Here is a 54,779-nt window from a genome sequence, read left to right as displayed (position 1 = left end):
ACGCAGCCGCTCGGCTTTCTGGGACTTGTAGTTAAAGGATTGTTTTTGATTGTGACGTCAAAGGTGGGCGGGGCGGCGGCCGTCATTGTTCGCAAAGCCCGTGGGCGGGCGGAGTAGGAGGAGTGGCGGTTACGCCCCCGCGCGGGGCGGGGACCAGCAGAGGGGGCCAACGGTCGCTGAGACGCGGCGGCTGGGGCCTCTCGCCACAGTACGCCCGCTCACCTGCCGTCCGGGAAGGGGTAGGGCGGCGGGAAGGGAAGGGGACTCACTAGTGTAGGTCCCACGATCGCCTGGAAACGGGGAAATTAGCAGAACACCATTTGGATACGAAGAAACCAAGGGGTAGGGAAAGTGGAGGAAAACAGCTTATCAGAGACTAACCTGGACGGTCATCCCCGACCCGACACAATGTTTGCCCCCTAGAGAGCATTAAAAAAAATTTTTTTTAAATAAACGAATAGAAGTCCAAGAATTTTTTCCAGTTACTCTGCAAGTCAGTCGTTACCCAGCAACCTCTCTCCTATTGAGCGGGGAGTTTTGTTGGGGACTCTGTTTCCCGCCCTATATCCCTGACAGTTATACAAGGTCAGTCATTTAACCCCACAGGCAACAGGTTGGGCCACGTCTATACGCTTCTGATGCGCTTGGACTTTGGAATCTTGTATTCTTTGCTATGTATGCCACTTGCTTGCTGTGTGACTTTGGGCAAATCACAGACTTAAACTCTCTGAGACCCAGTTTTTTGACTGTGAACTAGCGATAACAGTACCCAACCTCTTCAAGTTGTTTTGAAGATTGCATAGGATGATGTATGTAAAGTACTAAGCCCGATGCCTGTAACATAGAAAGCATCTGATGTTAGCTCTTAAGTTATTGTAAGTTGAGGAGGGGAAGCTATAACGATGCCATCTATTTGTAGTTTACATTTTTCAAAGCCCTTTCAGGTATCCTCTTTCACAGCCACCTGTAAAGTCAGCTTTATCATCTTCAGTTTCAGGTGAGGTAGGAGACTAAGGTAGGTGAAGCGACTTGCCCAAGCTAGTACTCAAACCCAAGATTTTGGAGTTTGAGTGTCGTTATAATAATAGCAAATGCATAGTGCCAGATGCCACACAGTGTTCTATGGGCATTACAGGTATAAATCCATTTAATCCTCACAAGAATCCTGTGAAGTACACACTGTAATTGTCATCCCTGCTTTAGAGATGAGTACCTTTTTCAGTCCAGCTCACAGGGTTAATCTGGGTAGAAAAGCCTGGGAAGATTTTCTGGGTTGCCTTTTTCCGGCTGGCCCCATTTTACCATTCACTTCCTAAGAGTGCCTTCCTCACTTCTCACTTCTACTTATTTAATTATTTTGGCTGCACCGGGTCTCAGTTGCAGCACGCGGGATCTTCGTTGCGACATGCGGGCTCTTAGCTGGGGCATGCGTGCAGGATCTAGTTCCCCGACCACGGACCAAACCAGGGCCCCCTGCACTTGGGAGCACAGAGCCCTACCCACTGGACCACCAGGGAAGTCTCTCACTTCTCACTTCTCACAGTACTTTCTTTGGTGATTTGCTTTAATTATTTAATTCATTCACCACGCCTCTATTAGTTCTCCAGGGAACTACCAGCTATCCCCTAATCTTTCACCATTCTTCAAAAATTCAGTTCTAGTCTTCCATTTGCAAAATTCTCTCCCTTAGTGAGCTCATCCTCTCCTGTTTCCATGCAGTCTGTCTCCCAGATTTGTTTCTTTGCCTCTCCCCTAAGGCAATTTCTCCCAGTTATCTGAAGGTCATCTTAATTTGGGTATTGTATAGCCATCTCAAGCTGACTTTAGGGAGAAGAAACCCCTCCCCCTCCTTTGGACTGCTCTCCATTTTGCTTCTTAAACACAGAAAGAGTCAGGGCAGAACATTGAAAGCATCTGTGCTTCCCTACACTCTCTTTCCTCACTTTCAGTCTTTCACCAAGCATTCCTGTCATCTCCACCCCACCCCCAAATAATACTGTCCTCACGTGTCTTGTTCATTCTCCTCTCCAGCGAAATCCTTGATAATTTTCTTCCTGAGTTCATTTAAATTAACTGGCATCCTTTTTTGCTTCCACACTTTCAAACCTTGCCCTAAAAAACTGCTCACCTTCCTTTTCCCACTTCCCACTGTTTTCCTCAACAAATGCCTCCTCCACTTACATTTCCCTTCTCATCTGTTGCCCAGGCAAGAATATTTCCCTCTTTCTTTACTCAGTTCTACCTCTCAATTCCAAACCTCTGGTAACATCACTCAAGATACCCACACTGTGTTTTCAGAATTTACCTTAAACCCCAGAATCTTCCCTGATTAAATATTCAGAATTCCTTTCACTTTTTCATACCCAGCTAGCACTGCCTCCCATTAAGCTTATTTCCCTACCTTAACTTTTCCCCCTCCTTGCTTGTGAAAAGTACTTCGTTTTCTGGATGTTAGCCTTGGTTAGAAATCGGAGTTTTTATCTTAGAGGGTTATGTTCTGTGATCACCTACTTTAGCAGCTTGCACAGGGCAACACTCCATGAGAAATATTCTGGGTCAACTGAAGTATAACTGGAAACCGATACAAAAATAGCAAGAAAGATGTTAAATTCTTCATCAGACATAAATTTGGCATGTGTCTCTCGAGCTAGCAGAATTTAATAGTAAATCTGCTCTGGGTTTAGGGGTGTTAAGTTGAGAATACTGTTTTGAAATGACAGTAACTACGGTTTACTAAGTGCCTATCACGTGCCAGGCATTTTTTAGGTGTTTACATGTTGTCTCACCTTACTTCACATCTCCATGGGGTAAACATTATTAGCTTCATTTAGCAGAAGAGCAAAACAGGGGCACGACGTTTATTGGTAACTCACCCAGTGGTGTCTGGTAAATGTATTGGCAGAGCCGGGATTCCAACTCAGGTCTCTCTGAGACCAAAGCCAGACACTTGGACAACATCTGAAGATGCAACTCAATGGCTGTTTTGTGAGCATCTTCTGTATGCAAAGTCCTGCGCTAGGCATCGCAGTCCTGGGATGCAGAGAGGAGTTTCCCAGAGGACCTGCCTCAGAAAGTTTATAGCCCAGTAGAGAATCTTATGTAACGTGGGTGTCTCCGTTCACGAAGCACAAGTAATTTGGAGGTAGGTGATAAGAGGTTCCTGCATGTGAGATGTCATATTTGGTCTATGACTCCTTCGGGGGTATTCAGCTGGAGGCTTTGAAGCTTGGAAGTGCCTGGTACAAGCTTGGGGGCACTCTATGCCATATGTGACAATTACTATGTCTTTCTTTTCCCTGCGTCAAGGCTGGTACCAGAGCTGAAATGGGAAATGTATCATCTTGAATGTGTGCGCACGCTCCTGACTCTGCATCCATCTCTCACTGTCACCCGCCTAGCCACCTCCTTTCCTCCAGTCCTGCCACCCGTGCTGTACTCCATCCTTGCCCAGCCCTGTCCTTCCCCCAGGTTCTTGCCGTCTCCTTGGCCACACTGCCTTCCTCCTCAGCAACCAGCCTCTCCTCTTGCACCCGCCCCTCCTGTCCCGCCCCTCTGCTCCCATCCCTCTGCATCACTCCCCCAGCCCCATCCCTCAATGCCTGCCCGCTCCCTTCCTCCCAACCCTCCTCCTGTGTCTCCCAGCCCTGCTCTGACGTGGGAGGTGAGGGGGGTGGGGGGATGGATGACTCACAGTGTTATGATGCAGTTCCACAACATACAGCTACATTCACCCACAGCCCGAGGTACAGACGAGAGACAACCTCTGGCCCCCTAGCAGCTGGCCAGCTTTGCAGCCCCAGTCTTGAGCCCCTAACTACCCTCCCCCCGCCCCCACCCCCTTCCCAATTGAAGGAGCGGAAGGAGAAGAGAGAAGAGTGAGCAGAGAGATTGAGAGAGAGAGAGAGAGAGAGAGAGATAGACGGAGATCTCTGGAGCCGACCTCAAGGTGAGGGGGCAGCCCTTCTCCAAATGAATCTTTTTCCCTTTGCAAATTTCCTCCTCCTGCTGCGTGTTGCTTTCTCCCCTTTGCAAAAGCATTATTCATCCACCCTTTGTCCTCCCTTCCCCCTCCCCGCTGCCTCCGCTCCTCTCTCAGCTCCTTCATCCCTCTCCAAGCTCTGACGGTTCCCGCACTTATTTCCCGGCAACTCTGGCTGCAGCATCAGGCATCGCTGTTTATTGTTTTGCGGCTGGTGCAGACCCCCAAAGCCCGCCCTGGGAGCCGGCTGCGCTGCTAATTATTTGGACCTTACCCTACTAAGGAATGCCAGCCCGGAGGGGGCCGAAGCCTCAGAGCAGATGAGAAAATCCTTTGTGAGCAGGTGTCCCCCCTCCCTTTTTTTTCCCCCCCTAAGAGGCACGGGATTCGCACCTGTTTCCTGGAGCCTCCGCCTCGGCGCCTCTGCCGTCAGCGCTGGTTGCTCAGCACCCCCCTCCCCCCAGCCCTCCCCCACCTCCCACGGTCCAGCCCCATTTCACTTGGGGGAGCGTCCTCTCCCCAGCACTCAGCTTGCCTTTGTTTTTTCCCCAGTCATTTGCTCAACTTGCTTCTCCCGGTAATCTGAGATGGGGAAAGAAGTGACCCCTCCTCCCCTCCTCCCCCTCCCGTGAGTGACTCTCCGGCCTTCCTTGCAGCCTCTCCTGGGCTGGATGGGGAAGCAGCGGGAGAGAGAGGGAGGGAGGCGTGCTGGAGGCTGGGGAAGGAGTCTGAGAGCTAGGACCCGGCCCCCTCCCCAGGCCCCTAGAAGGTGTGTTAGATGGAGCGCGTCAGAGGGGAACCTGCAGGCAAAGTTGAAGGCTGACCTGTGAAGTGGAGGCTGAAGAGTGCTCTGCTGGTGAGGAGGGCCTGTTTCCTGCAGCCAGAGCCCAACGTCACCCTCAACACAGCCCAAGGTGTCTTCCTGCGCCCCAGCGGGGGGAGAAGACCTGAATCTGAAGATGGTCTCTGCCAGGGGGGTTTGTAGAGAGAGTGCCTGGTGGCCCCAGGAAACACTGGAACAGCTGGGGTGCTGGGGGCCACCGCAGAGGAGAGGATGAGAGCCCGTCGCCCTGGCAGCCCAGAGTCACAACACCTCTGCTCTGACTAGTGGCCCAGCATTGCCAGAGCACCCAACGGGCATCTCGGAGCCAGACTTGGGCTAAACCGTCCACAACGGGCCTGAAGGCCCCGTGAAGGAGGGAGAAGACAGCAGCTCGCTTATCAGAGCCAACAGGGTACACCTCCCTCCTTATCCAGCACCCTCAGCCACTCTGGGGCTGGAGTCTGGGCCTCTTCCTCAAAATTCTTAATCAGGACCCAGCAATTATTTTATCTCATGTCACCCACAGAGTCACTGCTGTTTGTCCTGCCCTTGGGAGAAGGTGAAGAGAAACATCCTCTGCCTTGGGCCCCAAAGCACAGGTTTTGAAAATAAGAGCCTCCACTTTTGCTGCCCATCTTAGACACTGCTCCCACCCTACAGACACAGCCCAGGAGCGCTGGCCTCCCCGACACAGTCCCCATTTCCCACTGGTTCCAGCTGTCAGATGCGCCCGAAGGAAAGAGAGTTTCTCTCCTAGGCTGGGTGCCCAAGTCCTTAACCGAGGGCTAAGGCAGCAATTCCAGAGGGCAGGAAAGAGAGACCGAGGGCCTCAGAGGCTGAGGAGACAAGCCCAGAGTTGCTTCCGGGCCAGAACGCGTGGACCAAGGGGCAAGACTGCAGCAGCCACGTCGGAGGTCCTTGGTACTGGCTGAGACATCCATCAAGTTCTAGTTCCCAGAATGCAGGACTCCAGCCCCAGAAGAGGGCTGGAGCAGAGTGTGTGCACCTGCCTGCCGGCCCGCCTTCCCTTTCTCATCACGCCCCTCCCTCCCCCACGAAACGTGTGATGGACCAATTATCTTGCAAACGGAGGCCATGAGAAAGAAGAACTGCCAGACTCCCCCAACTTTTTAAAGGCTTTGAGCTCCAGAGACGCAGAGCCTACCAGAGCACGTGGGACGCAGATCCTCACAAAAGAACTGAAAATCAAGGAAAGAGCACTTGCAAATGACGTTGCTCCCATGGCAGCGCTGGTGCCAGCGGGCTGCTCTCAGTGGAAAATAGTGGAGGCAGCTCCCACCCCAGGAGGGAGAGACACCACCTCCTGGGCTAGAGGCCTGGATCCGCTGCCAGGCTTGCCAGAGCAGACTGTCATCCAGGGGACAGGGAGACACAGCGCGACTGGACGTTGAGGAGGGTTGCTGGTGATGGGGGGGGGAAGTAGGGGTGGAGGTGAGCGGAGCCCCATCTTCTCCATGCCCGCAGGAGGGGCTCCTCAAGCGGTCTCGGCTCTCCTGATGCACCTTCCCCTCTTCCCAGGTGACTTCCATTTCTATCTGGTCCACGTCTGGGGGGGCCCTGGCCGGGCAGCCCCCCCACATCTCTCCTGCCCTGAAACACGGCTCTAGCCAACCTGCTCCGCTGCTTCACCTGCGACCGTCTGTGTGGGAGCTGCACAGCACCAGCCCCTCCCGCCCGCCAGGGCATTGTCCTCCAGCCCGTCATGCCCAGCTGCGACCCTGGCCCGGCCCCTGCCTGCCTCCCCACCAAGACTTTCCGCAGCTACCTGCCCCGCTGCCACCGCACCTACAGCTGCGTCCACTGCCGTGCACACCTGGCCAAACACGATGAGCTTATTTCCAAGGTACGCCAAGTGGGGGCCTGCCACTCCCCTCCACTCTCCTCCCAGGGTAGTCCAAACATCACCTAGGGGTGAGGCAACGAAGCCCAGCCTCCCTCCTCCGCGTCCCGGGGGGGACTCAGGGCAAGGGTAACCCTGGGGTCAAGGGCTACCCAGTAGTCACTGTCGCTCCTATGTCTCCACAGTCCTTCCAAGGGAGCCACGGCCGAGCCTACCTGTTTAACTCCGTGTGAGTCTACCTCTCTCCTTGTGCATGTGTTGTGAATAATTTCCCCCTGGGAGAAACAGGGTGAGCCATCTGAACGTGGTTTTGCAGCTGCTGCCTTTGCCTCTCCTTTTGCAAAGCGGTTCAGAAATTCAGTCTACAGTTCTTCTGTGGGGAGTCTGGGCAGAACTGCAATCCCAGCACCGGAAGAAAAAGGGCCAGGCACTGGACAGAAAAGGGTGGGTTGCTGAAGGCAGGGGCTTCCATTTGGAGGATTAAGCTCTCTCCAGATGGAAGGTCCTTTGGGCTGTTTGTTTGGGGTCTAGACCGACAGAGCGACGCCACTGGGTCCTGGGTCCCTCCTGTTTCCTGAAACAGGGTCAACGTGGGCTGTGGGCCCGCTGAACAGCGTCTCCTGCTCACGGGGCTCCACTCGGTAGCTGATATTTTCTGCGAGAGCTGCAAAACCACCCTCGGCTGGAAATATGTGAGTACCGGGGGGAGAGGGCCACCCTCTCTAGTGGAGTCTCCATGGCCCTCCAAGCCCCAGTGCCCACATGTTAGGTCTTTGCATGATCCAGAGGGGAGAGGGAGCTAGTAGTGGGTTGGACTGGGTCGGGGGTAGAGGGGTTGGGGTCAGGGATAACACAGGTGGCGGCAGGAGTGCCTGGAAGGGAACTGCTCTGTCCTGCGTTCACTGCTTCCCCTCCATCAGGAACAAGCTTTTGAGACGAGCCAGAAGTACAAGGAAGGGAAGTACATCATTGAAATGTCACACATGGTGAAGGACAACGGCTGGGACTGAGGGGCTCCGGCAGGCTGTGCCCTTCCTCCGCATGCCCCACCCTCCCTACCCCTGTCCCCGGGCCCTGCCAAGCGTCCATACCAGCATGAGTACTGCCCCACCCCTGGGGGGAATCCCGGCTCCCACCAACCCCTCCCCCGCCTCCACCTCATCACTCCCAGGCCCCTTTGGAACGGGGGTCTGGGGTACCCCAGGGGTGCTGAAGGCTCAGGAGTGGGCAGCAGCCAGGGAGACAGACTGGGGGAAAGGGCTGGCTGTGGGGCCTTCTAGCCCCAAGGTCCTGAAAATTGAGGGGATGGCGGGGCGTAGACTCAGGCAGAGAGGACCACGGGAAGAATCAGTGTTTGCTCCACCTCTGTGAATGAACAGAGGACCAACTCTGTGTCATGGGACTGGTAGATCCTAGGCCACAGAATAGCGGATGGGAAAAGGCTCGAGATGGAGTGAAATTTTGGCCTCAGACACCGGGAGATACCAGAGTCTCTAAGGGTGAAGTTTCCCACCCCCGTTTGTAGAAGCAAGGATTCGTTGGGGGTGGAAATCCCAAATCCCAGGCCCTGGGTACTAATAAAAGAATCACAGGGGTTTCCATTTCACTCCACTTGTTTATCTTGGCACTAAAGAGGCACTTTCGAGCATCTGACCTTTGGGCGCGGTAGAGAGAGTTGCCCTGGAACAGCCTCACCCCCAGCTGGCACATTCCAGAGCAAGCAGTCTTTGTGGGCGCTCTCCGAGGCCCAGCCACTGCTCCCTGGGACCCAGTCCCTTGGGGGGAAGGCAGGAAATCAGTGCTACGGGGCCAGGCTTCCTCGTGGCTGCCACCAGCGGACGAAACTTTTGTATGATACATAAAGTGTTTGGGTCTATTTTTAATAAAAAGGGGAAAGCAACTGTGAGGCACTCGGTCCTCTGACTTTTCTTCCTCATGCAAGTACCATACCAGTCACATACACCCCCCATCCCAGGCCTGTCCCTTCACACCACTAGGGGGCAGCAGTTGCTTCATCAATGGCAAGATACCAGGGGATGGAGATTCAGGTGAGGTTTTGCTTGTTAAGAGATGGCTTTTGTGAGTGGTCTTCCAGCTGGAGCATCCAAAACAGCTCCTGTCTTTTGGAGCCCTTGACAGTGAATCTGCTTTTGCCTGGTTTGGGCACCTGGAAGAGGTTTATTCCAGAACAAGGGTTTTCTTGGGTCCCATTGCCTTTCAGCCCGGTTCTGGAATGTTTTGGTCAGCTCATGGCCACACTTAAAGCTAAAAGGAAAATCGATCAGCCAAGGTGCTGCCTTGGCAGCTGATACAAAGTGGAACAAAATAGCTCAGAACTGCAGCATCAATGCAACCATGTGACACAAGTGCAATTTTTGGCAGTGATGTGAAATCTTATTTTTGTGAGGTCACTGACATCTGCAGGGAGGATTGGACGCATCATAAAAATCATTGTTTTTGTAAGCTAGCTTGTTACAGATTCATTTATTGATACTGCAGCTATTTGTAAGAGCACCTCCTACTTGCCAGGCCTTGTTCAGCACTGGGGATGCAGTGGAGAACAAGGCAGACACGGCCTGACTTCATGGACCTTTCGGTCTAGCGCGAGGACAAACAAGAACGAGGCAATTCCAGTAGGTGACAGCGGCTCTGAGCGGGGCTGGGGGAGTAAGCTCGGGAGCTTGTAGGAGAGGCTTAGCCTAGACTTAAGGAGTCAAGGAAGGGTTTGCAGAAGTGATGACTATGATGGCACTTGAAGGATGAGAAGTTGGGTGGGCAGGGCTTCCCTGGTGGCGCAGTGGTTAAGAATCCACCTGCCAATGCAGGGGACACGGGTTCAAGCCCTGGTGCAGGAAGATCCCACGCGCCACGGAGCAGCTAAGCCCGTGCGCCACAGCTACTGAGCCCACATGCCACAACCACTGAAGCCCGTGCACCTAGAGCCCGTGCTCCACAACGAGAAGCCCGCGCACTGCAGCGAAGAGTAGCCCCTGCTCGCCACAACTGGAGACAGCCTGAGCGCAGCCAGGAAGACCCAACGCAGCCATAAATAAATAAATAAATTTATAGTAAAAAAAAAAAAAAGAAGTTAGGTGGGCAGAGAGGAAGATTCGGGGGAGGGGGATATTTCAGGCCGAGAGAACTGTGTGTTAAGTGGCTCAAGTTTAGATGAAATAAAAGTTTCCAAAGCTGGAGCACAGATGCAAGTGGGTGAGATGAGATAGCACAGGAAAGATAGGCAGAGGCCATAATACACTTAGGAATTTCATCTCAAGGGCGTTGAGGAAACACTGAAATTTTCTTGTTTCTTAATAAGTGCAGTCGCATCAACAAATGGCTGTTTTGTGCCCAGAGAAGAGGCTCAAATCGAAATAGTAAGAATGCAAAAAAAGGAACATGAAGCTAACTGTACCGTCTCAAATACTGTTGTCAACGTCAGGATGGAGAGGCTGTCTGGGCAGAAGGGCGGAAGAGACCTGGAAGACACAGGTGCTAGAAGAAGGCAAATCAAGCCATGAAGGAATGATGCCCAGCACCCCCATCTGAGAGGCCTGATGGGGGTCGGTCCCATCATTCAGTTCCCACATGCCTGGTGATGCCTAAAGCCTTCTCTCAGGTTCCAGCAAGCGACCCAGAAACCCTGTCCCTCTCAGTCCCACTTCCTGCACCAAAGTTCAGGAAGGCTTGTCCTTGAAAATCTCTGACTTTGAATATCAGGCACAAACTAGCCACCTTCTTAAAGCTCCCCAAATCTGCCTCTCTCTCAATTTACTTATTAAGCCAACTAGACACTGTGGGAAACAGGGAAGTAACTGGCAGTCATTGCCCTCAAGTTCTTTGTAGTCTCTCCTGGAAGAATCATTCTGCGAGTTGGGTTCAAGGGATCCTATTTAATCTTCAAGATCAGGCCATGGGCAGTGCTGTCCGAATCTTGGATGCCCAGACAGGTGTGCCCTGGAGAAGCACCACTGTCAAATACCCTGTGACTAAGAGGGGTCATGCTGGGAACTGCAGGTGGAGATGAGGTCTCCTTTTTCTGCCCAAGAGCCGGGGAAGGAGCTGCAGGTGTGGAACGCCAGGGGCACACCAGTCCCTGTCCCCAGGGAGCAGTCCTTTCAGGTTAGCCCTTTTTCCTTTCCTGGGCATCACCTTTTTCTCATGGAGGTCTATTCTGGTCCTAACAGTGACTCTCCCAATCTTATGCACCCACCCTCCAACCCCAAACTGAGTCTGGGAACTCCTCCTAAGCCAACAAGCCACTACTTGTATCCTTAAAGGCTTGAACCTTTGGAATATACTCTCATACAACCAGCAGGTGGCATCAAAACCCTCTACCCCTCAGCTCCGGCAATCTCTCAGTTGAGAATCTACTCAACCCTCTCCAAAGAGACTGGTGAGCTGTCAGACTTAGGACAGGATTAGATCTAGGCTCTGCAACTTAAGAGCTGTTAAAACTTTGGCAGCTCTGCTTAAACCTTTCTGACTCTCAGTTTTTTCATCTGTAAAATGGGGGTGTTACTTGCCAAAGTCATTAGAGGTCCACCATAATGTATTTAGTGTCTAGCTCGTGGACTGCACGTGGAAGCGCTTCCATAAATGTGAGCTCTTCGTAGGACTGCTCATAGGGAGGATTCTGGGTGAGGAAGTCTCAACGCTGAGGAGGCAGCTGGCGCTGGGTAGCACTACGCGGCCAATGCCCTTTTAACATTGCACTGCTAGTGACAGGCGCAGACAGTAGCACAATGTGAAAAGAGCTCCGGCCCGCAGCAGAGGTATGCCGGCCCTGCCTCCTCGCCCCTTCTCCCAGTTCCCGGGCCACTCAGCTCTCCTGGCCTCCCTCTGCCCCCTTCTCATCTTCAGTACAGCTTTCCTCCCTTCTCTTCCGTCCTCAGCGTAGATCCTCTATTTTCCCTCCACTCGTCCTTTGGCCTTCTTCCTCACACCCTTCCTAGCATCGAGACCACCCTTTCCCTGAGGTTTTGGGGCTGGGGGAACAGGGTCCAAGGAGGCAGCTTGGCACTCAATCTTCACAGGACATGACCGGTAGAAACCCCCCAAATTTGGGGGTGACATGAAGCTGTGTTTATCTGGAATTGTATCTCCGGCAGCTTCCCTCCAGAGAGGAGCTGGCTGACCAGGACCAGAGAACCCTCTCTTCCTCCCTACGCCAAAGCTCGCTCTCCTTTTTAGTTTAGATAAAGGGAAGTTCTAGGCCTTAAGGGGACAGCCTCAGATGAACCTTCAGGACCAGAGGGATGGTGGAGAAAAGGCACAGGGTCCCCAGGCTGCACAGGAGGGGAGGTGCTTCTGGAAGTGGAAGCTGAGGGCAAAGTCCCACCTCTGCATCTCCTCTTGGAGGTCATTAAATCCACTTTATGGGTTCAGCATTAAACGAAACGGTGCGGTTGACTCCCTCACCATTAGAGATAGGCTTTCATTGGCAGTGGGATCCGAATCCGAGTTGTTTCTCATTTATCCAGGGACTCCAGTTAGGGAGCCCTGAGCTCACCCAGAACTTCCCCATCCTGCCTGGTCTAACGGGCTTAAACCCTGGATAAACAATCCTGACACCAGCCAAAGGTTCAGAGCCAGGCAGAGCTCTAGGGTGGCACATTCCTGGCTAGAGCTGTGGCCCCGGAAGCTCAGCTCCAGTTCGGACCCGGTGAACTGTGTGCAGCCCAGAGGGTCAGGGGCTGCGGGGTAACTCCCCGGTGCAGCGATCAGGGAAGGCCTCCAGGAGATAACCTCCGCCTTCCACAGCCGGCCAGAGGAATGGCGGACAGACTCCCAGTTGGGAGCTCTTCCTCTGGGCTTCCCCTCCGGCCCCCTCCCACCCCCTCAGGAAGCAGGAGAGCCTCTCTCCCGCCTTCCTAGGCAGAGTTTGTTCCTGTGATCTGCAAAACGTTCTAACGGACGGGGACCCAGGCCCCACTAGGGCCAGTCGCCAGGCCTCTGCTCTTGGGTTGAGCGAAGCAGTCCCAGCAGCGAACTGGATCATGCCAACAGGGGGCAGAGGGGCAAAGGCAGGACTGCCCAGCAAGTTCCTGGAGGTGAGGGAAAGATTCCTCACCAAGGAGTTCCCAGATCTCTTCCGGGGGGGAGAGAAGGGAGAGGGGGCTGGGACCAAGGTCCCTTCGGCTCTCACACCCAACTCACTGCAGAGCGGGCCCTGCGATTCACCAGCCAGCAGGGCCCGTCCCCCAGCGTGGGCCCAGGAGCCATCCCCCAGCTCCTTCCAGAGGCGGGTGTGGAGACCGAGGAGGAAATGGGGGAGGGGAGGCCCCGGCTCAAGTTCTCTCCACTCCCCCTCCTCATTGGCCACCATCTTCCGGCCCCTGCTCCCCAGAGCCGCAGGGGATGGGGCCCAGCCTGCGGAAGGGAGAGAAAGGGCAGGTGGAGGGTTAGCTGGAGCAGCGGGGGCAGGGGCTGGCCCCAACTGTCTCCTCCCACCCCCGCCCCGCAGCCATGGCGACTGGAGGAGGAGGGGACCAGGAGGGTCCTGAAAGCCCCGTTCCGTGAATGGGCTGAAAGGGGCAGGGGGAGGTGGGGGGATGGGGTGCGCTCGCCCTCAACGCCCAACGGTGCCCCCCCCCCACCTCCGTCCCCCAGGACACACACACCTAGAGGCTGGACCACACACGCGCGCACACGCAAACTCCCAGCCACACTCGCTGCACAACTCAGCCCTTACTACACACTTACCCAAACAGCAAGCCCCGGAGTGTGAGCCCACGGCTGCTCCACAGAACACACCCCTTAAAACCCCACAACTCTCAGCCCAAGAACGGGCCTCACACGCACACACAGCCCCTTGGCTCGTGCACAACTTCTCAAGATGCACAACTCCCCGCCCGGCTCCAGCCCTTCAGCCACGGCGCTCCCCTCTGAGCACAGCCGCCAAGTCCCCGGCACGCCCGGCCCCAGACGGCCCGGCCCCAGCCCGGCAGCAGCCGCCCTCCCCTGCGCACCACCTCCCGCTGGAGAAGGACCGGGAAGCCGCCCCAGCACGGCGTGCCCGCTGCTCGCCAGCTACAGGCGCTGCGAAAGGAAAAAACGGAAGAGATGCCCACGAGGGGAGGAGGATGGAGAGGGGGAAAGAAGACGAGGGGACGAGCCCAGACCACCCCCCGCCCCTCGCCGAGAGAATAAAACCGAAAACCGGGGGCGTTACCCCTCAGGGCGCTCAGATACCTACACATCGCGCTTCCTTACGTTCCTCTGCCTGCCACCTCCTTCTTCCCGGGCTCTTTCTCTGCCCTTCCCTCCCTCTTGGCTTCCCTCCCTGGCCTCGCTCCCCCTCTCTCACGCCCTCTCGCACCCCGCCGGCTCCTCTCCCGGGCCGGGCTCGGATCCCCGGCGGCCGCCCCTCCGCCCGCCGGCCGGGACCAAGGTAGGTCCGGGGACCAACCGGCCGCCGCGCCCTGTCCTCTGCCGATCTCGCTCTTCCCCCCTCGCCCCCTTTCTCCTTCCACACTCCCTGCCGTCCATCTTGAATACTTGGGATTCTTGAATGGAGTGAGGAGGATCCGCTCCCCCAGGCTCCCATTGGCTGTGGGTTAACCCTTTTGAAACGAGATCCTCCCTCTCATTGGCTGCCAGGCTCCCCTCTTCTCCCCCAACCCCCATCCCCTCCGCCTCCCAGCAGCCGGCGAGGTCAGGGCGCTCCCGGGCGCCCCCTCCCCTGGCCTCTCGGCCCCCCACACCTCCACCCCCGGACGCCGGTCTCCCTGCTCTTAACGTCACACCCGCCACAGGGCTGCAGGTGAGGGCAGATCCGGTTCCCGCCAAATGCGGCCCCAAGGTTGGACCGGCAGAAACCCTGTTCCCAGATGCCCCTTGTGCTGGACCTGGAGACCTTAGAAGATGCAAGAGGTGCAATTTCCTGCCTGTCTCCGAACCCTCCTTGAGCAGAAGTACCTCTCCAACGGGGAATCCACGCAGCCTTTCAGCTTCACCCAAGGCGATCCGAGAGCGCTCCCGCACCAACCGGCCCCCTGGGCCGGGCAGGAAGAGGGCAGTTCCGGAAAGAATATCTGAGGCTCTTCTGAGAGGCTAATTCCCTGATTGCCGCAGGGCAGGTCTGACCCTACCAGGAATGTGCAGCATCGGGAGCTCTGCTCAGTCACAAACATCCCCTGGGACCAACCAACCCAGCCGCCTGGTCCTGTGCTGGACCCACGAGGGGCTCTGAGCTGGGAGCCCAGAGGGGCATAGAGGAGGGAGGCAGCAGGGAGTAGGGCAATGAGTCCGGCCTGGGAATGGGGTACTTTTGTTCTAGGCCCAGATCTGCCATAACATGCTTCGCCAGGTCATGTCTCCTCTCTGGGCCCCAGTTTCCTGATTTACAGAAGTTTGATCCAGAACTTCCTATAGAAGTTTCTGTGTGAAGATGGAAATGCTCTATACTGCATCATCCAATAGGGTAGCCACTAGCCACATGTGGCTACTGAGCATTTGAAATGTGGCTACTATGACTGAGGAAATGGCTTTCTAATTTTATTTAATTTTAATCACTTTTAAATAGCCACATGTAGCCAGTGGCTACCATATAGGACAGTGCAGGTCCAGAACGCCAGTGGTCCTGCTGGTGAACAACATTCTAGGACACTTGCTGGGAAAAAAAAAAAAAAAAAAATCCTTTCTCTTTGTCTTCAGGTGCAAAATCTCCCAGGTCCAAATTGCAAATCACCAAGGGCATCAATGCCTAGGAAATGAGGTTCGAATCCCTGTCACCTTTGTCAGGAACCCTTTTCTTATGATTGTCGATCTGCTCTGCGGGAGCTGAGATACACACACCCACGACACAAGGAAGATTAGGGCTAGCAGGATTTGCAAGTTTGCCCAACCTTCTTGTTTTTTCAAAGATAGAAGGCAAGATATTGACAGGAGTTAGGGTGGGGGATGTCACTTGCCCAAGGGCACACAGCAATTTAACACAATAAACTTAGTGCATCTCTTTGGGGCTCTTATACGCCCACCACGCATACACCATTAAGTTAATTCACTAAATGCACTTCTCTGGCCCAGGCCAAAAGTGAACTGGGGTTGAAATCAGCTAATATGGCTGATGCCAAGGGATAGCCAGCGCCACGGGACAGGCAGACAGGCTGTCCAACCAGCACGTGAATACCCAGAGCTCCTGGGTTGTAAGAACATAGGTAGCTCAGAGCCTGTTTCCTGAATCAATGTGTGTAAGAGACCCCACTGTGGCATCCCCCACCATGAGGAGAGAAAGCCAGCTGAGAGACAGAAGAGTGAACCTGGGTTTATCCTTAGGTTAAGCAGGAAGCAGAATTAGCAAGCAGCTGGGGCTTCTGTAGGAGGAGGGGTGCAGGGCGTCCAGGATTCTGGTAGTTACAGGCTTGGTGCGTACAGGGCCCTAACCCAGCAGACAGAACAGCCACAGGAGCTGGTAAAAGGGACTGTAGCACCTGCCTGAGCTTGTACAGATCCTTGTCCAGTCCCCACTTGTGGAGGGCGTCTGCCTGGGTAATGTGCTGTGGGTTAAGGGGAAGACACAGAGCTGCCTGGAGAATGGCTTCTGTCCTCAGCACTTCTTTATTACAGGTGAAAATTGCTAAATGACTTCTCTGGTGACAGACAGATAACGAGTTCGGAGGAGGGAAGGATTGCTCCCAGTTGGGAATGGAATCTAAGAAGGCTTCCTGGAGGAAGTAGCATCTAAGATTTGAAGACCAGAAAGGATTTAAAGACAAGAAGATGGGAGGAAGGAAGACCAGGAAATGACAAGGAGAGGAAACAACACAAAGGCTGGAAGGTGGGGAGATGGTGGGATGTGCTTAGAATGGGTTATAAATTCAATAGGAACCTAGGATATAGGAAGGAGAATAGCAAGGATGGAAAGTCAGGCTGAGAAAGGTTGTGGAGGTCTTGAACACTTCCCTCTAGCCTCGGCTCAGCTCCAATGACATCATTTTTCTTGAAGATGCCCTTACCCTTTTCCCCTGCCAAGAGATGCCTCCTACCTATTCATCAAGCTACCCCAGTGCCTCCACCCTCAGCTTTCTGCAGCTTCTACCTTAGTCTGAAGGCCCCCATTTGTGTTCCACAAACACTCTTTCCAAGGCAGAGTGGACTCTGGTTCCCCACGAGGGGATGGACTCTCTTTGGTCCCTCTCAGCTCAGTCTCCAGTCTCTGGATTCCCTGTGCCCAGGTGTGAGCTGTATAAAGAAGGCTTCCTTTTTCACTTATCACCTTTTAAACCTCTGTACAGCCCCATCCCATCTCAGGAGTTTAAAATGGAGACCAGGGGACTTCCCTGGTGGTCCAGTGGTTAAGACTCTGCGCTTCCAGAGCAGGGTGCGCAGGTTTGATCCCTGGTCAGGGAACTAAGATGATGCGCAGTGTGGCCAAAAAAAAAAAAAAAAGTACCCAGGAGCTATTTGGCTCCAGCCCCTCTTACACTCTTCTCTCCCCCTTCCCCCCTCGGGACTTCCAGAATGCTCCTGGGCTTTGCAGTACCCTTTCTTCCTCGCCATCCCACAGTATGTCCAGGATCATTCTGGAGGTGGCCCTTTGCCTTCCTCCCTAATCTCCAGAGTCCTCCCCAGATTCCAGTATACCACTTGTGAGACAGCAAGACCTTCTACCCCAGTCCTCTGCCTCTTGGAAGGACTCAATCTGAAACATTAGAGACATGTTACCTCTCTGCTTAAACATCAGTGGAGGGAACTCGGCTTCATGGCTGCTAACTCACTAAGGAGACACAAGCCTGTCCATATGTGTCTCTCTCCTTTCCCCTTCTTCCACAATAAGGCGCCTTTGTGTCTCCTCTCAACTGCTTATGTGTCTGAGGGCTTCCTGTGTGGAAGCCTCTGGAATCATTGCTGGGAAACATTCCTAGCCCCAAGGTGCTCATAGTTGAGGGTTACAAGGCAGACACATAAAGAGGAAGTCAGAGAGCAACAGGTGTCCAAATAGATGCAAGAACCTTCTTTCTGAGGCAAACCCATTTCCCTGAGGTCTTGACGCTATCCTTGCTTCAGCAGTTGCCCCATTTATTGCATCTCCAATCCCCTTCCATGAGCCTAGAGCAAGGGTCAGCAAACTATAGCCCACAGACGAAATCCTGCCTTTTGCCTGTTGGGGTTTTTTTGTTTGTTTTTGGTGTGTGTGGCTTTTCTTTTTTTTTTTTGGTAAATAAGGTCCATTGGAACACAGCCCTGCTCGCTTGGTTACACATTGCCTATGGCTGCTTTCACACTACAGTGGCAGAGTTGAGTGGTCACCACAGAGACCCTACGGCTGGCAAAGCTTCGTATATTTACTAGCTGGCTCTTTACAGCAAAGGTTTGTGGACAGTTTTGGACCCTGTCATCTCAGAAAGCTGTAACAGAACTCAAGGAAGTCAACTGAAATTACCCTGAGATGGGAGTGGAAAGGCACAGCCCAGACTTTCCCCCTCAGCCTACACATGCTCAAATCTTCCCATAAGCCACCGTGAAACTTCTCACAACGCTGGTCAGTTTGCCACGTCTACCCTTCATGTCCCACCCACTCTTAAACCTATGCGGTCTGGCTTTGGCCCCTACTTTCCCCTGGAATGTTTCCCACTAGGACCACCACGAACCTCCGCATCCCTGGCCCATCACTCTTTTCTCAGTTCTCATCACACACAACCTCTCTTTAGCTTCTGCCTCTCTTGACTGTATCAGTCTTGAAATGCTCATGGTTTCTGGGAGGCTAGACCAGTCTTGAATTGCCTCTTATGTCTCCAACTGTTCCTTCTCAGGTCCCTTCCCATGGGTCTTCTTCCCTCCCCTGCTGCTTAAATACACATTCTGCAAGGATTTGTCCATGACCTCTTCTCCCCTCAAGCCTTCTCACTGGACAAAATCATCCACATACCTGATTTTAACACTCTCATTTATGTGGATGACTTCCCAATGTACAATTTCTGAACTGAAAGCCCAGATTTCTAACAGAATACTGCAGCTCCTCAGATGCTTGTCTTACTGACCAGACAAGCTGAATTTGTTCAATATCAAGCACATCATCCTATACCTCTGCCCCTCACCTACTCACCTTTGCCTCTTCTTCCATCCACCCCTTAATTGTTGCTCTTCCTAAGAGATCTGCCCTTGGCCCTTCTCTCTTTGAGGGCAATTTCATCCATTTTTACAGTTTCAACAATCACCTGTGCATGAATCACTGCCAAGTCTATTGGGGTTGGCTAGAAAGTTTGTTCGGGTTTTCCCATAACATGAAAAAACCCAAACAAACTTTTTGGCCAACCCAATATATCTCCAGGTATGCTTGCAGCTGCTTCCTTACATTCCCAAGTAGGTATATGAGGTAGGTATCAGGTGCTTTTGCCTGCCTGAATTCCATCCTGCTTCTAGTAACTACACCTTAGCTTTCCTTTGGGGAGACAGCTGTTCTCTACTTTCACTCCGCATGGTTCACATGAGGCTGGCCTCACCTGCCCCTTCAGGGGCAGTCCCACAACCCACGTGTATTAGGTCTATGGCTGTATAACAAATTAGTCCAAAATTTAGTGGCTTAAGACAACACACATTTATTTTCTCACAGTTTCTGTGGGTCAGGTATCTGGGCAGAGTTTGGTTGGGTCTTCTGACCATGGTCTCTCATGAGGCTGCAGTCAAAGTATCACCCAGGGCTGGGGTCTCATCTGAAGGCTCAAAGGGGAAGGAGTTGCTTCCACGTTAACTTTCAGAGTTGTTGGCAGGATTCAGTTCCTCAAGGGCTGTTGGACTGAGGGTCTCTGTTCCTTGGTGGCTGTTGGCTACCCTCAGTTCCTTGTAATGTGGGTGTCTCCAACATGGCAGCTTGCATCAACAAAGCCAGAAAGAGTCAGCTAGCAAGATGGAAGTCAAAGTCTTTTGTAACCTAATCACAGAAGTGACAACCCCTCAACATTGCCATATTCTGTTGGTTAGAAGTAAGTTACTCAAGAGGAGAAGATAAAACAAGGGTATGAATCTAGGAAGCAGGATCACTGGGGGACATAATTGAGGCTGTCAACCACAGAAGATTTAGCCAATTAAACAACAATAATTGATTCAAGGATGGGTATCTAATCAAAGTCAATCAGAATTAGACCTGAGGGGCTTCCCTGGTGGCTCAGTGGTTAAGAATCTGCCTGCCAATGCAGGGGACACAGGTTCGAGCCCTGGTCCGGGAAGATCCCACATGCCGCGGAGCAACTAAGCTCGTGCACCACAACTACTGAGCCTGCTCTCTAGAGCCTGTGAGCCACAACTACTGAGCCCACATGTGACAACTACTGAAGCCCACACGCCTAGAGCCCGTGCTCCGCAACAAGAGAAGCCACCGCAATGAGAAGCCCACGCACCACAATGAAGAGTAGCCCCCGCTTGCTGCAACTAGAGAAAACCTGTGTGCAGCAACACGAAGACCCAACATAGCCAAATTAATTAATTAATTAAAAAAAAACCCAACATGCATGCCTTAAAAAAAAAAAAAAAGAATTAGACCTGAGATGTTTGCCAGAACTTTGGAGAGAGTGGAATTGCTGGCATTGTTTTGCTGGCAGAAGAGGGTAAGCTTGAAACTGCTGTTGGTCATAACCACTGCCTTGTGGAGGAGAATCTGCCTAAACTGGAAACATAATAAGGAACAAGAAGGCAAGAGACAGGGAGAGACAGATGCCTGATAACATCATTTGAGAACCTGATACAGCCATGCCTACAGCAGAACCTCTCGAGTTTTCAGTTATGTAAGCCCAGACATTCCTTCTACTTACATTGGTTTCAGATGGATTCTGCCACCCACAACCAAAAGGTTCCTAATGGATAAAATGTCTCAGAAATACCTCGGATTCAGTTTGCCCAAACCCAATTTAATTATCTTACCTTCATCTTCCCCACAAAACTGCTTCTCTTCCTTGATTCTATTTTGCAGTTAAAAGCATAACACAATTGCTTAGGGTGAAAACCTTGAAGTCATTTTTGCCCTTCCTTACTTGCTGTGGAGGTTGGAATAACCCATGCAACATGGGCTCTATAGAACCGTAGGAGATGCCTTTTTCCTTCGCAAAGATGGGGGAGGCTCTAAGGTGACCCAGTGAAATACAGTCTTAACTATACAGCTAAACAAGTAACTAGGTTTTCCTCCAAGTCATTAGAATCTTACAGAATTTCTGGATGTGAATCACATGATTTAGAGGATGAGAATACTGTATCTGACTCTCATATCAAAACATACCATAGACAAAGTGAAATTCTGGCAAACTGCCTGGTGACCTTGTCCTTTGGAAGGTACCCCGGACTGGTTTTGTGAAAATATTCCTTCTGTCTCTAAGGCAGACTAAAAGAAATTGTGTCATTTGGAAGTCAGTCATAATTTCTTTGACATCTTTCTCCTTAGAATTCCAATCAGAATTCTAATCTTTACCTTCCTTTCCCTATGCCACCTTCATCCAGAATTGCCCTAAATCCTGTGCATTCTACCTCTCAGACATGTCCTGTTTTCTCCATTACCCTGTCAACTTAATATCCACCTTGGGGTTTTGGATCATCTTCTGAAAAACTTTCTTTCCAATCTCCACTCCATCAGAGTGTGAGTCTACAACACAGACTTCAGATCACCTGCCCCAAACTGTGATGTCTCCCTAGTGCCTAGACAATGCTTTCTAACCTTTATTGGGTTATGGACCCTTTTTTTATTTTTTTTTTATTAAAAATATGTTCCTATAAAAGGGTTTCATCTTCAAGAAATTCATGGAAAAGACTCTGACAAGTACAGGTTTCTGGTAACTGACTGTACTGCTGAACTGAATGAATAAGCATTTTCAGAACTCTAATGAAAAACTGATGAACTCATAAAAGTGCTAACAAAAGATCAAGATGAAAAAAAAAATTAATTACATGGGACTGAGTGAACTGATGAGGATGAGTATAATTTTTGTGACTTTCTGTCTGAATTAAAAAAAAAAAAAAATCCCACAAGGACTCAGAGGCAAAGAATATACAAATCAATTTTCACTGCAAAGTAAAGGAGCTGTTACAGTGGAGGATTACTGGACTGAATGTCAATATTATGACATAGTATGAGTGTGTTTCATGTTTGGTAATTGCAATCATTGTTGCTTTTGTTGTGGTCATCCATGTACAATGCTTGGTGTCAGTCTATTTATCTCTTGTAAAAATAAAATACAGTGTGTGTGTGTGAAAAAAAAACAAAACAAAAAAAACCAGTAAACTGAGAAATAAGCAAATGAAAAGAACAGGCAGGAGGAGGGGCAAAGGAATTGAAAAATCTGCAGCCTGGATCATCAACTCCTGAGTAGTCCAGATTTGTCTGTACTCTACCGTTAGAAACGCATCTTAGTGCTTATTAACGTCAAACAAGAACTCTTACTTTTTGATTAATTTGAAGATACAAGCACCAATTTCTTGATACCACTACTAATATGTATAGCATATAAATTTTTAAATCATAAAACTAATATGTAATATAATATTGCAGGGAGAATCAGTGCCACAGTACTAATAAATGAAAAACGTTTACATAGACAAAAAAACAAAAAACAAAAAAACAAACAAAAAAACTGAGCATATTTTTTTAATTGCATAAAATGTATAATCTTAAAGAAATATCAGAAATTGTTCTAAAAACTTTCAAGAATAGCTTTCAGTCACTGTTGTATAATTTGTATAACTGTAACTCAAATTATGTAAACTTCACATTGATTCCTTATTATCATTTGAGAATCTTAGTTTCAATGGGATTTTTTTCTAGCCAGTACATGAAATATTGTTCTCATTACACAGAAAAGTTTATAAACTCCCTTGTATTTTTACTCTTCTCTAAGGAATACACAAACTTTTCCAGAGAGGCATATAATTCCATTTGAAGTAAAGTTTCAACCTCATCTGTTCTGTACGCATCTTAATGCTGGAATTATCTTCATTTATATTTATTAAATTATAGCTCGGCATTTATCAATTTTGAATTATATTATGCTTTTTTATTTATTTAAATCTGTATTGAAATCAATTCCTTTTAAAATAATTGCATTAAATTATTTTTAACACTAAAAAAAAAAAAAAAATTTTTTTTGGCCTCATTGTGCAGAATTGCAGGATCCTAGTTCCCCGACCAGGGATCAAACCTGTGCCCCTTGCAGGGGAAACACAGAGTCTTAACTACTGAACCGCCAGGGAAGTCTCTGGACCCTTTTTAAAAAAGCTGATGAAATCTATGGGCAAGGTAACTCTTTCTGGAAAAATCTGTATTTTGTGTTTTGGTGTACATTTCAAGAGGATCGTGTGAACCCTCTGGAGTCTGTTTCCTAAATATGGTGACGACATAGCCTCTCATCAACTCTGGTGAGACCTTCATACAAAGACTACATTCCAAACTTCTTCGCACGGCATTCAATGCCTTCCAAACTTAACCCTACCTGCCTTTCTAGCTGCACCTTCTGTCTCGTGCAGTTATGGTTAGTTTATGTCTGATTCCCCACCAGGTCAAGAGCCTCCCTTAGAGCAGAGATTGTGCTTTTTTATTTTTCCTTGTTATATCTCCCCAGATGGAACGAACGTTTCTCAGGAGCAACAATCAGAATGCCTAGATTAGTGCAGGATCAATTGTTAGTTCACTGTTAGTTTGGTTTTTTTTTTTTTTAATTTATCTTATTTTGGTGAGAATACTTAACAAACACTTAACATGAGAGCTACCCTCTTAACAGATTTTTAAGGGTACAATACAGTATTATTGACAATAGGTACAATGGTGTACAGCAGATCTTTAGGATTTATTCATCTTGCTAATTGAAACTTTATGCTGGTTGATTAGGAATTTTCCATTTCTCTCTCCCTCCAGCCCTTGGCAATCACCGTTCCATTCTTTGATTCTAAGAGTTTGACTATTTTGGAAACCTCATGTAAGTGGAATCATGCAGTACTTGTCTTTCTGTGATGGGCTTATTTCATTTAGCATAATATCTTCAAGGTTCACCCATGTTTTCACATATTGCAGAATATTCTTCTCTTTTAAGGCTGAATAATATTCCATGTACGCCTTTACCACATTTTCTTTATCCATTCATTGTCGATGGACAGTTAAGTTGTTTCCACATCTTGACTATTGTGAATAGTGTTGCAAACTATTAATTTAAGAATTATTAATTTCTAGCAGCAAAAGGATTTTAGGGTGATGGGCCTAGCTAGTATGATACAATGCCATAGGCTCCAAATCTATATTTGGGGAGAGTTCTGATTTCAAAAGTTTTCAGTTTTAGTGGACCCCACAGGGATGGGAACTTCTCAGATCTTGTGCCATGATTTTGGTTTAGAAAACCACCCCACTTGTGAACTTCTTACCACATTTGCCAGTACTAATGCCAGGAATCATTTTTGGTAGCTGGAGCCCTTTGGGACCCTGGAGAGACTTTTTTTTTTTTTTTTTTAATTTTTATTTAATTTTTATTTTTTGGCTGCATCGGGTCTTTGTTGCTGTGCGCGGGCTTTCTCTAGTTGCGGCGAGCGGGGAACCACCCTTTGTTGTGGTGCGCGGGCTTCTCATTGCGGTGGCTTCTCTTGTTGCGGAGCACGGGCTCTAGGTGCGCGGGCTTCAGTAGTTGTGGCACGCAGGCTCAGTAGTTGTGGAGCACGGGCTTAGTTGCTCCGTGGCATGTGGGATCTTCCCGGACCAGGGCTCGAACCCGTGTCCCCTGCATTGGCAGGCGGATTCTTAACCACTGCGCCACCAGGGAGTCCCGACCCTGGAGAACCTTAAAGAACTGGTTCGGGTGGTGGATTCTTAGGTGAGTTTATTGATCTCATATTGTAGCTCTGACTCAATCCCCACCCTCAGCACAAGCCAGAACAAGACATAGGAATGTCTCCTCTGTGGCTCCAAAGTGGACTTTCTCAGGAAATCTGGGGTGAGAGAAAATTGCTCCCCTTCGGCCACATTTCAAAATTCCTCCCGCGTTCCAGTCACGCCGCCCCCACCTCCCACATACATGGGACATTTCATACCACACGGTGAGAAGTAGAAGGAAGATATTATCAGTCCATAAAAGTGCATGATCTCGGGGGGCAAGGACTCTGTCGGTCTTGTTTGACACTATATTTCCAGGGCTACAACAGTGCCTAGCACATAGTGAGCACTCAAATTATACTTGTTGAATGAATGAATGAATGGAAAAATGGGAGAAGTCAATGATCTCGGCTTCTAACTTACAAATGTTTGTCTTCAGAACCTCTATAATTTCTTTGTGGGCACATGGATCTTGTGATTTCATCCAACCATAAGCACTGAAGGATCTAGGTCCTACGAGACCTGTCAGGATCAATGGGATGACTTCAGATTTCTCTCATATGTAACATATGCAGCATCGATAAATCAGATGCCCTCATTGTGTGCAAGGGCCTCACACGATGGTATCAACATGCTATGGTTGGGCTTATCGGTTAATATTAGTTTTTACCTCATGACCCATTATGGCCACTCAAGCTCCAGCCATCATGTTTTATTCCAGCCAATAGAGGGCAGGAAGAAGGACTGAAGAAGGGTGTGTCCCTCTTTTTTTTTTTACATTAAATTATTAAAAATATTTATTTTTGGACCATTATCATTTTTTTGCCCACATTTTATAAATTTCCTACAGTGAATGTGTGGGTGTGCCCCTCTTTTAAAGAGACTCTCCAGGGACTTCCCTGGTGGCCCATCCAGTGGTTAAAATGCCAAGCTTCCACTGCAGGGGGCACGGGTTCAATCCCTGGTCAGGGAACTAAGATCTCATATGCCACACGGCATGGACAAAAATAAATTTTAAATAATAATAATAATAATAATAAATAAAGAGACTTTCCAGAAGTTACCTATGATTCTTCTCCTTACATCCCATTAGCCAGAACTTAGTCACATGGCCACAGCTAATTTCAGGGGACGAAGTCTTTATTTCACATGACCAGGTAACCAGCTAAAACTCAGGCGTTCTATTACAAAGGAAGAAGTGGGGAACCTATTGAGGGAGACTGTTAACACGGTGGGGGAGGTGGTTTGACCTGGAAAGTCTTACAAAACCAGAGAAACCTCTCTCTACCCACAACCCCACTCACGGCTCTCATCTGTGGCGCGGTGGTCACCAGCCCAGTCCCACGTGAGAGTGGAGGGGTCTGTGCAGTGTTTAGAAAGCATGGCTGCTGGAGTCAGATGGCCACAGGTTCAAGTATGTCTCTGGACCTCTCCTTTCTTCCCTTTCTGAAGCGAAGAAAACAATGCCCATTGTGTAAAGTTATGGTGGGATTTCCTGGGAAATCCCTGGGACAGACTTGTTGCCCATGAATGGTGCTTTTTAAAAAAATTGTGGTAAAAAAACCGGTACAATTTACCCTTTTAACCATTTGTAGTGTACAGCACAGTAGTGTTAACTATATGCACATTGTCGTGCAACAGATTTCTAAGACCTTTTCATCCTGCAAAACTGAAACACTGCACCTGTTGAACAGCAAGGCCCCTGCTCCCTCTCCCGCCAGCCCTTGGCAACCACCATTCTACTCTCTAAGAGTTCCACTACTTTAGATGCCTCACATCAGTAGACTTGTACATCATTTGTCTTTTGGGACTGGCTTATTTCACTTAGCATAATGTCCTCAAGGTTCATCCATGTTGTAGCATATGGCAGGATTTCCTCCCTTTTTTTAAAACTGAATCATATTCCGTTGTATGGATATGCCATATTTTCTTTATCCACATATTCTTTTTTTTTTTTTTTTGGCCACGTTTGGGTCTTCGTTGTTGCGCACGGGCTTTCTCTAGTTGTGGTGAGCGGGGGCTACTCTTCGTTGTGGTGCACGGGCTTCTCATTGCGGTGGCTTCTCTCGTTGCAGAGCACGGGCTCTAGGCGCGTGGGCTCAGTAGTTGTGGCTCGCGGGATCTAGAGCACAGGCTCAGTAGTTGTGGTGCATGGGCTTAGTTGTTCGGCGGCATGTGGGATCTTCCCGGACCAGGGCTCGAACCCATGTCCCCTGCATTGGCAGGCGGATTCTTATCCACTGCGCCACCAGGGAAGTCCGATCCACATATTCTTCATCCAGTGGATGTTTAGGTTGCTTCCATCTCTGAGCTATTGTGGCTAATGCTGCAAGAATTGTGCTTCTTATTAGAAACTAGTTAGTTTCAGAGACTAGTTCTCTCCTTTCTTTCATTACCCTTTGGTGGGGAGTTTCATGGTTTGTTTGTTTTTTTCTTTTGCTGTGTGTTAATAATTGTTAGGTTAAACATCTTAGGTGGAAACAAGGTGGATGAATCTGGGAGTTTTATAGATACTGCATATCAATTAGAGGGAAAGGGAACAGGTGCCCCAGGACATTTACAGAGTACAGATTCTCTTTAGACGGCCGATTTGAATAGATAAGAGGAGCTGCAGGGCTGTCACATTGTTGAATCCTAGAGCCACTAAAATTCTAGACTACAGATGTTTACTTCCAGGAAAGGTACAGAACCATTGTCCAGTTCTGACTGAAGCCATCCACCCATGAATCCTAAATCTTGACCCCAAGGATCAAAGGCCTCGAGCAGCAGTAAGGAAGAAAGACCACCTAACACAAATGTGTGGTTCTCTCATTGAGAAGTAACTTATCAGGCAAAACCCTAGCTGATAGTAACTATGAGAAGCTGTGCCTTGGTATTCCTTCCTCCAGTGGTTTCCTTAGGAGACACAGAAAATAAGAATAACATCAATGTCATCGTTATAAAAGAAAATCTTTACCCAAATATGGATGTTGCACACTTTGAATCAAAAGCATTTGTTACGCATCTATAGGTATAGATGGTGTCAGAGAAGCATGGACTGAATCAGCTTCCCAAGGAGCTTCCGAGTAGCTGGAGTGAGAAGGCAAACGCTCATGAACATGGTGACATTGGCTGGGAAAAGCAGAGAACACTACTGGGGGGGAGGGGAGGATGTGGTCTGCACGGGACTTAGAAGAATGACAGCATTTAAATAAGTGGACAGGATTCAGAAAGGCATTTTTTTTCTTTTGTTTTGATTTAGCCAATATGTACTGAGTGCCAACTCGGTAGGTGCCAGGCTCCGTGCTTGAAGCTGAGGATAATGACGAAAAGACATAGTCACTGCCTTCCAGGAGGTTTTCAAAACTATTTCATCAGGGGAGCAGATTTTTCTAATGAGGCCCACACTGCCCTGGCCTCACCCTCTGAAGGGGGCCCAGAGGCACCTCCAGGACACCCCGTTCCCACGAAGCACAGCTCGATGAGTAGGGGTTGGGGATACAGAGCTGACAGTCTGGCTGTGGCAGCAGAAGGGGAGTTGGCTCTGACGCTGTACCCTGGAGCTGGCCACCAGTCAGGTACCTTGCGTCCACAGTGAGGCCATCCTCCAGAAACTTGCTCTCCCATCTCACCCACCTGGCTACTGCCATGCATTTTCTGCTCAGCCCCTGACCCTTGGCCCCGTGGGACTGGTATTTGGTCTCCCACTGTGGGACTCCTTCAGACTCTGGCTCTTTAGTTGATTTAGGACAGAAGATGAGGAAGAAGTGCTAGTGTGGTTTCCAAGAGGAAACGCTCAGCAATAAGCAGGCTCTTCAAACCTGAGACGGTGAACTGGGGAGTCACCCACATGGAGGTGGGGTGGGGTAGGAGATGCATTGGGATCCTGTGCAAATAGCAGAATCTGGTTTGAATAGCATTGCTAGCCTTCCCAGCTGGGTGACCCTGAGCAAATCATTTCTGAGAGGCTGCTTTCCTTCATTTGCAAATCTGGCAAAACAATACCAAGTCACAGGATTATTGCTAAATTTCAATGAAATACTGAAAATGAAGCCCAGGGTGGGGCACATGATAAAAGCCCGAGTGAAAGGGGCTTAAGCGAGGGAGAGGAGTGGGGAGCTTCACAAGAGCCCTTGGAGTGTGGAGAGGGAAGAACAGAAGGCCAACAGCTGAGCCAGAGTGTGCCCTTAACTCTGTAGAGCCAATCTCCCCGGTCACTCAAGGAGAAATGGAATGGAATGGGGGAGGGGGCTGGGCGGCCAGACTGTCACTCGGGGATGATGGATGAGCGAGCGTATTCCATGGCTTGTAATTAGTGCCGACTGGCTCTGAGATTCTTCCCTTGGGGGAGTGTTCCCTGCTCCTCCTGCTTGGGAGGCCCTCCTCAGGGCTCGGGGCTGGAGCTGGGTGTAAAGTTTGCCCTGAAACTCTGGCACAGACTTCCAGCGGCTGGTGTGCGTGTGCTTTTCTACGTGGGTGTGAATGCAAGTATATGTGTATATTTGTGACTCTGGTATCAGTGTATGCATGCATGTGCACATATGTATGTTTGTGTGTACTTACACATACCCATATGAGTGTGCAGGTGTGCTAAGTTGCTAGTCAAGACATGGTTAAATATGCAATGAGAGGAATACATAAAATGCTAGATTTTTGTTGGGGTCACTTGAAGGGGACTTTCAGTTTGAAGAAGTCACTTGACTGGTAGGCAGCCCATGTCCTGAGGGAGGAAATAACAGATATGACCATGCCCCTTCCTGAGGTCCCTGGTAGCCAAAGCAGGTCAGGATGGAAGAGGTGTCCTAATTTGCTTAAGGGTTTTTCTGGGGTAAGCGGAATTCACATTTCCCCAACATTTCTTCTTAAGAGTCAAGATTGTGGAGAGATCTGGGGAATGAGTGAGTATAATTTCAACCAAGGCTTAGGACAGAGAATAACAGTAAGGTCTCTAAAGTAAAATTTCCTTGAGAAAAATGGAATCTAGGTTGCTAAGCACTAGGGTCTACTCCCAACTCCACTATTCATCAGCTATGAGACCTTGAAGGAGTAGATTAATTGCTCTCTAAGGCTTCATTGTCCATTGACAAAAAGGGGATAATACTGGCATGGTGCTATCATATATTATGTAAATTTGAATTATGCAAATTTGAAAAACTGCAAATCCCTCTAAATTAAAAAAAAAGTCATCAAGTTTGCATGATTTCAAAATTGGTGTGTCAAGTGGTTTGTGAGCTGTTTACAACTATTACCCCATGACAGCATCACTTGGGCTGGTGAAAGTAAATAACCACCATCAGTATTTCTATCGTGAATCAAACTGTTTACGTGCGTCATAACTTCTGATAGTGACCTTAATGACTAATGTGCTATTATTCTAATATTCAACATTATCATTTAAAATATTTTCTGTATCCTAGAATGATGTTATCTTAGAGTTCATTAAGTGGTGGCATTAGTGCCAAAAAACACTCTCCAAAATCAATAACTTTGTAATGGAATTTAGATATGATAAAACATTATGAAAAAGCCCAAGTAACTGTCATAACATGCCAAGAAGTTAGTTTAGGAGTGCCTACTCTATGAAACGTGAGACTTTTGGGGTTTAGTAAATAAAAAATAGCACAAAGGCAAAAATATTCTACAGTAGTTGAAGATTCCTTTCCCTACTTTTTACAATTATTCTTCTGGGAAATATAGTGTCAAATTATGTGAGTCTTGAATTATCCAGCATCTTCGGTAACATATCTTTTTCATAAGGTGTGATCTCCTCTTAAATGAAATTATGTAACCCATGAAAATTTCTCAGCTTGGTAAATGCGTATGCATATTAGGTAGTTTTTACTGTTATTCTTAATCCCAGCCCTAAGGGTTTTTAGGGACCAGGTGGATTCTGACACAGCATGTGGCTCAGGTCAGGAAGTCTTCTGGAATCCAGGTAGAACCTAAAGCTATTGAACTTTTGAAAACAGTGGCTGAATGAGTGTAAACTGTTAACTCTGGAATCAAAGTTTAAATCCCCGCAGTAGCTGTTTAAGAATCTGGAACAGATTATGTGTCCAAGAGGCTACACAGGACAAAGTTTCAACAGTGACACCATGTGGCAGCAAGGACTAACTGCAATGCAACCCTAATCACACTTCAAGATTCTTTCTCTGAACACCCTCAACTAAATCCACCAGTGGAGGATTGTGTCATTGGGGATGGGAAGCAGATGACTGGAACTTTGCCTGTCCCAGAGTGGGACTGCAGGGCAGGACGAGGAGGTGGGCGTCTTAGATGTGTGTGTTTATGAGTGTATGGCCCTCTGTCTTCCTCATAAGTGACACCTGTGGGTGGAGGAGCTGGGGGTTGTTAAGTATGCCAGTCACAGAGATAGCAGAAAAGGAAGGGTAAAATTACATGCAGGCAACATGACATTTCATGTAATAAGTTGTTTCTAATATTATAATGATACAGACAAAAAGTTCTTGATTCTTTAAGGAAAATCTCAGAGTAGCAAGCTGTTGGGGAAAGTTGCTGACTTTCTCTACATATACATAAGACCACTATGGTGGATTAGAAAAATGGCCACAGTTATTCATGCTACCTTATAGGCATGCCTTTTGCAAAATGACTCTGCAGGTCTTTTCTTTAAAAGTGGACACGTTTCTGGAATTCCCTGGCGGTCCAATGGTTAGGACTCTGTGCTTTCACTGCTGAGGGCCTGGGTTCAATCCCTGGTCAGGGAACTAAAATCCTGCAAGCTGCACGGTACAGCCAAAAAAAAAAAAAGTGGACACATTTCCCTGACGCTTTGAATCTAAGCTGGCCTGATAATTTGTTTTGGTCAATAGAATGAGGCAGAAGTGATGTTATATTACTTCCTAGCTTCAGACTCAAGAGGCCTTGTGTGTTTCTGCCCACTTTCTTAGACCCCTGCAACCTCCATTTGAATAAGACCAGACTAGCCTCCTGGAAAATGAGAGACCAAATGGAGCAGAGCCGGTGAGCTGATTCATTTCAGCCAAGGTCCCAGCCATATGGAAGAGCCTGTACAAACCCAAAGCCAAACCTCATCAGACCTTCCAGCTAACCCCCCAGCTGACTGCAGCAGACACATAATCAAGGCCACCCTAAACCTGCCAGGCCCTCACAGACTCAGTGACTCATGAGCTAAATAAATGTTTATCGTTTTAAACAAACTAACCCCCTAAAAGGGACACGTGCCCTCTTACAAGAGAAGCCTCAGAACAGAAAATATTTAAATTCCCTTCACTCTCAGACTTTCTACTCTTTCCAGATGTAAAGGAATCTCCTCTTTCCCCCTACCTGGATGTGGTGATTCATTCATTCAATCATTCATTCACTCAATAGATTTTTTTTTTTTTTTTAATGTAAGGCACTTTGATAGGCGTGGTGGGGCACATGGTGCAGGGCATAAAAAACACAGATCTGATGTATTATTATCATTTTAAATTTTATTTATTTTTGGCTGTGTTGGGTCTTCGTTGCTGCATGCGGGCTTTCTCTAGTTGTGGTGAGCGGGGGCTACTCTTGGTTGCGGTGCACAGGCTTCTCATTGCGGTGGCTTCTCTTGTTGAAGAGCATGGGCTCTAGGCGCGGGCTCAGTAGTTGCGGAATGCAGGCTCTAGGGCGCGTGGGCTTCAGTAGTTGTGGCGCACGGGCTTAGTTGCTCCATGGCATGTGGGATCTTCCCGGACCAGGGATCAAACCAGTGTCTTGTGCATTGGCAGGCGATTCTTTTTTTTCTTTTTTTTAAAAATTTATTTATTTTACTTAGTTATTTTTGGCCGCATTGGGTCTTCGTTGCTGCACGCGGGCTTTCTCTAGTTACAGCGAGCAGGGGCTACTCTTTGTTGTGGTGTGTGGGCTTCTCATTGCGGTGGCTTCTCTTGTTGGGGAGCACGGGCTCTAGGCACGTGGGCTTCAGTAGTTGTGGCATGCGGGCTTAGTAGTTGTGGCTCACGGGCTCTAGAGCGCAGGCTCAGTAGTTTTGGCGCATGGGCTTAGTTGCTCCGCGGCATATGGGATCTTCCAGGACCAGGGCTCAAACCCGTGTCTCCTGTGTTGGCAGGCGGATTCTTAACCACTGCACCACCAGGGAAGTCCCAGATCTGATTTATAGTCTAGTTTGAGTAGAAAGGAAATAAACCTGGCCCAATAAGCCACCTCGTACATTCGAATTCAGACAATGTGGGATCAATTTATAGATGCGTGATATCGGATAGTTACTTAACCTTTCTGAGTTTCCGCTTCCTTATCTCACAAACAGGAATAATACCTGGCTCTCAGCATGGTCGGGAGGGTTAAAAAATTTGTAAAGCTCTATGCCCATGGGTCAGGATCACATTCTCCTTCAAATTTGGGGTTGGCACTGAGCACCATCTTTATCACATCAGGATCTCCCCCAAGGAGGGGGGAATCTTCCTAAATTTGAGAGGTGACTGCTTTCAACAGTTCCTCACATAGGGCTCAGTGTAAGTCCAGCCCCCCAGACAGGAATTTGGCATCTCTCCAGCAGCCTGAGAAATTGACTGAGAAGGGAAGGACATACAGAGATCACTCTGCAAATCAAGCCTGATGTGAGCGGTCTCTCCATGTCCACCAAACTACAAATCAAGTTTGGGTGATTCTTATTTGGCTCTCAGCCTTGGCTGGGAGACTGAGCTGCAGGGAAGGCCTCTGGCTGGGGACCTGCCATTCTAAGGTTTTGCCCCAGAAACAGTCCACACGGGGAGCCAGGTCCTGAAGCACAGTCTGAAGATCGGGAAGCAAGCAGGAGTAGATGAACGACAGGGCAGGGGATAAGCCATGAACCCCCTCCATGTCTTCTTTCTTCCCCTCTCAGAAACCCCTGACCTCAACCAGAACATGCATAAACTAGAAAGAGCACACAGGAAGCTTGTGTCTTGACTTCCCTGGCTGTCCAGTGGTTAAGCCTCTGCGCTTCCAATGCAGGGGCACGGGTTCAATCCCCAGTCGGGGAACTAAGATCCCACATGCTGTGCGGCATGGCCAAAAAAAAAAAAATGGAAGCTTGGGTCACCACTGATCCTGCACTTCAGCCCTGATCTTGGCATCCCTCCCAGGCCATAGAGAAGGAAACCAGCCCAAAGGGCAGAGAGCTGCAAGTGTGGCTGCAGTATCCAGCTAGGTCAGTTACTGCACTGCCCTCCCATGCCTGCTTCTCCTTATCACCAGGGTATGTGAGAGGGGTACAGAGAAGCCAGATTCTATAGAAGTCCCTATGGTGAGAGCTGCAGTGATGTAAGCATATATCCTAATGGCTCTGATGGCCTTAAGGAAGACACTCCCCCCATAGAAACATTTCAGGCAGGGCTACTTTGACCTAAATTGAGACACTATTAGAAAATTAAATCAGATACCTGATAAATGTCTGTGGACTGACGGCTGAATCCCCATGTGTCGTCCTGGGAAAGTAGTCATACCTCTGGGCTGTTTGTGCTTGGGAACCTGAATGTCTGAGTGTGTGAGAGAGCTGGGAGGTGAGGGGGCAAGGGGGGGTAAGTGGCAGGGGGCAAGGACAACCAGACCTGCAGCTGAAGGGCTAAAGCCAGAAATCAGTCAGCATGTTTGGGTTGACAACATTGTAACAAGGAGAGGGGAAGGATGGGAGAGGAGAGAGACGTAGTGGCCGGGGCGGTGGGGGGGAAATGGAGGCAAAGAAAGGAATAGAGATTGAGACAAAAAGGATGAGAAGGAAAAAGACGGGAAAGAGGGAAATAGAAGGGCTAAGAGCTGGAGCATCAGTGAGTCTCGGAGTAGAAGCTGGAAATGAGGAAAACTTTTCTTTTTTTTTGGCCACACTGTGTGGCACGCGGGATCTTAGTTCCCTGACCAGGGATCGAACCCGCATCCCCTGCAGTGGAAGCGCAGAGTCTTAACCACTGGACCACCGGGGAAGTCCCCCAGGAAAACTTATTAACAAATATCTTCAGAGACTAAAAAAAATGCTCTGTGTTAAAAATCTATCATCTTCCTATCCGTCTCCCCCATCAAGCTATAGGTTTTGGTTTATTTTATTTTTTAAAATTTATTTATTTTGCCTGTGTCAGGTGTTAGTTGCAGCACATGGGATCTTCGTTGCAGCATGTGGGCTCTTAGTTGTGGCATGCATGTGGGATCTAGTTCCCCAACCAGGGATGGAACCTGGGCCCCCTGCACGGGGAGCATGGAGTCTTCCCCCCTGGACTACCAAGGAAGTCCCAAGTGATAGGTTTTAAAGGCAGGCATTAGGTTTAAGTCATCTTTATATCCTCTGTGCTTAGCATAGTGCCAGACACATGCTAGGTACTCAATCGGTTGGTTGAACAAATAAAATATGAAGAAAAGGCAGGACTTGAAGATAGAAGGGCAGAGACATAGAAGAGAGGGTATGAGCTTAGACTTCAGAGTCATAAGGATGTGCTTTCAAATCCCAGTTCTGCCATCTAACTGCAGGACTTTGAGCAAGACAGCCTTTCCGAGTTTAGAGTTTACCATATAAAATTGTTGTGAGGATTAAATGTCTGCAAAGCTCTTAGCAGACAGCCTGTGTAAGTTCCCAACAATGTTAGCTACTGTTATTACTGTTGTCACAGTTGTTGCAAACAAATAAGCGAGATAGGGGCTGTGATAAATGGATTGCGTGAAAAGCCCCCAGTTAATGACTCTGTCCTGCCACTTTGCAGTGCCTTTCTACTCTAACTCTGGGTCTGGCCATGTGACTTGCTTTGGCTGATGGGACAATGGTAAACGTGATGCAAGCAGAGGTGCAGGGTGTGAAAAAGACGGCCTATCTTTGACTCCTCACTCGGAACTCTGCCACTGCAGGCTAGCACTGCTGGAAGGATGCCGGAGACATGCAGAGGACAGCCAAGGTGTTCCAGCTGAGGCCATCGTAGATCAGTCGTCCCCAACCAACCCACCAACTATTACAGATGTATGAGCGAGCCCAGGGAAGGTCAGCCAGGTCCGTCCCAGATCAGCAAAGACCACTCAGCCCTAACCCCCAGACTTATGTGAAATAATAAATGGTTGCTATTTTAAGCCACTAAGTTTGGAGTGACTTGTTACAGCAATAGCTAGCCGATATAGGGGCCTCGGAAGCCCTAGTCCTCTAAAATTGAAAGGCAAATAAGAGAGGAAGTCATGGACTGCCAGGTTTTATTTGTAGAGTCTGCTATATCTGTACCAGAGAAAGCTGCGAAAAGTGCTTTGGAGAGTCACAGGGAAGGGATGATAGAAGCAGGTCCCCTCACCAGACCCCACGGGAGCCCTTCAGGTGGAGGGCAGACCTGAGGTGGGAGGCAGCGGGGACAAGTCCAGGCAGGCAGCAGCAGGGCTGCAACTAGAAGAGCTGAGGCCAGAGGGGTCGGGCTTGCCCTGGTCGGCCTCCTGCACGTCTCAGGTGCTGGGGTCATATATCCGCCCCATGAAGACCGGGAACTTGTGCTGCTGGTCCCACAGCACAAAGAGGAAGGGCTGCTGCACTTCAAAGACCAGCAAACTGCGGGCCACAGAGACAGCCGAGGCTGCAGCCGCCTCCACCCCGCTCTCCGTCAGCTCCAGTATGGACTGGTGCTGCATCGCAGAAAGCTGCAGATCCGGGTCCTCTGTCAGCCCGCACAGGTTGATGTCGTAGGTAAAGTCAAAGAATTCTAGGGCATAAGCAGAGAAAAACAATGAGTCAGAGACCAGCACGATTGTACAACACGGGGAATAGAGCCAATGTTTCGTAGTGACTGTAAATGGAAAGTAACCTTTAAAAATTGTATAAAAGGGACTTCCTTGGTGGCGCAGTGGTTAAGAATCCACCTGCCAATGGAGGGACATGGGTTTGAGCCCTGGTCCGGGAAGATCCCACATGCCGCAGAGCAACTAAGCCCGTGCGCCACAACTACTGAGCCCACACGCCACAACTACTGAAGCCCATGCACTCTAGGGCCCACGTGCTGCAACTACTGAGTCCGCGTGTCTAGAGCCCATGCTCCGCAACAAGAGGAGCCACTGCAATGAGAAGCCCGCACACCGCAATGAAGAGTAGCCCCCCACTCGCTGCAACCAAAGAAAGCCTGTGTGCAGCAACGAAGACGCAACGCAGCCAAAAAATAAAAAATAAAATTGTATAAAAATTTTAAAAGTTAAATTAAAAAATAATAATTTAAAATATTTTTAAAAATACTGCAATTTAAAAAAAAGACCAGCACAAAACCCTCAGCTGTTGGAGACGTTTGTCCTGAATTTTCTGGGTTTGTCCCAAGTTCCAATACCCTCTTTCTCCTCCTCCTCCTTGTTTATCAAATTATAATCACATTATAATGTGCCTTCCGGTCCAGTTCATGGGATCCTCTAACAGTGGGCCCATCTTCACTCCAACCACCACTTTCTCTCAAGTGGAGAGAAGCCTCGCCCCCAACCCCCCCAAACCCTGAAAAGTGATGCCATTGCTTCCTTATCAACAAGGACCTTGGAAGTGAGGTAATGTATCGGAAAGAGGACATATGTTCTCAAATGAGGTCACATACAAGGGTGTGATGTCATATACTAGGAAACAAGATCATCTATTAGGAAGTCAAGTTCTCTAACAGAAAATGAAGTGATATATTTGGACATGACATCAAAGATCAGGAAGTGAGGTCTAAGTTTAGGAAACGGAGTATCTGTTGACCTCCCTAAACTCAGAAGCCTCCAGACCCTTTAGTAGAGAGCTTCTTGCATATGCCGTGGGGTGGCTGAGTTTTATGACATGTCCCTGAGGGAGAAGCATCCACTCCCACCTCGGTGACCTGTTCCCAGTGTCTATGTCACAAGGGACCGCAGTGGAAACAGTTGGGAGGGCTGTCGACCTATATTGGGGTTCCGGCTCACTTCTAATCAGCTTAAGGGACCTTGAGTAAGTCATGCAAACTTTCTGACTCTCAGCTTCCTCCACGATCCAGTGGGATAATCAGAGGATTGAGGGGCAACCTGAGATTACGGATGAGAGGGTTAAGGGAATTTCAAGGCCCGCCCTCCACCCCCAGCCCACCATCACAACCTCTTCTCCTCTGATGGCCTAGGATCAGTCCTGCCAGCGCTCACCCAGCATGTCCTGGTTGCTCTTTACTTTGATGCGAGGCATCATCAGGTGAGTAGGATGGAACTTGGCCGACTCCAGCTTCCTCATGACGGCCTTGAAGACAGGGGGGCTGAGAGCCTGCTCCAAGTCTTCGAGACGGTGTTTCAAGGTCTGGGGCACCAGGATCACAAAGCTCAGGTTGTGGGACAGCTGCAGACGGGCCACCTGGAGAGTAAGACATGCACATTGTCAGTCTTCCTACCCCAGCTCTCTCCCGGCTCCTACCCTCTGTGTCCCGAGGCTGGTCTTCAGTCCGCTGCTACGGTCTGTACTATTTCAACAAGCAAAAGCCAGAGCTAGGCTCCCAGGCTTTGCCAAGAGATGAGGATGCCAGCTGGGTGAACAACAGTGCTGGCCTAACCCTGTGCTGGTGAGAGGCAGAGGAACGAGCACGAGTTCTGATCACACAGGCTGAGGATCACGTCCTGCCTCTACCGCTGATTAACTGTGCACTACAGGCAAGCAATCTGATCTCTCCGAGCCCAGCTCCTTTCAAGCATGTTGTGCAGAAAGTATATAACGTACATAATGCACCACCACAGTCATCAGGTTCGTCCTTTTAAAGACTTCTGATGGCTTTTCACTGCCTACGAGATTAAGTATAAATTCTTGGTCTGGCATTCAAGACTGTGTACAAGCTGATCCTAGCCGACCTTTTCAGTTAGTTTGTCACTAGAAGGACTTACAACTGGTGGCCAGATAAAAGTATGAGAGAAATGCAGGACCCACAAGTCCAGCACAGGGGTGTTCTCAACTCAGGGCAAATTTGCCCCCAGTGGACATCTGGCAATGTTTGGAGCTGGCAGAAATAGGAGCTCACAGTGCTACTGGCATCTAGTGGGTAGAAGCCAGGGGGGACGCTGCTAAATCCTACAACGCCAGGGACAGCATCTTATAATGAAGAATCGTCGAACCCAAAGTGTCAATAGTGCCAGGACTGAGAAACTAATAGGAGATAGGAGACTATTACTGAAATGGCGTTATGGTTGAGGTTGAGAGATGGACAAGAATAATCTAGAATGCAGAATTCAACTGGGCAATGAAGAAATTAACTGAAAACAATCAATTGTTGGACTTGAAAAAATGGTCCAGAAGAAGCAGGTTGTACACTGATTTATCACCTGAAGAGCATGGACATGGGGATCCCTGTTGACAGAGGCTCTAGATAGGGTACACTCCCCTGGCAGTACACACCCTTCATGTCCCGTGTACAGACCTTGCCTCTGTGACCAAAAAACTACCACACTGTGGTCTTGAATTTTCAAGCCAACAACCTCAGCATACCTGAGTTGGTAAACCTAACCCCTTTCATTGGGTAAATACTCTTTAAATCCCAGGAAAATTTAGAATGAAGTATGGGAATAACAAAATAAGCCAACTCTGTAGTATTAACACCAGGTGATAAGTTCAGAGCAATCTGTGTTTGTTATTTAAAATAGCGTTTGTAATTTTTAAGAGAATCAGACATGCTAGTTTTATGCTGTTGAACAAAAAGGTGTGGGATAATTTCATTTGGTTTGAGAATGATGTTGAGATGTTGACTGAAAGTTGATTTACTCTTCAGATTGAATTTTCAATTCACAAGTGGGCTTTAGTGCTAGCAAGATGTGGCCAAGCAGGGCTGTAATTCTGTTCTGTCAGGTATCTGACATGCTAAAAAAGAAAATCAAGTATATCAAATGTATGAAGTATTTATAAAGTATATACATAAGCTCAAAATGCTTAGGGGAATATTAATTAACCATATTTGTAAATGAAACAAATGGTTTAAAGGAGTTTAATCTGTTCAAAATGGCTTAATTGAAGAACAAATGAAAGTTAGTGTTTTATATAAATATATGATTAATAATGTAGCAAATTCAGCTAAAAATTTAAAGGCTTAAGTAAAACTTTGATTTTGAATTTATAACATGAATATATTAAATCAAGTATTTGTTTAAAACCCACGAAACTGTAAAGAGTGGGGTTTTTTTGCATAAAATTCCTTCTTTGCCATTAAAAAACCCTCACATTGGGGCTTCCCTGGTGGCGCAATGGTTGAGAATCTGCCTGCCAAGGCAGGGGACACGGGTTCGAGCCCCGGTCCGGGAAGATCCCACATGCCGCGGAGCAACTAGGCCCGTGAGCCACAACTACTGAGCCTGCGCGTCTGGAGCCTGTGCTCCGCAACAAGAGAGGCCGCAATAGTGAGAGGCCCGTGCACCGCGATGAAGAGTGGCCCCCACTTACCGCAACTAGAGAAAGCCCTCGCACAGAAACGAAGACCCAACACAGCCAAAAATAAATAAATAAATAAATAAACAAACAAAAAACAAAAAAAACCCTCACATTGATATTCTCCCCCATATACTCTGAGTTAGAGTGAGGCCCTGAACCGGCCATATATATTCACTCTTCTCTGCCTTATGCATGTATTCTGGTTCTGTTAAATAGTTGGGAATGTTCAAAGCCATTGGATAGGGACGGATGGACGGAAGGGTAGAAAAGTGCATGAATGGTTAAGAGTGGTCAAAAGTAACCATCTCTGTGACGTCTTCCTAGCCATTCATACTAAGGGAGTTGCCCCCTTTAGCATCTTCCATTGAATTCATTCATTTATTCAGCAAACATAATGAGCACTTATTATAGGTGGTATTGTTCTAGGCCCTCAGATATAGTAGGAAAAAAAAGAGATAAGGTCTCTGATCCCAAGGAAAGAGACAGTATCTCAGGGAGATAGATAATACTGCAATCAAATAAGCAAGTAAACAACATAATTCAGATAGTGTTAAGTACCATGGATATAATAAAACAGGACGATGTTACAGGGTGAGGAGGAGGCTACTTTAAGGAGGGGGAAGGCCTCTCCACCAAGGTGGTCTTTTAGCTGATACCAGATGAGCAGAAGCAACAAGTTATGTGAAAATCTGAGTGAAGAGGGGCCAGGCAGAGGGAAAAGCTAGGGAAAGCTCCCCAGGTGGAAACAAGCCTGGCATGTTCCAGAACAGATCCTATATTTCTCAGCCTGGTACCAAGCCACTGGGTATCTCCCATTGTTTTCTGTCTCATAGTTCTGTGTCTTGCTGCCCTAACAAGGCAGAAATATCTGGTCATTGGGCACGAGAGAGTTTACTAACTAGAATCTTCTGGGCTCCATGTTCTCTCTTCCCTCCCTTCTCATCCACTGAAATCATACTGTTCAATTTCTGCTAAGGAACTTAAGCCATTTAACACATGCACACACATGCACTTACCACATACATGAACGCATGGATATACCTAGACTTGTGTACACATACAGATGCATGCTGTACACAGGTACACACCCAGAGGACTTACTAAGCCAGCAGGGCCTACTGGTGGGTTGACTGGAAAGAGAAACAGAGGCACAGAATAGGAACACGACTCACTTTTTGCCATTCAATGCAGTAGAGATGCATGAAGAAATTTTAGAATCCTGCTTTCCAACCTCAAATATATAATGCCTGCCTCGGCCAAGGCTGGAGAGGGGGAGAAGGAGAAAAGATAGGGTGGAAATAGAGTCAGAAGCAGTAGAAATGATGAATTAAGGGTAAGGCTATGCCCCACACCGATGGAGCCACAGGAGGAAAGAAGTCAGGATACGCAAGAGGCTCTGAAATAGGAGTGCGAAGGGCCAAGAACTTACCTTGGCCTTCAAAGTCGGGTCTGTGAAATGGGCCACAGGGTACTTCTTGCTATTCATCATGGGCACTTTTATCACAGAGGATCCTCTGTAAAAGGCCTTCATATTTGTTCTGCTGTGGTTAAATGTTGTCTTCCACTTGGCTAGAGGGAAGAGTGGGGGAAGGGTTACTCTAATGCAGGTGGGGAGAAGATGAAGTGGAGTTAAAGGTTCTGTTAGCAAGGGGTGGGGCAGGTACCATGGGATCCAGTCTTGGAACTTGGGGTTGAGTGGGTTTTAAGCCAGGAGGAGAAGGAGGAACTCAGGACAGGAAGACATCCTGGTCCAGGGCCCCCTTACCACTCAGGTAGATAGCGTTGAGGAGGATAAGGCGGGAGTCGCTGGGCAGGCTGTCTAGCAGTTGTCTGATCTTGTGGTTGGTCTTCTTGGCTACCCAGGCATTGATGAACTCCAAGTTGCCTTTACCGTCATTTGCCAGGGCTTTGGGGCTGTTGCCATACAGGCTCTGAGAGGCATTCGCAAAGGTGTCCCTTATAGCCAGGTCTGGCAGCGGAAGCAGGTTGAGAGAGGGAGGCATGAGATCCTGGAACACTCTCTCCCCTTCCAAGAGCAGGCTTGGAGAGGGAGCTTGTTTCCCATCACTCTTCCTGCTCCAGTGAACATAGTATGTCGGACCAGGGGTCCAGCCCGCCCCTCTTACAGATGTGCTCAGTGAGACCCAGAGAAGGCAAATCCTGAGCTAAGAGCAGAACTCATCCGAGGCTTTAACTGCCGCTATTTGCCATGGGACCACGGCTTGGCAAGGTAACTCTTTGAGATCTTAATTTCCATTTGCCTGTATTTTCCCTCTTTTCTTCCCTTAATTCAACAGGGAACAGACTCTGCTTTTCAGCCTCCCTGGAAGGTGTGTGACAAGACTTCCTGGGTTTTGCTCTCCAAAGCCCAGGTCCACTAAAGAAAAAAAGTGTTTGAAAGAGAAATTTTTCCTGGACTAAATAGATATTATTGAATGCAGCTGTATTTTCCACCAACCTAGCAAGACAGAGGATAAATCTGATTTATAGCAAATAAGTAAATGCAACATTTCTTGAATCCCTCTAAGCCATATTTTTCCCATCTCTAAAAAGAGGGTTTTTGGTTTTTTTTTTAGATAATGGTGTGATAGGTGAGTTTTCTTTCTATCTTTCTTTTTTCTTTCCTATATGTTCTCAGTTTTTTGTTTTGTTTTTTTCGTTTTGTTTTTTGTTTTTTCTGGCCATGCCGAGTGGCATGCAGGATCTTAGTTCCCCGACCAGGGATCGAACCCATGCCCCCTGCAGTGGAAGCACAGAGTCCTAACCACTGGACCACCAGGGAATTCCAATATTTTCTCAGTTTTCTACAATGAATGAGTATTGCTTTTATAGTAAAAAAATAAAAGACAGGGAAATTTTTTTCCTTATTCAAAGAGGAAAATCACACTAAATCTGTAATTTTTAAGCTCAGCAGAACTGAGGTTTCAAATATAGTCATATCTGAAGCCCACAATACAAAAGGGCTCTGGTTGAGGCTGGTGGGAGTTCAAAGCCCACCTGGCTTCATCTCCCTCTCACAGGAAGTGACACCTCACTTCCCACTCAGCCTCCCTAACTCCCCACTCCCACCAGGACTCCTGCAGCAGCTCTGCAGAACCTTAGGGCTCTGGGGAGCAAAATTTGAAAGAACTGCGTTAGGTCATTTTAGAAGCTCATTGCTCTGATTACCTACCTAATAATGTAATATACATAAATGACAACAAAGTCACATAACACGAAAGTACAAAGAATAGGAGTCCCAAGACCCCCTGACCCAGATTAACTAACTTTTCTTTCCAGCCTTGCAGCTTGCAGGATCTTAGTTCCCCAACCAGGGATTGAACCCAGGCCCACAGCAGTGAAAGACCAGAGTCTTAACCACTGGACCACCAGGGAACCTCCAGATTGACAGGCATTTTTTGTCTATTTTATGTCTAAAGCTCTCCAGCCCTCTCTATTACTGAATGCAGAAGGCTATTCTTACTTTAGATGGAGCTGATGAATGCAGATGACTTGCCCAAGGTCTCACCAGGGGACCTATCCAGCTCCCAGGAGCCACCTGATATTTCTGAGGCCCCAACCTGCTCTGCATTCCGTCCCCCTGTTCTAGTTCTAACATTCCCTCTGTCCTCTCTTTCCCCGGTGCTGGGTCTCCATCAAAATCCTGAGGACCCAGCTCAGCACCTGCCATCCTTCCCCGGGGAACTCACCTGGGCTGTGGAAGATTTGAGAGACTGTGGTAAAGCCTTTGGACGTGGAGGCCTTCAGGGCCTGGTGGACACAGGTAAAGTCTTTGGGGTAAGAGAGGAGTCGCTCCAGGCTTTCCTTGGTTTCTCCTCTAGCCCCTACAACAAACAGCAGAGATGAGGGGCAACCGCAGGAGGAGTGGGAAACCACCGTTGGGGACCAGGCTGCGATGGGGGGAATCCCATATCATCAGAGCCAGAAGTGTTTTGGAAGATAATACATGTCAGAAAGAGAAGGGTGGGGGAATTATGAATAATCACAGGATTTTCTAGGGTTTTGAATACTTTCTTCCTCTGTTTTCCTACCTAATTTTAATACCACTCATCATCCAAAGCCTGGTCCAATCGCTGCCTGTTCCACATGACCTATTATTTAGTTGGTTCAGGTTTACAAAGGTTCGCCCTATAGGCAGGGACACTAGATTATGGTTAAGAAGAGACATCAGGAAATCATAAAAGAGGATGCATGTTCAGTGCCCTTTCCGTTTTTCATTACTGAATACTTATTGTACACATCTTCTGTGCAGTAATAGATAAAATGTATCGAGCACTTACTTCATTCCAGGCATCATAAGTGCTTCTCCCATATTATCTCATTGAATCTTCACCATAACCCTTTTACGTAAGGACAGTTCCTATCCCCGTTACACAGATGAGGAAACTGAGGTTTAAGAGAGTAAGTAATCTACTCATTTTAAGATCACAGAGTTAATAATTGGAGGATGGAGAAAAGATTCAAGCCGTATCTTTTGGGCAATAAAAAAATTAACTGAAACCAATCAGTTGAAATGTGCCTCCCAGGGGACATTTGGCCACATGTGGAGACATTTTGGTTGTCATAACTGGGGGGTGGGGTGCTACTGGCATCCAGTGGGTACAGGCTAGGGATGTTAGGATTCTGGGACTACAGAAGAAAGGTTCTTATGTGCTCACTGTATTGTCTCTAGTAGCCTTCCTGGAATTCCCCCTTGGAGTGACAGCTGTTTCCACTGCTGGAGCACTTTGTTGGTGCCATTCCTAGGGTAATTACCCCAGGGGACTTGATTGTGGTCTCTCAGGAAAGCAGAGGAATTAACATTTTTTGACCTCTTACCACATCAGGCACTGGGCTATCTGCTTAATTTTTTTTAGGTCACTACAACCATTTCCATTTTACACAGAAGGACTCAGGCTCAGAGGAGTTAAGTGATCTGCCCAAGGTCACACAGCTAAGAAGCAGCATTATCATGATTCTACTCTACATCTCTCTCTTATCATTGATCTTCCTTATGGCCTTACCTTGAACCATGATTGGTGGCTGGGACCTTATTTTATATGTTCTTGTATAGTCCATAGGATTTTATAAGCAATAGTGTCTATTACATCATTGTTAAATGAAAGAATAAATGAAAGTTCCAGAATAAAAAGATTCCCCTCCCTCGCCCCCAGTGTAGCCCATTTTTACAGCTTCCTTCCAGAGGCACAGATAGCTGTGTGTGTATCTGGATACGCTCCCCCCTCATGGGAACATCTAACACATAACCTGGAGAGAACTCAGTCAGGTTCTTACCGAGCAGGACTTGAGTGAGGAGACTGGCGATGCTGAACGGGGAAAAGACAATGTTGGTCTCCTCCTTCTTTATTACTGAGAAAGTGTGGTAGAGATTCAGGGAGAAATCTGTCAAAGCCTCCCCCAGCACGGCCTCTGCTGAATGACTCTCCAAGTCAGAGCAGGAGGTGACAGACGCTGGGCAGAAGGGCTTAGCAGTGGCCTGGGTAGTTGGCTGGATGGGTTGAGTGGTGGACTGGTTGAAGGGCTGGATGGTATTGACTGTTACGATGGTCAAGTTGGTTTTCAGCAGGGTGGAAGAGCCCTCCGTGTCTTGAATGGATACATTGTTGGGAATATCTCCTTTTGGGATATCTCCTTCACTTTCCCCTCCTTGTAAGCTCTCTGGATCCACGGGGCTGACACCAATCAGATTTGAGGAGGCTCTATCCTGTGGTTCAAGAGACTTTCTTTTTTCTTTTATTATGAGGCACAGTCCCCTTCAAACACTCAAAGCAGGAAGAGAAGGTGGGCTACCAGAGAATTATTCCCGGGAAAGCCTGGTGGCAGAGGGGCCTGCCCTGGGGCCACCACCAGTAATTCCTTCAGAGAAAGCGTGTATTATCCCATTTCACTGATAAAAGAAACTGATGCTGAGACAAATTAAGTAACTAGTCCAGGGTCTCAAGGGAAGCGGAAGGAAAAACTAGGAGTCAAACTTCGGTCTCTGATTCAAGATCCTTGATCACTACCACATCATCTGATACATCTCAAAGGGCACTGCCAGTGTCAACTTCACACACATACATTGAATGCACACGCCAAAGTTAAGCACCCACCTTTGTCCTGGGCTCATCCCTTATCCCTGACCTCCCAGACCACGGGGGAGAGCCTAGGTCTCGCCAGCCCAACCTCCATCCCGCAACTCAGCTTTCCTCAACAACCCCTTGCTTTTAATATCGCAAAATGCTGCCCATCTCCTTGCCCTCTTTGATCCTTCTGCTTTATTCTCCACTTCATAAATCAGGACAGGTAGCCTCGGAGAAGTGACTGGCTCAAGGCCACCGCAGCTGGTACCGTAGCGAGTCAGGATTAGACCCTGCGTGGGTCTGAATCCCCGCTCTTCCCATGCTCTGTACCAACTCCGGCGCTAGGATCACACTTGCTGAGCCCAAGAGGAGCTCTCCTCATTCTCCGGAGCCTGAAGGGTTAATCCTCAGCCGCCCCCCCACCCCCCGCCTCCACTCCCCCACCTCCCGAAGGGGTCACTCACCCCAGCCAGCAGCAGCAGCAGGAGGGTCAGCGGGGTCAGCCTGGAGGCCATCTGGGCGGCGACGTCAGCCCAGACCTGCAGAGCCAGCCACCGTCGTCGATGCCAGCTCCGAGCCTCGGGCCTAGGGGGCCTCCCCCCGCCGCCCCACCCCACCCCACCCCACCCCAGGGCCCGCCCCCATTCCATTCGCGGCCCTAACCCCTCTCTGCGAATTCCGCCCCCTCCCTCCTCCGTGCTGGGGCCACCTTCTCCCTGGCTCCTCCCCCTGTTTTGTTTTCCCCAAACCGCTTCCCTTTCCCGGCACCGGCTGGCCCTTCCTTTCCCCCCCAGGCCCGGGTCTCCGTCCATCTGCTCCATCCAGAGGGTCCTGCTTTAGCTAAACAATGAGGCCAGGGGCCCTGGTAGGAGGGGAGGTCCAGAGGGGGCTGGGCACGACAGCCCTGGGGGAGGAGATGGAGGGGAAGGAGGGGGAGGCAGAGGTCTTAAGAGGAAGCGAGCAAACAGAGACTGCAGAGATAAAGGGGTGGGGGGGGCGGGGCACTGGGGAGGAAAAGAAGGAGACGAGGATGAGGAGACCTCCTTCTCCCAACACCCCCCTCCCCAGCACCAAACCTGCTCCAAACTCCTGGTCACTGGGCAGCTTCAGGGCAGACTAAGTGGGTAGTCCCACAGCGTCGGGGCGTGGGGGGGGGGTGCGGGGCGGGGGGGGGGGGCGGGTGTTCGGTCTTAGCTATTGGCTGGCCCAGGATATTGCCCAGTTACAAATTAAGGCTGATTGATCGCTGGTGTGATTTCCCGTAAATCAGGATGGGACGGATACTGATTCGTAAGCCAGGCCGGGAATTTAGCCCAAAGCCCCTTGGGAGCCGGGGGTGGGGGAGCTTGGGTGCAGCTCTCAGCTGTACACAACCAAGCCTCCTCCTGCATCTTTATGGGTCATGATAGAAACAGCACAGACACAGAATGTGCTCCACAGTTCGCAAGCCACCAGCTTTCCCGGAATTGCTCATCTCAGTGGACCCTCAGAGTAACCCTTTGGAAATAGGCCCGATTGTGCCCATTTGATAGTTAAGAGCCTTACAGCACTTAAATGGCTGGCTCACTTGGAGAGCCCTCACTTGAAAATAAGCCTGGACTGGACCTCCTGAGGTCCTAACCTCACCCCCGCTCTCCTCCATGGGTGTTCTGCTTCTCCTCTTGGAAACCCAGAGTTAGTGGTTCTTCCATTCTGTAACAGACAAGGAATCTGAAGCCCCCAGTCCAGCGAGCATTCACCTTAAGTAAAAAACACAAAGCTGAGCTATATGTGTTGAGGGTGGGAGAGAGTGGCCTGGGAGCCAACAGCCCTGGCTGTGAGACCTGGCTTGCTGTGTGACCCTAGCAAGTTGCTTTCCCTGTCAGCACCCAGCTCCCCTCTCATGGTTGCCAGATAAAATACAGGAAGCCCAGTTAAATTTGAATTTCAGATAAACGAAAAAAAGTTTATTTGGAAATGTGCCCCCCGCAATATGGAGGCTTACTTATACTAAACAAAGTAGTTTTTGGTCTTTTATCTGAAATTCAGATTTAACTGGACATTCTGTATCTTATTTGCTAAATCTGGCAACACTACCTCTGCAAAACAAGGTGGTCTCTGATGACCTGATACAGCTCCGATGTTCTATGATCACCTCACTGCTGGGCCTGTCCTGTTTGGCACATTCTGGAAAGTTGGCTGCTAGCGCCAGAACTGCTACTCTAAGGGGTTGACCAAGGACAGAAACGAGAGAGAATATTTGTGTGGCTCCTTGGGGGGGGGGGTGTCTTTGGAAAAGACTCACAAAGACACCAGCTTTGCAGGTACTTCATTCCCTGCAACCACTGGGGAACCTCCAAAGTCATGGGGAAGTTCCTTCACATCAGTGCCATGGTTGAAACAGCTGCGCACACAATGCCACTTCTCCATCCCCAGGGCCCAAGTTGGGGCCTTCGAACTTGTGGGTCAGCCAAACAAAAAGAAGATGATGGCAATCAACCTCATTCATCCTTTCATTAATTCTCATGACACCAATGAAGTGGGTGCTAATATTAATCCCACCTGAAATCAAATTTTTAAAATATGAGACTCAGCAGAAATTATTTGATTCATCCAACATCACACAACTAGTAAGTGACAAAGCCAGGATGTGGACCACGTCTCTCTGAGCCCGAAATTCTGTATTAACCCCTATGAATTACTGGCACGTGCCAGGAGCTAGCCTAAAGCCAGCAGCAGAGTGAACACCCTGTGTCCAGCTGCAAGACTGTGGTGCTCTGTGGGCCAGAGTCTCAGGGTGCACAAGGACCAGTGGAGAGGTCTTCCCGACCTCCTTTAGACATCTCAGCTCTCTGGCCAAAGCCATCTCTTCTGGACATTTAGAGGGTGTCTCTGCTTTGTGGATACTGTCCTGCCTGATGAAACTGGAGCGAAGCGGAAGCCCTTCCCCAAAGTGAATGGCCTGAGGTTGACTTAATCAGGGTGTTCGCACAATTTCTCCTTAGTGTGGGCGATCCGATAGTCAATCAGCTTAGGGTTGTGAATTCAGTCCTTGCCCCACCAGTGGGGGCAGGTCCTGGGTTTCTCTGCCATTAGAACCTTCCCTTCCAATGGGTGAGGAGGGATAAGCCCACAGGAAGCTCTTTCTCCGTGTCATGTGTGTACATGACTTTTCCCTGCTGCGGGGTTCCTGGTGGTGGATGAGTTCAAATTCTCACTAAAGCTCTTTCTGTACTCAGAGCGTTTTATCAGCTTTTTCCTCTTGGGTAAGTCCTCAGATACAGAAGGTACAAATTGCTGTGGGTGAACACTTTCTCAAAATCTGTACACCTGTAGTTTCTCCTCTGAAAAAAATTGCCCCAACCTTGGAAATTGGGCAGAAGAATTAGGGTCACCAGATTCTCGGAAGACAGAGAATCATTTGGGTGATTATTTCCTCATTTCTCTCACAGGTAGCACACAACTAGTACCACTATAGACGCAGAGAGAGGTTGAATGATTACGTACAAAGAATGTCTTGGGCAATAGGGCTCAATCCTCTCTTCAGAACCCTGGCTGAGGAATACCATTCGAGGAGAATAAAATTTTCTTTGATTTCCTATTTACTATAGATCAGGGCCCAGAATCTGTAACGTCAGATTTTGACCTGCCAAAAAGGAAAACATGCAAATATTTTTTGTCTGGGAGAGATGAGAGTGAAGTGGAAACACCTCTTCTGTGTTAGCCCTGCCAGGTAGACCAGGTGCACAACTTTACCTAGGACGTGTGTGACATGAGCCAACCATTTCACACAGCAACACACCACCTACTCGACTCCACACACACACACACACACACACACACACACACACATAACATCAAAGATCGGAATGGTAGTTACTAGGGGTGGGTCGGGGATGGGGCTGGGGAATTATTGATCAATATACATAAAGCTTTGGTTAGGGACTTCCCTGGTGGCACAGTGGTTAAGACTCCATGCTCCCAATGCAGGGGGCCTGGGTTCGATCCCTGGCCAGGGGACTAGATCCCACATGCATGCCGCAACTAAGACCCGGTGCAACCAAATAAATAAATAAATAAATATTAAAAAAAAAAAAAAAGCTTTGGTTAAGTAAGATGAACAAGCTCTAGAGACCTTCTGTACAACATTGTACCTATAGCCCACACCAATGTACACTTAAAATTTAAGAGGATAGACCTCATGTTAAGTGTTATCACAATAAAATAAAATAAAATAACCCTCGATTTTCATCTTCCTGTCAGTCTACTGGTAGGAGGTAGTGGGGAGTGAGAGACAAAGACCTGGATTAGATCCAAATAATTATTGAGAAACAAACACCCAAACCCCAGACTCACAACCTATTTGAAGGCCCTGTAAGACTAAAGAATACAAAGCTTTTCTGGGTAGAACAGAAACAGATGATGACTCCTAATAGGTGTTCTAAATGGGCTCCTTTCTTTCTTCCTTCCTTTCTTTTTAAAATATTTGTTTATTTATTTTAGCTGCGCCAGGTCTTAGTTGAGGCATGCAGGATCTTTAGTTGCGGCATGTGTGCGGGATTCTAGTTCTCCTACCAGGGATCGAACCCAGACCCCCTGCATTGGGAGCAAGGAGTCTTATTCACTGGATCACCAGGGAAGTTCCTCGTTTATTTCTTTCTAAGGAAATTTTATATCATGCTTTCAAAGTTATCACTACGATGTCACATGTGTACTTTGTAAAAATTTTCAAACAATCCAGACATTTATAAAATGAAGAGTTATTCCAGACACAGCTGCTGGTAACAGTTGCAAGTGTATTCTTCAAGACCCTCCTCTCTATTTATGAAGTTATATCCACCTCTCCTGCACACGTAATTATTACTCTTCCATAATTTCTTTTCTCACTTGAGTGTCACGGACATGGTTCCATGTCGTTGCAGGCAGCTGTACCTCATTCGTCCTTACAGCTGCCTAGTATTCCACTGTGTGGATGTATCACAAACTATGTCTTTGATCTCACACTGAGAGGCATTTGGGTTGATTCCCAGGCCCCTAATTGCATTCTGGTTCCAGAAGGCTCCCTCTTTCCTGCCCACTTTTACTCTCTTACTCAGCAGCTTACCTGGCTTCTCTGCCACAATCCTGCCTGTAACTTTTGGCTCTAGCTCTCTGTTGCCACCTTTTTGGATAGAAAACCCAGGTTTGGACGATTTACTCAGCTGTGAATTTGGTTCCTTTCATATTATGATTTCTTTCTTTCTTTCTTTCTTCCTTTCCTTCTTTCTTTCTTTCTTTTCTTTCTTTCTTTCTTTTCTTCTTTTCTTCCCTTCTCTTTTGCAGCATGTGGGATTTTAGTTCCCTGACCAGGGATCCAACCTGCATCCTCTGCATTGGAAGTGCCGAGTCTTAACCACTGGACTGCCACCGCCAGGGAAGTCCTCAGATTATGATTTCTTGTTTTGACCTGCTGCTTCTGCTTCCCTGCACTGCTCCTGAGGATAAAAGTGCCTGCCCCAGTCCCAGGAAAGCCAGCTCGCCTGCCCCATCCCTCATTCATCCGTGCCTGACAAGGGGACAGGAAGCCAACATCCTAACACTGCCCTATTTGGACATGCAGCCCACATGGTCACCTACCCAACTGAGGGCTTTTCTATGCTCCACCCTCTAATATGTAATTACCCTTGCCCTACAAACCATGTAAGTATCTTTCATCATCCAACTATTTACCTGCCACAAATGATAGTTTTTTTCATCTGGAAGAAGGGCTGCACATTTCCCCCCCACCCAGGGTCGTGTGTGATTAGATGCAGTGAAGAAAGGGGGAAGGACATATGCCTCTGAGTCACACTGACTTGGAGTCAAATCCTGTTTTTCTACTTATTAACTGTCGGGGGGGAACTTAATGTCTCTGAGGAGTCATAGTTTCAGAATCTAATATGGGGGTTGTGCTGTCTCCCCTACAGGGCCATTCTGAGGATTAAGTAACACAGGTGAAAAGTACATAAAATGTGCTTGAAAAGGTAGCAGTTTTTGAGTGGTGATGACTAATTTCTCATAAATTCCAGATAAAGGAATCATTTTTGTTTCCCATTAGAGTGGTCATAAATTGCGCGTTCATGAATGGAATTTTACATCAAGGCGGGTGTTCGTTCTTGAGCAAATCATCCTTGTAGGCCCACCTAGACTTTTAATTTAATTTTCTGATGAGACACATAATGCACAAGGAATCTGCAAAGGCTGCCCAGTGTCTTTGTAACATTAAAAAAAAAAAACAACTATAGGGGCTTCCCTGGTGACGCAGTGGTTGAGAATCTGCCTGCCAATGCAGGGGACACGGGTTCGAGCCCTGGTGTGGGAAGATCCCACGTGCCGCGGAGCAACTGGGCCCGTGAGCCACAACTGCTGAGCCTGTGCGTCTGGAGCCTGTGCTCCGCAACAGGAGAGGCCACGATAGTGAGAGGCCCGCGCACCGCGATGAAGAGTGGCCCCCGCTCGCCGCAACTGGAGAAAGCCCTCGCACGGAAACGAAGACCCAACACAGCCAAAAATAAATAAATAAATTAATTAATTAATTTAAAAAATGCAACTGCGGGGGAAAAAAAAAACAACTATAAAGAGTAATTCATAAAGAAAATTACATAAAATAAATGTACAATTTAACAAAATATTATAAAGTTCACATTCATGTAGCCACCACCCTGTTCAAAAAATAGATTATTATTGTCAAGCCATAAGCATCCCCTGTTCACCTCTCAATCACAATTCCATTTCCTTATAGGAAACCATGGTCTGAATGTTATAGTAATCACTTCCTTACCTTTCTTTATACATTTGCCACCTATGTCACCGTTCCTAAACAATATCATTAGTTTTGTCCATTTTGGAAGTTTATATAAATGAAATCAGGCAGTGTGTATTCTTAAGCATCTGGCTCCTCTCACTCAACATTACGCTTTTACGATTTGTCCGTATCAGTGCATGCAGCTGTGGTTTGTTCATTTTCAGTATTCTATAGAATTCCTTTATGTTAATATACCACAATTTTATCTTTTCTAGTATTGATGGACACTTGTTTCCAGTTTCAGGCTCTTCTGTATAATGCATGTATGAATATACCTGTGCATGTGGCCTGTTTCTCTAGGGCTGACGTTGCTGAGTTAAAAGATGTGAGCGCCTTCAATTTTTCTACCACATCCAAAGTGATTTTACCAATTTAAACTTTCATAGCAGTTTATAAAACTGTTGTATTAGACCTTGTGATGGTTAATTTTATGTATCAGATTGGCTGGGCCATTGTGCCCAGGTATTTGGTCAAACATTATTCTGGATGTTTGGATGTTTCTGTTGAGGTTGTCTTTTTTTCAGAAAAGATTAGCATTTAAGTTAGTGGACTTTGAGTAAAGCAGATCACCCCCATAATGTGGATGGGCCTCATCCCATCAGTTGAAGGTCTTAACTGAACATAGACTGACCACCCCTAAACAAGGAGAAATTCTTCCAGCAGACAGCCTGTGGGCTCTAACTGCGATTCTTCCCTGAGTCCAGCCCACCAGCCTAGCCCATCAGATTTGGGACTCACCAAGGCTCCACAATCATGTGAACCAATTTCTTAAAATAAATATCTCTCTCTCTCTCTCCCTATCTATCTATCTATCTATCTAATCTATCTATCAATCAACATCTAGAATACATACATATATAGAGAATATTATATATATATATTTATATATATGGAGAGAGAGAGAGAGAGAGAGGAAGCCAGTCTTTGTTCTACTAAGGCCTACAACTGATTAGATGAGGTCCACCCACATTATAGAGGGCAATCTGCTTTATGCAAAGTCCACTGATTTATATATGTATATGTATGTAGTATACACATACACACACATCCTGTTGGTTCTGTTTCTCTGGATAACCCTGACTTATACAGACCTAAAATTAAGGCTTATTACGCACGGCATTGACAGCTGGCAAAACAGAGAGGGCCTTTAATGGCCTAATGGCAAGTCCGCCTCCTCACGCTGCTCCATTGGAAAAGGTCCCCTAGTCAAACAACCCTCCTTATCCAGGGGACCAGGCACAGCTCCTGATTACCTCTGAGTACTGGGTTTCAGTTTCCTGTCAGCCTGTAGAATTATTCAAACAAATCAATCATATCTTCCCATGGGAGCCAGAGGGCACTCCATCTTCCTGATACCGCAAAGCCTGCTTCCCACAGCCCCTGGTTGTTTGCTCTGTTCCTAAGTGCAGGCTCTGTGTGGCCCTGTATGGCATGGGATGTCCTCATCCCTCAGGATGTGAGTATATGTGACCAATAAGCTGCTGTTGATCTTATCTGTCCAAGTGTCAAGTGTTGTGTGTTTAGTGATCCCCCTAACTATAGAGCAGGAATCCCTCCTTCACTAGTGGAATGGGAGGCATTTAAAACAAAAAGCTAGGGCTTCTCTGGTGGCACAGTGGTTGGGAGTCTGCCTGCCAGTGCAGGGGACACGGGTTCGAGTCTTGGTCCGGGAGGATCCCACATGCCACGGAGCGACTAGGCCCATGAGCCACAACTACTGAGCCTGTGCTCTAGAGCCCGTGAGCCACAGCTACTGAGCCTGCGTGCCACAACTACTGAAGCCCACGCGCCTAGAGCCTGTGCTCTGCAACAAGAGAAGCCACCGCAATGAGAGAACCGCGCACCGCAGCAAGGAGTGGCCCCCGCTCGCCGCAACTAGAAAAAAGCCCTCACGCAGCAATGAAGACCCAATGCAGACAAAAATAAATAAATAAAATAAAATAAAATAAAATAAAAATTAAAAAAATAAAAAATAAAAAGAATAAAATAAAACAAAAAGCTAGTATTCCATCAAATTCTCACCAACACCTGGTATTGCCATAATTTAAACTTTTAGTCAATCTATTAATATCTCATTATAGTCTTAATTTTTTTCAATTTTTTAAATTGAAGTAAAGTTGATTTACAATGCAGTACAGCAAAGTGATTCAGTTATACATATAT

The 54,779-nt window shown here is 48.2% G+C and overlaps 2 protein-coding genes across 3 annotated transcripts; one reads left to right on the top strand and one right to left on the bottom strand.

Moving 5' to 3' along the window:
* Positions 1-3,724: 3,724 nt before the first annotated feature.
* On the top strand, positions 3,725-8,559 carry YPEL4 (yippee like 4). The gene is made up of 5 exons (XM_036861065.1): positions 3,725-3,946; positions 6,342-6,666; positions 6,849-6,892; positions 7,247-7,355; positions 7,584-8,559. Exons 2-5 carry the CDS (start codon positions 6,526-6,528, stop codon positions 7,671-7,673), a joined length of 384 nt encoding a protein of 127 aa, XP_036716960.1. The 5' UTR covers positions 3,725-3,946; positions 6,342-6,525; the 3' UTR covers positions 7,674-8,559.
* A 27,005-nt stretch (positions 8,560-35,564) lies between these two features.
* Positions 35,565-46,970, bottom strand: SERPING1 (serpin family G member 1). Of its 2 annotated transcripts, XM_036861234.1 has the most exons (8): positions 46,891-46,970; positions 46,279-46,353; positions 45,027-45,456; positions 43,442-43,576; positions 41,518-41,721; positions 41,182-41,321; positions 37,499-37,700; positions 35,566-36,075 (listed from the first exon to the last, which is right to left on the bottom strand). In XM_036861234.1, the coding sequence occupies exons 2-8, from the start codon at positions 46,327-46,329 to the stop codon at positions 35,822-35,824; spliced, it is 1,416 nt and encodes a 471-aa protein (XP_036717129.1). In that variant the 5' UTR covers positions 46,330-46,353; positions 46,891-46,970; the 3' UTR covers positions 35,566-35,821. The 2 variants fall into 2 exon arrangements, with proteins under 2 accessions (XP_036717130.1, XP_036717129.1); XM_036861235.1 differs by lacking the exon at positions 46,891-46,970 and having other exon boundaries at positions 35,565-36,075; positions 46,279-46,347.
* Between the last annotated feature and the right edge of the window lie 7,809 nt (positions 46,971-54,779).

Source organism: Balaenoptera musculus, chromosome 8 (genome assembly GCF_009873245.2).
Source record: "Balaenoptera musculus isolate JJ_BM4_2016_0621 chromosome 8, mBalMus1.pri.v3, whole genome shotgun sequence".
Taxonomy (NCBI): domain Eukaryota; kingdom Metazoa; phylum Chordata; class Mammalia; order Artiodactyla; family Balaenopteridae; genus Balaenoptera; species Balaenoptera musculus.
The sequence above is the reverse complement of the archived record's forward strand: the minus strand, read 5'-3'. Positions and strand labels throughout refer to the sequence as shown.

Excerpts from the sequence above, each read along its gene's own strand:
- YPEL4 (XM_036861065.1), top strand. The coding sequence starts at position 6,526 with ATGCCCAGCTGCGACCCTGGCCCGGCCCCTGCCTGCCTCCCCACCAAG. Across the intron at positions 6,667-6,848 it reads ACGATGAGCTTATTTCCAAG|TCCTTCCAAGGGAGCCACGG; the intron begins GTACGCCAAGTG and ends ATGTCTCCACAG. Across the intron at positions 7,356-7,583 it reads CCACCCTCGGCTGGAAATAT|GAACAAGCTTTTGAGACGAG; the intron begins GTGAGTACCGGG and ends CCCCTCCATCAG.
- SERPING1 (XM_036861234.1), bottom strand. The coding sequence starts at position 46,329 with ATGGCCTCCAGGCTGACCCCGCTGACCCTCCTGCTGCTGCTGCTGGCT. Across the intron at positions 43,577-45,026 it reads CCTCACTCAAGTCCTGCTCG|GGGCTAGAGGAGAAACCAAG; the intron begins GTAAGAACCTGA and ends TGTTTGTTGTAG. Across the intron at positions 36,076-37,498 it reads GAGCAACCAGGACATGCTGG|AATTCTTTGACTTTACCTAC; the intron begins GTGAGCGCTGGC and ends CTTATGCCCTAG.